At 43.2% G+C, this 72,089-nt stretch overlaps 2 protein-coding genes across 5 annotated transcripts; one reads left to right on the top strand and one right to left on the bottom strand.

Moving 5' to 3' along the window:
* Positions 1–4,938: 4,938 nt before the first annotated feature.
* On the top strand, positions 4,939–18,584 carry LOC143935255 (claudin-12-like). The gene is made up of 2 exons (XM_077458970.1): positions 4,939–5,324; positions 10,859–18,584. Exon 2 carries the CDS (start codon positions 10,877–10,879, stop codon positions 11,609–11,611), a length of 735 nt encoding a protein of 244 aa, XP_077315096.1. The 5' UTR covers positions 4,939–5,324; positions 10,859–10,876; the 3' UTR covers positions 11,612–18,584.
* An 8,145-nt stretch (positions 18,585–26,729) lies between these two features.
* Positions 26,730–61,748, bottom strand: LOC143935254 (glycogenin-1-like). Of its 4 annotated transcripts, none has more exons than XM_077458965.1 (10): positions 61,608–61,748; positions 56,028–56,094; positions 53,863–54,004; positions 51,914–52,088; positions 43,999–44,161; positions 41,535–41,661; positions 40,538–40,748; positions 38,529–38,612; positions 31,172–31,285; positions 26,730–27,019 (listed from the first exon to the last, which is right to left on the bottom strand). In XM_077458965.1, exons 2-10 carry the CDS (start codon positions 56,032–56,034, stop codon positions 26,861–26,863), a joined length of 1,182 nt encoding a protein of 393 aa, XP_077315091.1. In that variant the 5' UTR covers positions 56,035–56,094; positions 61,608–61,748; the 3' UTR covers positions 26,730–26,860. The 4 variants fall into 4 exon arrangements, with proteins under 4 accessions (XP_077315091.1, XP_077315092.1, XP_077315095.1 ...); XM_077458966.1 differs by having other exon boundaries at positions 61,521–61,666; XM_077458969.1 differs by lacking the exon at positions 31,172–31,285.
* Positions 61,749–72,089: the final 10,341 nt, after the last annotated feature.

Below are 72,089 nucleotides of genomic sequence, written 5' to 3'. Positions count from 1 at the left end.
AGAGAGGTAAAGAAGAACCCAAAGATCACTGTGACTGAGCTCCAGAGATGCAGTCGGGAGATGGGAGAAAATTGTAGTCAACCATCACTGCAGCCCTCCACCAGTCGGGGCTTTATGGCAGAGTGGCCCGACGGAAGCCTCTCCTCAGTGCAAGAAACATGAAAGCCCGCATGGAGTTTGCTAAAAAAAACACCTGAAAGACTCCAAGATGGTGAGAAATTAGATTTTCTGGTCTGATGAGACCAAGAAAGAACTTTTTGGCCTTAATTCTAAGCGGTATGTGCGGATAAAACCAGGCACTGCTCATCACCTGTCCAATACAGTCCCAACAGTGAAGCATGGTGGTGGCAGCATCATGCTGTGGGGGTGTTTTCCAGCTGCAAGGACAGGACGACTGGTTGCAATCGAGGGAAAGATGAATGCTGCCAAGTACAGGGATATCCTGGACGAAAACCTTCTCCAGAGTGCTCAGGACCTCAGACTGGGCCGAAGGTTTACCTTCCAAAAACACAATGACCCTCAGCACACAGCTAAAATAATGAAGGAGTGGCTTCACAACAACTCCGTGATTGTTATTGAATGGCTCAGCCAGAGCCCGGACTTAAACCCAATTGAGCATCTCTGGAGAGACCTAAAAATGGCCGTCCACCAACATTTACCATCCAACCTGACAGAACTGGAGAGGATCTGCAAGGAGGAATGGCAGAGGATCCCCAAATCCAGCTGTGAAAAACTCGCTGCATCTTTCCCAAAAAGACTGATGGCTGTATTAGATCAAAAGGAGCTTCTACTAAATACCGAGCAAAGGGTCTGAATACTTAGGACCATGTGATATTTCAGTTTTTCTTTTTTAATAAATCTGCAAAAATTTCAACAATTCTGTGTTTTTCTGTCAATATGGGGTGCTGTGTGTACATTAACGAGGGAAAAAAAATAACTGATTTTAGCAAATGGCTGCAATATAACAAAGAGTGAAAAATTTAAAGGGGGTCTGAATACTTTCCGTCTCCACTGTATATATAAATTCTATGTGGTCCTTCCTCGCTGGTACTGGTAATAATGTCCAAATTCTTTCAGGTCCTTTCTAGTGTAGCACCTTTCCACAATGCAAATCAGCCAACTTGCTAAAAGTAATGTGTGTGGCTGATCCCATCCGTACCTGAGCAACTATTCAGTATTTCACCAGATCTTTATAAAAAAAAGTATCACGAACAGTACTCAATTTTCTTTACCAGATCTTTACAAATCTCTGTATTGAATAACATAACAGGGATACAAAACAGCAAGTCTGTAAAATCTGGAGATAGACTGAAATTGCTGACCTTTCCCTCTGAAAACTCTAATTGCTCAGCAGCTGTGCTGATGCTTTATCTTCAGCACTCTGAGCCACTGACCCATAACAAGTACAGAGATAATTGGATGCTTCTTCCAGGTCTGTGGCTCAGGACCTTAGATACCGGCCACAGCCGTGCACCAATGTATTCTCAGGAAGTCAGCAATGGCAGCTCCTCATTGAAGAACATTGTTATAAAAGAAACTTGTCAGTTTCCATCGGTGACACTCTTCTAGAAACGCTGGCTGTCTGACCCCTGCCTGGTTCTTGGGCTTAAAAGGGGAAAAAATACTTGACAACCAATGTTATGTTACATCACTAATTACAGCAGCCGATTGGATTCAGCAACACGGGACACAATGTTTCCTCTGCTCGGATCCTCTTCCATGTTCCTTCTGTTACTCAGATGGGAGATGCTGTAGATTGGGAGCCTATGTTTCTTTTTGAAAATGGGAGTCCCTACTCAATATTAGGCTCGGTTCACACAGGACGCGGCACGACTTGCAGCGCCGCGACCTGCCGCGACCTCAGCGGCGACTTGCAAAATGACTTCTGTATAGAAGTCAATGCAAGTCACCCGAAGTCAAAAGTAGTACAGGAACCTTTTTTCTAAGTCAGAGCGACTTGAGTCGCTCCTATTAGAACGGTTCCGTAGTACAGAACGGGGGCGACTTGTCAGGCGGCGAAGTCGCCTGGACAAGTCGCGCCTGTGTGAACCGAGCCTTACAGTATGCTTTTTTTTTTATTATTATATTTAAACCCATACTAAACCCCCAGACACTTATTTAAATAATCAAATGTTTGTATAATTATTACATACGTATCTTTATATTCACAGTTTATATATTAATCAGCTTTCTTATGTTGTTAATATTCTCTACTATATACTGTTATTATTCTTGTCATTGAACATACAATTAATAAAAAAAACTTTTGACAAGGAAAATGGGAGTTCCAACCTCTTCAGTGTGACCATGAGCATGGTCATTTTAACATCTACAGTATGTTGCAAATATTTTCATTTTTTTAAATAAATGTTACAATTTTATTTTTTAATTGTTGCTAAATTAGTTTATTTTATGAACATTGAAAAAGTGTATATTACTATTAGGTTTTTATTGTTGCTAATCAATTTAATGTGTATTTTATAAAAGTTTTCAGATATATTGTTTGTGTTATTATTTTTTTGCAGTGTTGCTAATCCTTTTAACACGTGTTTTATACTAATTTTGATTGTACGTTTACTTCTTTTCTATTCATGCTAAGCATTTTGACACGTATTTATAAACATTTCTATTTTTTATAGCTGCTAATCATTTTAACATGTACAGTATTTTATATTCACATTTTTTTGTGTTATTATTTTGTTATTTTTTTGCTAATCATTTAAACACATATTTTATACTCATTTATATTTTTTGAAATATTATTTGTTTTCTATTTTGCTAATAACTTTAACATGTACAATATTTTTTTATCCATTTACATGTTTTGTATTATTATTTTTTCCTATTTTAGCTAATCATTTAACATGTATTTTATACTCATTTGCATTTTATGTAATATTATTTTTTTCTATTTTGGCTAATCATTTTAACATGAATTTTTAAACATTTGTATATTTTTTTTATTGCTGCTAAACACTTTAACCCTTATTCTACATTTAAAAAAAAATATTAGTATTTTTGCTTATTATTTAACATTTTATAAACTAATTTACATTTTTTGTAATATTATTTTTCTGTTCTTGCTAATAATTTTAATGTGTATTTGTAAACATTTGTATTTATTTTTTTAATGCTGCTAAACACTTTAATCCTTATTCTAAAAAAGAAAAAGTATTACTATTTTTGATTATCATTTAACATGTATTTTATACTCATTTACATTTTTTGTAATATTATTATTGTTTTTTGTCTTTCCTAATCATTTTAACATGTATTTGTAAGCATTTTTTTTTTATTTTTTTTAGCTTTTAATCGTTTTAACACATATTTTTTTTTTTATCTGTATTATCATTTTTTTTTTCTATTTTCACTAATCAGCTTAACATGAACATTATTTTATACTCATTTCAATTTTTTGTATTATTTTTTTCTATTTTTTTCAATCATTTAACATGGTTTTTATACTAATTTACATTTTCTGTAATATAATTTTTTTCTGTTTTTGCTAATAATTTTAACATGTATGTGTAAACATTTGTATTTTTTTCTTAACATGAACATAATTTTATACTCATGTAATTTTTTTTGTATTATTATTTTTAACATGTATCTGTAACCTTTTTTTTTTTTTTTTTTTTTTTTTTTTAGGTTTTAATCATTTTAATACATATTTAAACTTTTTTTGCATTATTATTTTTTTTTTTGCTAACTATCTTAACATGTACACTATTTTATACTCATTTCAATTTAATATTATTGTGTTTTCTATATTTGCTAATCATTTAACCTGTATTTTATACTCATTTATATTTTTTGTAATATTATTTGTTTTCTATTTTGCTAATAATTTTAACATGTACAATATTCTTTATTCATTTACATGTTTTGTATTATTATTTTTTTGTTAATCATTTTAACATGTGTTTGTAAACATTTGTATTTTTTTATTTATTTTTTATTTCTGCTAAACATTTTAACCCTTATTCTATTTTTTTTTGTATATATTTTTTTCTATTTTGCTTATCATTTAACATGAGTATTTTATACTCATATCCTTATTTTGTAATATTATTATTTTTTTCTATTTTTGCTAATCATTTTAACATGTATTTCTAAACATTTGTATTTTTTATTTTTATTTTTATTTCTGCTAAACATTTTTACCCTGATCCTACTTCTTTTTGTATATATTTTTTTCTATTTTGCTTATCATTTAACATGTATTTTATACTCATTTAATTTTTTTGTAATATTATTTTTTTTTCTATTTTTGCTAATCATTTTAACATGTATTTCTAAACATTTGTATTTTATTTTATTTTTTATTTTTTTATTTCTACTAAACATTTTAACCCTTATTCTACTTTTTTTGTATATATTTTTTTCTATTTTGCTAATCATTTTAACATGTATTTGTAAACATTTGTAATTTTAACCCTTATTTTTTGTACATATTTTTTTCTATCTATCCTTTTTATTTAACATGTATTTTATACTCATTTAATTTTTTTATTATTTATTTTTTTGCTAATCCTTTTAACATTTTTTTGTAAATATTTTTATTTATTTATGTATTATTATTATTATTATTATTATTATTATTTATTTATTATTATTTTTAAACATGTTTATACATTTTTTTATTATTATTATTATTATAATTATTATTATTTATGTATTATTATTTTTAAACGTGTTTATAAACATTTTTATATGTTTATAAACATTTTTATTTATTTGTATAATTATTTATTAGCTGTCATGCTTGTTGTTTTGATATTTCATGGTTATTACATGTGTTTTCTGTGTTATTAAGTGTTTACAGCACCCAGCGCTCAACATCTGCATCACTTGATCTATATGCAGAAGCAGAGAGGATTCTGGGATTTGCAGTCTCCTTGGGAAGAGATTTACTACATCTGCATGGAGGGTCCCTGATCTCCCAGAATCCTTTTGGGTGGGATGCTAGGCATGTGCAGTGTGACATAGAGGAGCAGCGTCTGCAGTCCTGAGCCCCCAGCCTGTGTGGGTGGTAGGTGACACCGCTCCCTCTCCCTCTGTCTCCAGGATGAGATGCAGAATAACATTGTATATAGGATGTCACTGAGCCCCAGCTGGTGCTCCCAGCCCTGCAGAGATTGGATGCTGCGCTCGCTGCTGGAAGCTCATTAATTTACGGCTCGCGGATTGCCCATAGAATTCCAGCACAGGGGCGCATTCTAATTTTGGGAAACATTAATTGGTGTATTTGCTGCCAGCGTTCTGCATCAAGGTGAAGGCATTCCTATTACCGGATGTACATTGGCTGAAGAAATAAAGAGTCGGTGAGTCGCAATTACATTGTAGCACGCTGTGGATGTTTATTTGCTTCTGATCCGATATAGAGCAGTGATGGGGAACCTTGGCACCCCGGATGTTTTGGAACTACATTTCCCATGATGCTCCACTACACTGCAGAGTGCCAGAGCATCATGGGAAATGTAGTTCCAAAACATCTGGGATGCCGAGGTTTGCCATCACTGCTGTAGAGGTTGTGTTTATTAGAACATTATGGGGAAGATTTGCTAAATCTGTTGCACACAGACACTCGGGCGCAGCTGTGCCTAGTAACCAATCAGCTTCTAAAGCCCCGTACACGCGATCCGAAATTGGCCCGATCGTCTGATAATCTTACCGTTAGTATGGTCCATTCGACAGTCGATTTAGCTTTAACACTGTTTAAGCGACGCTGTTCGACCGCTAGCGGAGCGCTTTTAACCCCAAAGAAGGAGTTAAAAAACGCCTGTGTTGTGGCACTTCCGAATCACTTTTCAGGCATTTTGGAAGCGCTGCCCATTCATTGCAATGGGCAGGGGCGTTTTGGGAGCAGTGTATACGGCGCTCCCAAACTGCTCCAAAGATGCTGCTTGCAGGACTTTTCCTAATGTCCCGCAGTCGCACTGCCCCAGTGTGAAAAGTTACACTGAAATGAATGGGAGGCGATTTTCAGGCCTGTTTGGGAGCGCTCCCACAACGCCCCCTGCCCATTGCAATGAATGGGCAGCGCTTCCAGAGCGCCTGAAAAGCGATTCAGAAGCGCCGCAACAGGAGTGCTTTTAACCAGTTCTTCGGCCGCTAGCAGTGGTTAAAAGCGCCCCGCTAGTGGCCGAAAAGCGCAGCTTAAACAGCGCAAAAATGCTGCTCAACTGTGCACTTTTATCCCCTCCCTGCCCAGCCTAATTTTCAGCTTTCAGCGCTGTTGCATTTTGAATGACAACTGCACGGTCATGCTACATTGTATCCATATGACATTTTTATAATTTTTTTCACACAAATAGAGCTTTCTTTTGGTGATATTTAACTGCTTTTACCCCCCGGAAGATTGATAGTTTTATGACATTTTTATTATTAAGTTTTTTTTAAATTAGTAATGGCGGCGATCTGCGATTTTTATTGTTTACATAGGCATCTTCCCGTTCTGCAGCTCCGTGACATGATCGCGGGACACTGGCAGACATCAAGTACGTGGGACCCGCAGGCTCAGTCACACTGTACGCTAGCCCCCGCCAATTAAAGGGGATATACAGGTATGCCCATTTGCCCACCACTGCCATTGTGCCAACGAATATCAGTGTGCAGCGGTCGACAAGTGATTAATCACCACTGGGTTTTTTTATCATTACCAAATTTTGAAATAAAAAAAATAAAAAAAATATGATTTTCATAGTTTGCAAAAATTTGCAAACAGGTAAGTTTTCTCCTTCACCGATGGGAACTGATGAGGCCGCACTAATGGGGCTATGCTGATGGGTACTGATGAGGCAGTATTGATGGGCACAGATGAGGCTGCACTGATGGGAACTGATGAGGCTGCACTGATGTGAACTAATGAGGCTGCGCTGATGTGCACTGATGAGGCTGCTCTGATGGGAACTGATGAGGTGCACTGATGGGAACTAATGAGACTGCTCTGATGGGCACTGATGAGGCTGCACTGATGGGCACTAATGAGGCTGCGCTGATGGGCACTGATGAGGCTGCACTGATGGGAATTTATGAGGCTGCACTGATGGGAACTAATGAGGCTGCACTGATGGGCACTAATAAGGCTGCGCTGATGGGCACTGATGATGTGCACTGATGGGGCTACACTGATAGGCACTGATGAGGCTGCACTGATGGGAATTTATGAGGCTGCACTGATGGGAACTAATGAGGCTGCACTGATGGGAACTGATGAGGCTGCACTGATGGGCACTAATAAGGCTGCGCTGATGGGCACTGATGAGGTACACTGATGGGCACTGATGAGGCTGCACTGATGAGGCTGCACTGATGGGCACTGATGAGGCAGCGCTGATAAGTGGCACTGATGGGGCTGTGCTGATGGGAACTGATGAGGCAGCACTGATAAGTGGCACTGATGGGGGCACTGATAGGCAGCACTGGTGGGAACTGATTGGCAGCACTGGTGGGCACTTTTGGGACTGCACTGAAAATCAGGACGCTGATTATGAGTGTAGATGTCCCTTTCACACAAGCCGGTTATCAGCTCTCCTCTCATCATGCTGTCAGCGTGAGGAAAATAATTCCTATAACAGGCAAGTGTGTTTACATCATGATCAGCTGTGATTGGACACAGCTGATCACATGGTAAAGGGGTGCTGTGATTGCCCCTTTACCCCAATCTGTGATCAGCTGTTTTCTAAGCCATCACAGAGCGTTCCACCCACGTGCCGCCGGGGTTGCGCGGGAAGGGCGATCACGGGAGGATATCAATGGATTCCCTCCCAGCAATGTAAGCCCGCGCAGTAGCTGTCTTTCGGCTATAGTGCAGGCGGGAAGGGTTTAAGCTGCAATAGGCAGCAGACAGAAATGTTTACATGCCGCGATCGCGAAGCATCGCTCTCACAGCAAAGTTTTTCCTGACATGTACCTACACACTCAAGCATACGGGGAAGCACTGCAAACAGCAAATCAGTTAAAGCCTGCAGGCTAAATGAAACCTATTGGTGTAGGGCCAGCTTCAGTTTTGTGCTCCACATATGAAATGCAACAACGGGATGAAGGCCACTTGCCTTTACCATGCTTTCGGCATAGGAGAGCCGTCATCTCCAACTAGGAGGTCATGCAACTGGTGCCTCAAGGCTTTTCACACCAGGACAGCTTTGATAAAGCTACTTATCCTCATATATAAAGGAGATAATCTCCTTACCCAGGAACTGATTTCTGCTTTCAATCTGCTTTATTGCTGCCTACAAGCCATTGTTTCCATGCACTGCACTGCTGATGGCCAAAAAAACCCTGAAACAGCTGTATGCAGTTTGGAAAAAAATGGCTCTATCCAATGATGGCGAACCTTGGCACCCCAGGTGTTTTGGAACTACATTTCCCATGATGCTCCACTACACTGCTGAGTGCATGAGCATCATGGGAAATGTAGTTCCAAAACATCTGGGGTGCCAAGGTGCTGTAAACCCACGGTTTGGAATACGTACATTTGGCCAAGGGACCAAAGAGTAATGTGCATGGCTCCATCCACTATCCTAAAATCAAGAATGATCCCTATTACTTTGGATGTGTGATGGAATAAGAAATGGAAATACATTCAGTACTTGATGCGCTTTAAAATGAACAACGTCCGGGTTTTAATTGGTTCTTTTGTCCCTGTTGGGGAGATTTGCTCCGCACTTCCTGAAAGCCCAGGAAGTGATTGAAAAGTATCTTTAATGGGAAGACAAAAACAGAAACACATAGAGTAGGGAACGTTTAGAACACATGGTCACAGGAACAGGAAGTAAAGGTAGATCTCTCCCATGACCCCCACAGCCATAAATAGAAATTTAAAATCCTAAGTAAGCAAAGCACTGGATGTGTATCTGCAGCTAATAGGACACAAGGTCTTTAATAAAGCCAAATAGCTTGAGTTCAGCAGCTCTTCACAAATTGTAGGTTCTCCCAGAGACAGGGGTTCCAATTCCAGAAGTCTATATGTATTTGATACAGAAGAAGTTCCAAACAGAAATCCTTGAAGTTCAGAAGTGTTTTGCTCAATTCAAAAATGACAACAGAAGAAGAAAAAAGGCACCCAACACGTTTTGGAGTCAACAACCCCTTCATCAGGGCTTTAACACTTGTCAGAATGTTTATATGATTTATTAATCTAGACCAGGGGTCTCCAAACTTTCTATACAGTAAACATCGCCACATTTGGTATTAGGGGGAGGAATAGCATCCTATCATTGGTATCATAGGGAAGAATAGTGCCCCATTATTGGTGTAAGTGGGAGAAATGGTGCTTTATTGTTGGTGTCAGTAATAGTGTCTGGTATCAGTAGGAGGAATAGTACCCCAGGGGCCAGATAAAGGCACGCAAAGGGCCACATCTGGCCCCAGGGCCACAGTTTGGAGACCACTGATCTAGACCAGGGGTCTCCAAACTTTCTAAACATAGGGCCAGTTTACTCTCCTTCAGACTTTAGAGGGGCTGGACTGTGGTCAGTGGGAGTAGTAAATATCCTGGCGTTGGTGAAAGTTAACAATCATTGGTGTCAGAGGAATAGTGCCCCATCATTGTTGTCAGTAAGAGGAATAGTACCCCATTAGTGGTGCCAGTGGGAGGAATAGTGCCCCATCGTTGGTGTTATTGGGAGGAATAGTGCCCCATCATTGGTGTTATTGGGAGGAATAAGTGCTCCACTGTCAGTGACAGCAATTAGGGCTGTCTTTAATATTGATTGGACCCTGGGCAAAAGTTTTCTTGGGGCCCCTGCATGCAATTTCACTCTCCACCTGCTCTGAGACATAAAATAAATAGCAGCTAGACTTAAAATCAGTTTACTGTATCAGATCAGGCAGCAATTGCGATTGGTTGCCAGTGGTTACAGCATATCATTACTGCTTACTGACTGGTTGCTAGAGGTTACAGCGCACATTATGGCTCACTGATTAGTTGCTAGAGGATACAGCAAATGATTTCTGCTTGTTAATTGGTTGCTAGAAATTACTGTACAGTAATACTGCTCACTGATTGGTTGCTAGAGGTTACAGCACATCATCTCCTCACTGCAGGGGGCATGATATACATATGAATGCTGCCTTTATTTATGTATCAATGCCGCCAGCCGCAGCTATTTCCTTATGAATGCCGCCGCTATTTACATATCAATGCCGGTTATTTACATGTACACATGCGGTCTGCAGGTGGGTCAAACAGCTGAACACAACAATAGGGCAAAGCTGGGCAGCATTAGTAGCAGTATCAGGACACAGCACAGGACTAAAACTTCAAGGGACAAGGGAATTTAAGCTGGGATAGTTGGCAAGTATGAGGCAGCTGTTTTGGGCCCAACAACAATGACAGGGCCTAGGGCAGCTGCCCCTTTTGCCCTGCCTTAAAGACGGCCCTGATACCCCCTTGTTAATGTCAGTGGGAGGAATACTGCCTCAAGGGCCAGATAAAGGCAAGCAAAGAGCTGCATCTGGCACCCGGGCTACAGTTTGAAGACCACTGATCTAGACCAAGAAGGTGATCAATAAGTGAAAGCCTGTGTCAGGGACAGATCTTCCTAAAAACATTCTGACAAGTGCTAAAGCCCTGATGAAGGGGGGTTTTGGACCCAAAATGTGTCGGCTGCCTTTTTCTTCTCCTATTGTCATTTGTGGAATTACTAAAACATTTTCGTTCTCTAAGAATGTCTGATTTTTTGGTTCAGGTTAAAATAGAAACCTGACAGAAATTTGAGCTCTTGCCAACGTTATCCAAAATTGAAAAAAAAAATTGCTAAAGTTGAATTGTAACATGACTCTTTTAGCAACATGACTACATAATTATAAATTGGTAAATTTTTTTGTATAATTTTTTAATTTTTATTTTCAGTAATTCCCGAAGGTTCTAATGGGCTGCCAGGAGGTGCACGCTATTACTCTGCTTGCCTTTGTCTGCGGTACGGCCTCCGTCTCGGGACTGTTTGCTGCCACCCTTCTCCCCCAATGGAGACTGATGAAGCTGTACACCTTCAACAGGAACGAGAAGAATCTGACAGTGAGCATGGGATTATGGGTAAAGTGCACTCGCTTAGAGTGGAGCAGGGAGTGCATGATCTACGACCGGGACTGGTACGCCAGCGTGGACCAGCTTGACATCCGCATCCTGCAGTTTGCACTTCCTTTCAGCATTTTGACTGCCGCCTCGGCCCTTGTGCTGTGCCTGATCGGTATCTGCAACACCACCTTCAGCACCAACATGCCAAGTCTTAAGCTGGCTAAGTGCCTGGTCAACAGTGCCGGATGCCACCTTGTGGCTGGCATGTTGTTCTGCTTGGCGGGAGTGATGAGTGCCACTCCGTCTACCTGGGTAATACTCTACAACAGCATTTTGAACAGCAAGTATGGACCGTATTTCACCTATGATATCGCCGTCTTTGTCGCTTTGGGGAGCTCTGGCGGGATGTTTTTCACAGCAGCTCTCCTGTTCGGGTGGTACTGTAACTGCAAATCTCTGACAGCGTCATATTGGCAGCCATTGTACTCCCATATTCCCAATATGCAGAATTATATCCCCCCATCCTACTCTTCCCAGGCCCACCTGTCACCCATTGAAATAGACTTTCCCGTCACGTACACTGTGTAGTGAAAATGTATTTTCGGATTTTTAGATAGATACTCATAAGAAAAGCAAAAAAAAAAAAAAAAAAAAGTATAATTCATTGTCAGATGTTGTGATTGGAGAAAATGATTTATTTATTTTTAATTAAAGGGTAAATAGATTTAAAGCGGAACTCCAGACAAACTTCTAAATACACAGCTGAAATACAGATATTGGAACTGTTTAACCACTTAAGGACCAGAAGGATTTGCCCCCTTAATGACCAGGCTCTTTTTTGGGATACGGCACTGCGTCGCTTTAACTGACAATTGTGCAGTTATGCAATGCTGTACCCAATCAAAGTTTATATCCTTTTTTTTCCCCACAAATAGAGCTTTATTTTAGTGGTATTTGATCACCTCTGCGGTTTTGTATTTTTTTGTGGGCTCGAGGGGCAGCTTCTTTGGGCCCAACAACAATGACTGGGCGCGGGGCAGCTGCCCCTTTTGCCCTGCGTTTAAGACGACCCTGATTAAACCTTACAAAGAACATGTACTTCTGTCAAGCTGGTCCCGAGGTCTATACAGCTCTCCTGGACAGCAAAGCTAAACCAATGATTTGACTTTTTTTCTGCTGCAGTTAATCAATACAGCCAGGTCACCACCCCGCCCCTAACCTGTCATTGGACAGCTAAGCAGAGGCAGCAGACTAAAGAGCACATATCAGTGTTCATTCTGCTTTCCCCTCCTGTCAGTAAGCTACTTGTACAACTCCACTGCGGCACAATTGATTGGCTGTCGGTGCTGCTCCTCCCACTACCAATCTAAGATCTGTTGTGCAAAAGATTTCAAGAAGGTTAATAGCAAGTCAAATTCATGTACAGTGGAACCTTGGATTACGAGCATTATCCGTTCCAGGAAAATGCTTGTAATCCAAAGCACTCGCATATCAAAGCGAGTTTCCCCATAGAAGTCAATGGAAACAAAGATAATTTGTTCCGCATTGACTTCTATTACATGCAATACCGCATGTGGCCAGAGGTGAGGGGGGCACTGGAGAGCCTCGGAAATACTTGGGGACAGCTCGGCTGAACTCGGAAAGCCTCGGAAACACTCAGGAACGGAGTATTTACGAGTATTTCCGAACGGCTCCAAACCGTTCTAAGTGTCCCCGGAGCCCCCTGCACCTCTGGCCAATTGCGGTGCTGCACCGCCCCTTAGCTTGAATTATGCTCATTTTGCGAGACAACACTCACAAACCGAGTCAGATTTTTTTTTTTTTTAAAGTTGCTCGTCTGCCTAAACACTTGTCAACCGCGTTACCTGTAAACCAAAGCTCCACTGTACTTACAATGTTTGCCATTAAAATACACAAATACGTTTTAATGAATATATAACCGCATTACATGGTGTTTTTATTATATCTACCTGGAGTTCATCTTTTTTTCAAAACGTGTTTTGACTTGCTGTATGAAGTTTTGTACTTCCCATTTCTCTATTTTTGGGATGACCCTTTAAAGTGAAGGCAATGGACAGTAACGTTTTTGCATATTCTCAATACGAAGTTGATGGGGTTTAAAACAAGACCCCACTGATCTCAGTAGCTGCAGGAAATGTGACGCAATCCATCTTGAAATTTCACAACAGAAGCACTAAAGTCCTTCAAGTAATTTTCTCAGCAGCTCAGCTTCCCCGCCAAAAGCACTAGCTCTGTGTTTACTTTGGAGATTAGAGGGCTGGAAGGCCTATGAGTCACTGCTAGGAGTGAGAGCTGAGTCACACTTGAGAGAGGGAGCAAGGTGGTCTGAGCTGCTAAGTCACTCTTGGAAGGGGGAGCAGGGGGATCTGAGCTGCTAAGTCACTACTGGGAGTGGGAGTCGAGTTGAGCTGATGAATTGCAGCTTGTAGGAGAGAAAGGTGTGCTTAAGGCTGGGTTCACACTGCTGCGGTTACGAGAACCGGTTGTGCACCGCACTGCAAATCACATGCGATCTCTGTGCGATGCGAGTTCAGCCATACAGATAGTATGGCTGAATTCGCATCGCACCCGCCCCAAACTCGCACAGGACCCTTTTTTTGGTCCGTAGCAGAATCGGATCGCATGGGTGTTCACACCATGCGATCCGATTCCTGTCCGAGTTTGCAGATCGCACTGCGATATGCGAACTGATCTGGGGGTGTCATTAACGTTTCACTGACACTCCCAGCAGTTCGCATAGGGCAGTGTGAACTGCCGCCGGGAGGCATGCGATGCGGGAACCCATCGCGGATTTGCGGCATTCCCGCATCGCTGCAATGTGAACCCAGCCTAACTGCAGAATCATTGGGAGTGAATCGCTCCACAGTGCCTACAGCTATAAAGTTTAGTGAGGGGCTTGTTTTTTTTTTTTTTTTTTAACTTCAATCTTTATTGTAGGAAACTCTCAAAAAAAGTCACAATAGTAGAAAATACAATTCCAGAGGCATATAAGAATGATAAATTAAATAGACTCCATATACATTTACAAGTTTGGGCTTGTTTTAGGCTCATTAACGATTTGTTATGTAAAAACTTCCATGTCCTCAGCCTGGGAACAGATTCCCTTGAAGCTTAAAAATGGCAGACTTCGTTTTTTGTTTTTTGCAACTTTCACTTTATTTGGTCAAATCTAGTGCCCACGTAAAGGATTATCCAGGGAAAGAGTGTGCGGTATTCTAATACAGCCAATCAAAATTCATCTTTCAGTAATCAACTAAAAGTTAAATCTGACTATTGGTTACTCAGACTGCATATAATTGTATGTATAATTTAATAATAGTTTAATACTGATATGTTTATAGAAGTGGACTGAGAAATCGAAAGGCATTTAGGCAAGAAAAGATGTTGTCAAAGCCCCTCCTGCATTCGGTTGAGCTTAGTGGTTTTGCTGAATCTGGGTCTGGATAGGTTGCAGACGGCTGCTTGAAGGCTTCATGTAGTCTATAAATAGTGGTCGGAGGGTCTTCAAGCTGGGCTAGATATAAGGCTAGATATAAGAAAGGCTTAGAGGGCCTCCTAAAACACCTGTCTGCCCTTTACGAAATGACAACAAAAATAAAAGGTCAGAATATAAAGATTTGATTCTGCTGCAGTTCCCTCATTTGTATTACAGTATGTGGTCCTGTTCATAATTAACTTTATGAATTTATATATGTAAAATAAGTTCTTATATGAGTCTGGATTCATACTTATGCACATACAGTAGTATGTCATTCCCTATGATGTGGAAGGCAAGCACTATTCTGGAACACCGATATAGATAATTTAGGAAGAAGTAAATGAAAATAGAGAAAAAGTGGAAATTTTATCCAGAGCAACTGACTAGTTACTTTGGTCAACAACTACACCTTGGCTTCAGCTTTTTTAAATCAGCCTCAATGTTTTGTACATATCATTTCTGTATGTTGTCTTTCTTGAACTGTAATGTACAGTAGATGGAACCTCTGGAGAACAATACATCACTTGCTGGCTTTCCTTCATTCAATTAGGTAAACCAGGAATGAGTCCATGTACTTGATGTATAAATTTATGTACACTATATGACCAAAAGTATAAGTGGAATTTATGGAGTTCTGGTGTGTAAGAGTTGGGTCGCTGTTGAGGTCTGAAGACCACAGTTTTGGTGTGTGTCTCCTTTAGTGGCCAACGTTGGAGGATGCATTATGTACATCGCTGGTACTTGGGTGCCCCAAGGATTTAACAGTCAGAACCAGAAGCACCAGATTATCAGACCTTAACAGGAGGTCATTCCCGAAGACAGTGAGCTAAGAACTGGAGTAACGGAGGTGGCCAATGGGTTAAGAATGGATGTAGTCATTAACAAAGGCAAGGGTAGAACGTGTACGGGTAAGTTATGCAGGTGAGTCGTCCAATTTAGGAGTCCAGCAGGTCAAGAATAGCAGGCAGAGCAGAGAACAGGGATTTAAACTAGACCTGAATCAGGAGTGACAACGAAATGGGAGACAAGAGTACCAGGATTTGGACTAGGAATGCTTCTTGGACAGGATAACAAGACCAATGATTGACATGGAGACTGAGACAAAGATAAAAGATATAAGAGTCACACCTGGCAGGCAACAGCATGGATAGGTCATGGTCACCACCCACCTGAATAGATAAATAGGGTAGGAACACTTGTGCCAGAACGCAGGAAAGGGACTTGGAGTGCAGTGAGCCAGACGTGACTCAAGCAGTCTGCAGGTCCATGGGTGGACAGCAGGAACAACAAATGCAACAGGTGGACACTACAAGCAGAGCACAAGTAAATTCTTGACATGGCATTCCCAGTAAAGGGTAACATTTAATACTAGAGCATGCAAAGACATTTTATCCAAGCTTGCGGGAACAGTTTGTGGAAGACCCTTTTCTATTCTATCATGACTGTGTCCCTGTGCACAAAGCCAGCTCTTTAAAGACATAGTTTGGGGTTGAGGAACTTGAGTGTGCTGCACAGAGCCCAGACCGCAACCCTACTGAACACCTTTGTGATAAATTGTAATGCCAACTGTGAATCGGGTCTTCTCATCCAACATTAATACCTGTCTTTTGGCTGAACCTTGTGGAAAGCCTTCCCAGAAAAGCGGAGACTGTTATATCCACAAACGGAGTAGGGGGAGGCAACTTCATAAAGTTACCGATGGTTAAGGAATGGGATGTCCAGCAAGCTCATATAGAAGGCCATATAGCATTACACACATCACCAGGGCAGAAAAAACCCGAACATAGTTAAAAACACTTCTTCACTCCACCCCAATCTAAGGAATAACCTTTTGGCTGGAGTTCCAGGTTAAAAAAACACTTACACCAAAAAGAGCATCAGGCAGTATGTAAAATGGTATTGACTTTTGCTAACCCTTCAAACCTGCAAATTTCGGGTACAGGTTCAGTTTATGGTGGAACATTTCACATTTATGTTAGAATGACACACCTAAATTCTGCCAGGCATGTCTGGCACCATCAGCACTGCATTTGGTGCTGTTATGCTTACTTAGGAGCTGGAAGACAGTACTGGGGTTGATTTACTAAAACTGGAGTACAAAATCTGGTGCAGCTGTGCATGGTAGCCGATCAGCTTCTCACTTCATTTTGTTCAATTAAGCTTTGACAAAGAAACTTGAAAGGTGATTGGTTTCTATGCAGAACTGCACCAGTTTTTGCACTCTCCAGTTTTAGTAAATCAACCCCAGTGTGTGTTAGTATACGTTCAGGCAGGTGATATGGCAGCAGTTTGTCAAACCTCAGGTGGGCTGTATTATTTCATTCCCAGCTGCAAGAGCCATCCTCAGACAAACTAAGTGGAGAATAATGGGATAAATAAGGACCTTTATTAGCCTGCAACATTTTAATCATTTAAGACTAAGGGGTACATTCAAAAAGCAGTTGCATGGCCCTACCACAGTCATACTACGGCTTTAAAATAAAAACGATTAAAGCGGGGTTCCACCCTAAAGTGGAACTTCCTCTCATCGGAACCCTCCCCCCCTTCGATGTCACATTTGGCACCTTTCAGGGGGGAGGGGGGTGGAGATACCTGTCTAAGACAGGCATTTGCACCCACTTCCGGGCATAGACTCCCACAGGAGTCTATGCCTCTTCCTGTCCCGGCACGCTGTCTGCTGGGACACACACAGGTCCCAGAGACAGCGCAGACCATTTCTATTGCGCTGCGCGACTCGCAGTAGGGAACCGGGGAGTGAAGCCGCACTGCTTCACTTGATTCCCTCATATAGAATGGCGGCGGCAGCAGCCGAGAGCCGAGCGATCGATCGGCCTCGGCTGCCGACATCGCTGGATCCTGGGACAGGTGAGTGTCCATTTATTAAAAGGCTTTTAAATTTTTTTTACAGGGAAATCCCTCTTTAAGTACTGCAGTATGTATAGAGTAAAAAAACAAAAGCAGAGTACATTTGTAGCTAATTGTCCTAATGGCATAGACCAGTGATGGGGAACCTTGGCACCCCAGATGTTTTGGAACTACATTTCCCATGATGCTCATATACACTGCAGAGTGCATGAGCATCATAGGGAATGTAGTTCCAAAACACCTGGGGTGCCAAGGTTCCCCATCACTGGCATAGGACATTGCAAAAATAAGAGAAATTATGCTATTATCCAGAAAAATTAAAGAGAACCAGTCATGACTGAACCCATGTAAGAATTTGAACAACTAGGGCAGTGATGGCGAACCTTGGCACCCCAGATCTTTTGGAACTACATTTCCCATGATGCTTAACTACACTGCACAGTGCATGAGCATCATGGGAAATGTAGTTCCAAAACATCTGGGGTGCCAAGGTTCGCCATCACTGATCTAGGGTCCAATTTATAATGGAGAGCAAATATAGCTATTCACTATAAATACACTGCTAGGCTACACCACACTTTTCCTCCATTTTGCAGACCATTCATAAAATGCAGGCAGTGATGGGAAGTCTTTATTATGTCAAGGAGTTACGGTATTTCTACTTAGTGCAGCAGAGATAAACCCATGGTCGGAGGAGAGCCTGTTCACTTGACTTTGACGGGTCACATGCCCGGCTCTTCTCCCAGCTTTTATTTTTACTCTATACATACGGCAGTGTTTTCTAAATGTGCAATGTTTTTATTTTAAAGCAGTGGTAAGGCCATGCTGCTGTTTTATAAATGGACTCCCATTATTCTTGATCTGGTTTGTCGGAGGATGGCTCTAGGCTGCAAGAGGATGGCTCTTGCAGCCTAGAGTCAAGTATTAAAAGCAGTGGAAGTACCATTGTTTCCTCCATGCAGATAAATCCTTACTGTAGATGCACAAATGTATTATATGATGGAATGTTTTCACCAGTGTAACCTTCATTACTTATTAGGTAGTATATATTGAAAGTGTACAATGTTGTCAGATTTACCATCAATGAATGCAACTCCTAGACCTGTTACAAACAACTCGTTGTTTTTTTGTACTTGTATGTGGTAATTCTGTGATCTTTTTGGAAGTCTTATTCTTGTAATAAAGTTAATAATGGTGTATTCGGTGTGAGATGCTACTTTTTTCAGTCCACGTTATATAATGGACTTGTATGAAATGTTAGGGGATAAAACTGGCGATGACCAGTGACGGCTAGTGCTCAATATTTTGGGAGGCGGCAAACCAAGTCCTAATGCCCTATACCAGTGATGGCGAACCTTGGCACCCCAGATGTTTTGGAACTACATTTCCCATGATGCTCATGCACTCTGCAGTGTAGTGGAGCATCATGGGAAATGTAGTTCCAAAACATCTGGGGTGCCAAGGTTCGCCATCACCGCCCTATACACACGGTCGGAAATTCAGACGGAAAAGGTCCGATCGGATTATGTTGTCGGAAACTACGATCGTGTGTGGGCTCTATCGGACTTTTTCTGTCGAAAATTCAGACTGAAAAAGTTTGAGAGCAGGATCTAAAATTTTCTGACAACAAAACAATGACAAAATTCCTGATGAAGTTGTATTTTTTTTTTTTCCGCTATGAACCAATTTTATCTTTAAAATCTTTGTACTTCTGGATGTTTGTTCGGTGCTCTCATTGAACTGTATATACTAAAGTGCTCAATGACAGCTTAAGTTGGTTACACTGGACTCTCCCCCCTCCCCCAACAGCCCCCTCTCATTTTACTCAGCTATGACAATTACAAGTGGGAGTTGGAAGCAGCAATCACATTATCCTCAATGCACTATAACGATCGTTATTTGTCAAAACAACCATTATATTTAGCAATCAGACCTAAAAATAATTTGTGCTCTGAGAAATAACACACACGTTATAGATTAGCAATTTGGGCTATCGGGCAAAAATCTATTATTTTCAGCCATGTATTTCAGCTCTCATTTTGCAGGAAAATAAGAATTGCTATACAATATCTAAAAGGATTGATCTTATAATCTACCAGCAGTGCCATGATAACAGGGAAATAGTATGGACGTACACAGGAAGTATAGAAATAGTATGGGGGTACACAGGAAGTGTAGAAAGAGTATGGGGGCACAAAGGAAGTGTAGAAATAGTATGGGGGCACACAGGAAGTGTAGAAAGAGTATGGGGGCACACGGGAAGTGTAGAAAGAGTATGGGGGCACACAGGAAGTGTAGAAAGAGTATGGGGGCACACAGGAAGTGTAGAAATAGTATGGGGCACACAGGAAGTGTAGAAAGAGTATGGGGGCACACAGGAAATGTAGAAAGAGTATGGGGGCACACAGAAAGTGTAGAAAGAGTATGGGGGCACACAGGAAGTGTAGAAAGAGTATGGGGGCACACCGGAAGTGTAGATAGAGTATGGGGGCACAAAGGAAGTGTAGAAAGAGTATGGGGGCACAAAGGAAGTGTAGAAATACTATGGGGGTACACAGGAAGTGTAGAAATAATATGGGGGTACACAGGAAGTGTAGAAATAGTATGGGGCACACAGGAAGTGTAGAAAGAGTATGGGGGCACACAGGAAGTGTAGAAATAGTATAGGGGTACACAGGAAGTGTAGAAATAGTTTGGAAGTACACAGGAAATGTAGAAATAGTATGGGGGTACACGGGAAGTGTAGAAATAGTTTGGAAGTACACAGGAAATGTAGAAATTACAAAGTACACTTCCTGTGTACCCCCATACTAGGTATAGTTTGGACATACACAGGAAGTATAGAAATAATATGGAGGTGCACAGTAAATGTAGAAATAGTATGGGGGTACACAGGAAGTGTAGAAATAACATGGAGGTACACAGAAAATGTAGAAATAGGTGTTGCAACGCTGTACCCAAATTAAATTTATGTCATTTTTCCCCCAACAAATAGAGCTTTCTTTTGGGGGTATTTGATCACTTTTGCACTTTTTATTTTTTGCGCTATAAACAAAAAAAAGGCAGACAGCTTTGAAAAAAAAGAAAACTATTTTTTACTTTCTGCTATAAAACACATCCAATAACAAAAAAAATAAAAAACAATTTCTTCATAAATTAAAGGGGTTGTAAAGGGAATTTAAATAACAAACATGTTATACTTACCTCCACTGTTCAGCTCATTTTGCACAGAGTGGCCCCGAACCTGGTCTTCTGGGGTCCCTTGGCGGCTGTCTCTGCTTCCCCCCACAAGTAGGTCTCACGTTGTGGCCATGGGTGTCTGTAGGTAGGGGCAAGGGGGGTCAAGTGCCCCCCCCCCAGAATCAGATCAGCACTGTTAAATGTACACAGTGGCATCGCTATGGTGGTACGGGCATCCCGCACTCGAGTGCCACCTGCCACTGAGGCGACACCATCAAGGTGCTGTCAAGCCCCCCTCCCCCCATTAGTGTAGTGTGACTGTGGGCTCTTTGCCCCGCTGAATCCAGCAGTAAACTCGGTGGCGCTGTGACAGGAGAAAGGCGAGCTGCGGGCTGTCAGAGGTTTCCCCTTCTCACGGCCTTCACTAGGTTCCCTGTCCAACTTCCTACCCACTCTGTTCCTTCCCCATTGGCCATAACTGAGGGTCAATCAAAGAAGACTAGTAAAGGAGAGCATCATGGGACATGTAGTCCTGAAGATTGGCGGCCCCATTTTCCACAACGAGGAGGCTACAGCTCGATCAAGAGAGAGATTGAGAGAATGCAGCCTGCAAAAAAAGGGAGAGAGTGCTACAGGACAAAGAACGAGGAGTGTGCTGGGCGGAAACCAGAAAGAGAGCCTCGCTGCCCAGCGCCACCATAGAGAGAGCCACGCTACCCAGTGCCACCAGAGAGAGCCACGCTGCCCAGCACCACCAGAGAGAGCCACGCTGCCCAGCACCACCAAAGAGGGAGCCACCCTGCCCAGCGCTACCCAAGAGAGAGCCATGCTGCCGAGAGCCATGCTGCCCAGGGCCACCAGAGAGAGAGCCCCGCTGCCCAGCACCATCAGAGAAAGAAAGACTGAGAAACTGCCAGGGTACAGACATGCTACACTACTGACCAGAATCACCCCGGGGAACCCAGAGTGAGCGATCGACCAGCCCGTGGCATCACTACTGTAGTTTCGCTGGGTCTGGTAAGAGGGCCTGTTGGCCATTATCCATTACTTATCCTAGGGACTGTACTATGTCTGCAGTGTCTGACCATGATAATGTGATAATGACATTGTTGAAAAAGGGTGGTGCATTTGGTGACCCTAAAATGATGCCCCCCCTGAAAAAAGTTCTGCGAACGCCCATGGTTGTGGCTGCGCTGCTTTCAATCCATCCACTCTAGCCAATCAACGGCCAGGCTGAGCGGCGAAGAGGATGTCGGAGGTGAGTGCAGGACTTTCGAAGGGTCAAGTAAGTAAAACGGGGGGGCGGCACTGTCAGATGTTTTTTCACCTTAATGCATAGAATGCATTAAGGTGAAAAAAATGTTTACATTTACAACCCCTTTAAGGCCAAATACGTATTCTGATACATATTTTTGGTTAAAAAAAATACCAATAAGTGTATATTGATTGGTTTGCGCAAAAGTTATAGCACCTACAAACTATGGGATATATCCTGGATTTTTTTTTTCTTTTAATATACTAGTAATGTCGGCGATTAGCGACTTATAGCAGGACGGTGATATTGCGGTGGACGGTCTGACACTACACTGTAAGTGTAGAAAAAGGATGGACATACAAGTGACACTAATACAGTGATCAGTGCTAAAGGTCACTGTACTAATGGCACTGGCTGGAAAGGGGTTAAACAAGGGCTATCAGAAGACTATCTGTGTGCCTAACCAGTGTTTTTGTACACTATGTGTGCTGTTTTTACTGCTTTGCAGGGAAACAAAATCCATCACATCCCTGCTGACAGGATGGATCTTTGCATTGTTTACATATGCAGAGCTCTGTCCTGTGTCTCTGCTCAATGATCAGCAGGTGCCAGCAGATATCCATTGGCCGGAACCCGCTGACCAGTGTTCTGGCATATTCAGTCCGGCCATCATATAGCATCCGCCCCGTACTGCGCATGCGCAGTACGGGCAGAAGAAGCTTCGTAAAATTTCCGAAGCTGAACGGCGCCTGCGACGTGAGTGGAGGTGGTAGCCCCACCATCCAAGCGGACATAGGGTTGTGAAAATTAGACGGCCCCTCGCGGGCGAGCTTTGCTCGCCACGCTTCGGGCTCGGCCTCGCTGCGCTCGGCTCTTTTTTATTCCTACTCTATTTCCACTTGGATGGTGGGGCTAGAACCTGGACTCAGTGCGCAGGCGCCATTCATCCTCGGCTATTTTCAGAATCTGTGTTGCTATTTACTGCGCATGCGCAGTACACAGCGGATGCTATCTGATGGGGGACCTTATATGATAAGACACCGGCTTCTGTTGTGACTAATCACAGCAGAAGCGGCGTGCCAGTGGCTCGTGCGTGCGACCCCTACCCGGAACTGCAGAATCACATATACTGTATATACGGGATTATGCCCTGTAGCAGCAAACTTGCTATGGGGTGGTCGAGGAGTGCTTCATTTTGAACAAAGTTGCACAGTTTGTTTTTTATCTACAGACGCCCCTTACCTGCATAGGCAGTTATTGGTAAAGGTGAACTATGCCTTTAAACTCTGCCCACTGGGGTGACATTGCTCTGCCTCTCTCCAAGTGATGAATGAGCAATCACACCTGGTTAGAAAAATTGATATTGCTAGTGTTTAGCGGTATATATATATATTTTTATTTCACATGAAAAAAACGGTAAACCGTACAAGGTACTATGGGGTAATGTAATGACTACCGTTCGCTTTCTTTTTCTTCTCTTTCGACCCTCTTATCTGACAAGCCTACATACTGATTTTCTTCAAACTATCCTTCTTCATAGTTTTGATTATACGACCGCATACTAGAGGTCGACCGATATATCGGCCGGCCGATATATCGGCCGATATTTGCCGTTTTTTAAATAATCGGCATCGGCCGATTGTTCTGATAAAAAGCCGATTCTACAGCGGGACTTTGAAATGACTTCTGTAAGAAGTCAGTGTGAGTTGCCTGAGTCGTCATAGCAACACTTTCCTCCTCTCTGGGCAGACTGCCAAGAAAAGAACTAAATGATACAATGTTTACACTTCAATGAATGAAGTCATCTCTGTGTGTAGAAGTTCTCAGTTTAACCATTTAAAGACTAAATCTTTTCTGACACTTGTTGCTTACAAGTAAAAATCCAGTATTTTCTGCCAGAAAATCACTTAGACCCCCCAAAAATTATATATATATTTTTAGCAGAGATCCTAGGGAATAAAATAGCGGTTGTTGCAATATTTTATGTCACACGGCATTTGCACAGAGGTCTTTCAAATGCTTTTTTTGGGGAAAAAAATACACTATTTAAAAATAAAATAAAAACAGTAAAGTTAGCCCATTTTTTTTTTTTTCGTCCAAAAGTTTTGACTACCTGTTTTTATTTAATACATAGGTTATTTTTTTTTTTTTTTAATCTAAATCATACATACAAGTAAACTGATTGGAGGTTTGTTTTGTTTAATAAATGTTTAAGTGCCCGTTCACACAGGGGCGACGCAACTTGCAGCGCGACTCACAGACGCGACCTGCACACGACTTCAGCGCCGACTTGCAAAATGACTTCTGTATAGAAGTCAATGCAAGTCGCCTGAAGTCGCCCCAAAAATAGTACAGGAACCTTTTTCTAAGTCGGAGCGACTTGAGTCGCTCCTATTAGAACGATTCCATAGTACAGAACGGAGCGCGACTTGTCAGGCAGCTAAGTCGCCTGACAAATCGCGGTAGTGTGAACGGGCACTAAATGTAAGACATTTTCTGTATCACTTATGAAGGCCGCTTTCACACTGGAGCAGGCAGGCGTTGATGGTAAAACGCAAGTTTTAGCGGCTCTTTACCATCATTTTAGCGGTGCTATTTGGCTGCTAGTGGGGCACATAAAACCCAGCTAGCGGCCAAGGAAGAGGTTAAATGCGCCCATGAAGCACTGCTGCCAAATCGCATTGCATGCGCTTCGGCAGTGGTGCCCATTCATATCAATGGGCAGGAGTGGTGGAGGAGCGGTATACACCACTCCAAACGTGCTGCTTGCAGGACTTTTTTTTAAGATCCTGCCAGCGCATCGCCTCAGTGTGAAAGCACTCTGTCTTTCACACAGACTGCAGGGGAGCCATTTTGCAGGCACTTTAGAGGCGCTATTTTTAGCCCAAAAGCGCCTGAAAAACGCCCCAGTGGGAAAGGTGTGTTAGATCAAGGGGGATTAAAAAAAAAAATAAAGGAAAAAAATAAATAAATAAAATAAAATCGGCCTAACATATCGGCCCAAAAAAATCGGCATCATATATCGGCTATCGGCCACCATGATTTCGAAATATCGGCATCGGCCAGAGAAAAACCCATATCGGTCGACCTCTACCGCATACCCTAGCCTTAACCGGTTTCGGGGTCTACATATGTCGTAACTCTGAAATGCGAGATATGTAGACCACGAAGCCGGTTAGGCCTTGGCTATGCGGTCGTATAATCAAAACTATAAACAAGGAGAGATCGAAGCAAATCAGTATGTAGGCTTGTCAAAAGAGGGTCAAAAGAGAAGAAAAATAAAGCCAATGGTAGTCAAGTGTTAGTAAATTAGCAGGGAGTAAAGAAGAGGTAGGGAAAGGGAAAAAAAAGAAAGATGAGCGTCCCCGAATGAGTCCGGGGGAAGACTAGAGAAAAGGAGAGAAAGGAGTCTTGAGCGTCTTCTCGTGGTCATGCAGGTGTACATTTGTGCTAGGGGGCAGAAAAAAAAAAAAAAGAAAAAAAAAAAGGAGAACCTTTAAGGGCGTCGGAAGTGGAAAAATCAATCCAGACATACCAAAGCTTTGAACTTCTCAAAGGAGTCATTATCCATTGCCAGCATCTCCTCCATCCGCATCATATCACTCACCGTGGAGACCCACAGAGCCAAAGAAGGAGGCACGTCTGACTTCCAGAATACAGGAATCAATTGTCTTGCAGTTGAAAGGAAGAAACTCTTCTTTTGTGAGACAATCGAGCCAGGGAATAGATAGCAATGACACTTCAGGTGAAGGCAGCAGGGAAGTATTGTATATTGTATTATATACAGTGAAAACTTGAGACCAAAAGGGTCGCATCCTGCTGCACTCCCACCAGACGTGTATGTAGGTCCCTTCTGCCGATCCACATCTCCAACAGTTGGCAGGCGTGGATGGGAATATTCTACGTAAGCAAAAGTGATCTCTGTACCATCTAGACATAAGCTTAAAGTTTTTCTCCTGCGCATAGCAGGAAATAGTGTATTTGTGGGTGAAGTGGAAGGAGGTCTGCCAGTTGGCTGTTGTGAGCTCCCTTCCCAAGTCCCTAGACCACGTCCTCGTGTAAGTAGGGAGATCATTATTGCTCAACACATGGAGTAGTTGACGAATCGCAGATAACAGAAGTCTGGACATTTTGGAAAGGGAGCACAGTCGCTCGCATTCAGCAAGGGGACGGTGAATCTGGGTAGAGCGGAATAGTCCCGTACAGAAGGTAGAGAGATGGAGGGCGGTGAGCCAATTGTCATCACCCCCTGGGATAACTGGCTGTCCGGTAGTCTGATGACATTGTTAGTTTTTAGGTGCAGCTAACAGCAGGACTTTTGCCTCACACCAAGATCCCGGGACAGCCATCGTGGGACTATCCCGGCAAATTTGGTACAGTTGGCAAGTATAAACATGCAAACCTACACTGAGAAAAAAAATTGTAGGAAACATGTAGGAAGTATGGAGCCACTTCCCATTAGGCACTGAAAATGTTTATTATGGTTACCATGACAATAACTTCAGGAGATACACCATATTGCTATGTCCATCCTGCTGCCATGGCAGCTTGTTGAAGGCCTAAGTGTCCAAGGTTACAGTTCAGAGTAACTAGGGCAAAGATATGATGGCAGCAAGTCTAATGTAATCAATTTAGTGACATTAAAAGTTTTTTACTATGACAACAAATACATCCTGTTACATAAATGTTCTGTCTGTCACGATGGCGAATAATTAAAAGGTAGTACCCGTCTGCAAACAAATTTACAAATTGCAGGGCAAAGAGCAGGTAGCATGTGACCAGCATCGCAAAGTTAAGGTACTGAAATCATCTGAGCCCTCTTACTCCACCCAATATTAGAATCCCATTAGTAGAGTGAAAGTTGTGAAATATTCAGGATCCAAATAAATATTAAGAATTCACATTGCTCAATTCAACTCCATTTTAATCAGCAAAAAAAAAGGGCTCAATAAAAGATTAAAATGAAACGCTGTCACTGCATAATAAATAATGAAAAATGTAAGTTTACAGCACCGCGGTAAAAATTAGAATGATCTCTTCACTGTAAAAACTGGTCCAGCTTTTTCCGGATGTTCTCGAAAGAATGTCTTCCCATGTAATCCATGTGACCTTCCTCCCATTCCCTGCGCTCCTCTCTTTGCAGTTTCTCTTCTGCCTCACGGAGGGACACCTCCGATGCAGACTGCACAAGATGAACCTGGGGAATATGAAACACAAACTTAACCCATCAGCATTGAATAAGGCCAACAGCAACCACAAATATTTCACTTTTAGATGGACAATTGTGGTCTTCTAGAGCAGTGGTTCTTAGCCACAGGCCTGTGACTCACTGCTCGACTGCTGTCTTCCTTCTCCTGAGCCTCCAGCCAACTGAAGATCCCTTAACCTCCCACAATGCCCCTCAGCTCCCGTAGTGCATCTCAACCTCCCTTAGGGGCCCATAGTGCCCCCAGAAGGCCCTCAGCCCTCACAGTGCTACACAGCCTCCCACAGTGCCCCCAAGTCTGCTGCAAATCCTGTGGCCCTGCATATTGTCCCCAACCTCCAACAGTGTCTTCCAGTCAACTGCAGATCCCTTAACCTCCCACAATGCCCCCACCTCCCATAGTGCCCCTCAACCTTCGTTAGGGGCCCATAGTGCCCTCAGCCTTCACAGTGCCCTCCAGTCTGTGGCAAAGCCTTTGGCGTTCCATAGTGCACCCAACCTCCAACAGTGTCCCACATCACCCACCCCCACCCCACCAAGCTTCTTCTATAAACCTTACCAAGGGCCACTAAGTCTACTGCAGTCTCCTAACCCCCTCCATTATGCATTCTCATACTTTTATTGTTTGAGAGACTTTATTTTTTACTGTTGTAGGAATGGAAGAATGTGGAATTGTTTGCTGGACCTGGTCAAAAAAGGTTGAGAACCACTGTTCTAGAAGCTTATGTATCTGCCCCTCCAAGTCGTAACACGCATCACTCCCTTATTTATTTGTTTATTGCAGACTGTGGACATTACATCTGTAGAATGTGAAATGTATTGACCATCAGAACAAAACCTACATGGTTTGTTGGCCCAAAGCTACAACTACTGACTGAACACAACATCATAAACTCATACAGCATATCTGTTGACCAGCCTTTCTCAACCTTTTTTAACATTGCGGAACCCTTGAAACAACTTTTCCATCTCAGGGAACCCCTGCTAATAATTACTACATCAACAGCTCATGGTACATTAGTGCAGTGATCACTGGTAAGGATGATCTTTACATCTGTGGTCATTGGGAAGAATCCCCCAATAGCTTAAAAGATCAATGGTGTCAGCGATTACTTATCTATGAAGCAGAAATTGATCATTACTCAAGAAAGCCTTAGCAACCTCTGGATGAACCTTAGGGTTCCACTGAGCTCTGGTTGAAAAAGGCTGCTGTAGACAGTAATATGCTGAAAACATATAATAATTTTTAAAACAACTTGGAACTTGGAACTGCAACTAAAATGGGACGGCTGCATAGGGATTTGCTTAGCAGAAGGAATTGCTGAAAGATAATTACAAATAAATAATTACGGTATTCAGTTCAGGGGAAAGAAAGAATGCAGATGCACCAAAAAATATAACAAATTATAAAACAATGTAATAAATACTGTATAAGTGCATGTTTTCTCACTACTTTTAAAGACCCAGACCCGTCTATTATATTTCTATTTTCGGTGAAATCTCTGAAGAAAGGTTGGCTAATATGTAGGGGCAAATGTTCCTTAGGTCTTGCTCACATGCGTTCCACCCATTTATATCCCATGGTCCTCAACAGGCTTTCATGCAACAGAAGACAGACTGCAACACAAACACCTGAGCTGCAGAGTTGGGGGCTCATAGAAGATGGAGGGGCGTGAGAAAAAACTCTGCGTCACCTCATATAGATGCATATTGGAAGGTAAACTGTAACAGACATACCTAGGTATGAATACACCATAAAACCTGCTTTAGTTTGGGGGTAGAAAATAGTAATAATGGCACTAAAAAACCCTTTCATGGCTGCATCCCTGATTACTTAAATAATAGGCCTCCATATCTTATATTAGCCTTTCTCAACCTTTTTACCCCAGAGGAATCCCTAAAATAATTTTCAGGTCTTAGGAAACCCTTACTTAAGCAATAATTCAAGAGATCAATGGGATAAATGTCCTCCACATTGGCGATCAGTAAGAAGAATGTAACCCTTAAAATGATGGTCAGACTACTGTCCTTACAGACAGCTAAATATATCATTGGTGTCATGCTAATGGCTTTGCCAAGTGGCATCGGCCTTGGAACTACACATGTACCATCAGATGGAAGGACAATCAGTCACAGCTCAAGAACCCCTAGGTTTCACCATTTCCACCTTCATAGTTACCCCCTAATAGTTGGTTATGCGTCAGGTGAAGCCACCTCTCACATTTTAGGACAGGGGTCTGCAAACTGTGGCCCTTTGCTAGCATTTTGTCGGCCCATGGAGCACTATTCCTCCCACTGACACCAACAATGGGACACTATTTATTCTACTGATACAGGGTACTATTATACCCACTAATATTAATGATGGGGCACCACTCTTCTTCCTCCTGACCACAAATCCTGGAGACCATGTTTATTCTCACTGATACTGGGCCAAGCACATTTTCCACCCTCACTGGCTACAATCCAGCCCTCCTAAAGTCCGAAAGACAGTAAAGTGGCCCTTTTGTTTAAAAATATTTGGAGGCTTCCATTTTAGGATGTATGAGCAACCCCACTACAGATAAATGGAGGAACATGTGTTAAGTAGTCAGCTAAATGGTTACACTCTTGCCTAGCAATGTTTGGGTCTTGGGCTCATACTCCTAATGCCGCGTACACACGGCCGGTTTTCGCTTCGGTATAAACTCTGAAGGTTTTTCCAACGGAGTTCTGACGGTGTTCCGCTGAAACTGTCTTGCGTACACATGATCACACCAAAGTCCAATCGTCAAGAACGCTGTGATGTACAGCACGTACGATGGGACTAGAAAAAGGAAGTACAATTGCCAGTTCAATAGCATCCGTCTCGTACTTGCTTCAGAGCATGTGTAGTTTTTGGTCCGTTGGAACAGTATACAGGCGAGCGGTTTTCCTGATAGGAATTGGTTCCGTCGGAAATATTTAAAACATGTTCTATTTCTACGTCAGAATTTTGGAAAAAAAAGTCCGATGAGGCATACACATGGTCGGAATATAGGATGAAAAGACTCCTTCAGACTTTTTCTGTCGGACATTCCGCTCGTGTGTACGCGGCATAAGGATATTATCTCCAATGGGTTTGGAAGTTCTTCCCATGTTTACAAGGGGTAGCACAAGGTTCCACAAACCAAAACCAACCTTGTTGATTCACTGACTTCCACCCAAATTTGCCCTACAGCGTGCATAAGAGTGGTAGGAACTTTAAATCTTAGCCCTTGTACACACGGTCGGAGATTCCGGCGGAATGTTTCCTATCGGACCGTTTTGTCGGATATTCCGACTGTGTGTGGTTTGCATCGGACTGTGGATATTCCGACGGACCAATTTTTCCAACTTGCTGGTAACATTTTCTGACAAAATGCTCCTATCGGACATACTCCGATCATGTGTAGCCTACTCCGATGGACAAAGTGCCACGCATGCTCAGATCAAATTCCTAGACCAAAGCTATTGGCTACTAGCCTGAACGTAGTCCCGTCGTAACGAAATAACGTCATCACTTTATGTACAATCGGATTTTCCGACAACTTAGTCCGACCGTGTGTATGCAACATCACTTCCGGACCTCTTCCAGAATTAATCCGTCGTAATTACTCCGACGGATTTGGTTGTCGGAATCTCCGACCGTGTGTACAAGGGCTTAAACTCGTCCGGGGACTTATGGGATTGGCCAAATGCTCTCAACGTTAATGTTCTTCAAATGTACTCTTTAAAAAATAGATGTTAAATAAATACGCAAGACCCTGGAGGACTTCTTTTTAGGTAGCGAAGGCTTAAGAAATGTTGGACTGTTCAATTTTCCAGTAAGCTATGCATTCTTGTATGATGTCCACCTCAAAAGAGCATCCAAATGTCACTTTTTAATTACACCACTGGGTCTGGGTCTAGGCAAACTGATTAGATCATTTACAACTAAAATAATACAAAAGTTATATTTTTTGGTGTTATCAGACACCTAATAAAGCATCTAGAAAATCTAAAAACAGAAATAAGCATGAACTGGTCAAAATCAAAGTATTTTTTCATTGCAACGTAATTAAAAGGCACGATTAATGACAAAGCAGATGAGGTCTGTCTGGAGTAGAGAAGACGCGATGATGGTTGAGCATCCAGTAATAATACCATATCGATGTTATCTTCATTTACAGGCTCATGGTTGACTGGGGATGAGAGCAGGAGATCTTGATCTTGTACATTGTCATCTGCTGGAGGCTGCACAGAGCTAGTATCCGGCAGCTAGAAAGACAGCAGTTAGATGCATTCATTATGTCTTTTATTACCACCTTCTGCTACTGTGAGGGGAAACAAGTATTTGATCCCCTGCTGATTTTGTATGTTTACACACTGACAAAGAAATTATCAATTTTAATTGGAGTTTTTTTTTTTTTAACACTGAGATACAGAATAACAATAAAAATATCACAGAGCTAGTATCCGGCAGCTAGAAAGACAGCAGTTAGATGCATTCATTATGTCTTTTATTACCATCTTCTGCTACTGTGAGGGAAAAAAAGTATTTGATCCCCTGCTGATTTTGTATGTTTGCACACTGACAAAAAAATGATCAATTTTAATTGTAGTTTTTTTTTTTTAACAGTGAGATACAGAATAACAATAAAAATATCCATAAAAAATGCAATTCAAAAAAAGTTATTTGCATTTTAACCAGTTGAGATCCGCGCTATAGCCAAATGACGGCTACAGCGCGGACCTCCTTTGCCGGGACTACGTCTATTGATCGGCGAGTCACCAGCGGCCGTGATCGGGACATCAGTCCCGATCACGGCCAGCCCTACCAGTGCCCACCTGCCCCCTGCCAGTGCCACCTAATCAATAAATAAGTGACCCCCGTCAGTGCCCATAGTGCCACCCAGCAGTGCCCACAGTGCCACCCATCAGTGCCCACAGTGCCACCCATCAGTGCCCGCAATCTGCCTCAACAACGGTGCTGCACCCCAGTGCCACATATCCGTGCCCATCAGTGTCATCTACCAGTGCCCATCAGTGCCGCCCATCAGTGCCACCTATCAGTGCCCATCAGTCCCATCTACCAGTGGTACCTATCAGTGCCCCTTAGTGCCACCCATCCGTGCCACCCATCCGTGCCATCTTATCTGTGCCCATCAGTGCCGCCTTATCTGTGCCCATCAGTACTATCTTATCTGTGCTTATCGGTGCCACCTTATCTGTGCCTATTGGTGCCACCTTAACTATGCCTATCAGTGCCCACCAGTGCAGCCTATCAGTGCCCACCAGTGCAGCCTATCAGTGCCGCCTCATCAGCGCACTTCAATGAAGGAGAAAAATGACCTGTTTGCAAAACTTTATAACAAACTATTAAACATGATTTTTTTTTTTTTTTGCATCTTTTTTGTTTGTTTTAGCAAAAAATAAAACTCCCAGCTGTAATTAAATACCACCAAAAGAAAGCTCTATTTGTGGGAAAAAAATGCTAAAAATGTCATTTGGGTACAGTGTTGTATGACCGCACAATTGTCATTCAAAGTGCATCAGCGCTGAAAGCTGGTCTGGGCAGGAAGGGGGTTTAAGTGCCCAGTAATCAAGTGGTTAATGAGTGAAATAAGTATTTGATCCCCTATCAATCAGCAAGATTTCTGGCTCCCAAGTCTCTCTCAAAGGGAGTGCTTCTAACCTCAGCTGGTTACCTGTATAAAAGACACCTGTCCACAGAAGCAATCAGATTTCAATCTCTCCACCATGGTCAAGACCAAAGAGCTGTCCAAAGATGTCAACGACAAGATTGTAGATCTACACAAGGCTGGAATGAGCTACAAGACCATTGCCAAACAGCTTGGTGAAAGGATGACAACAGTTGGTGCGATTATTCGCAAATGGAAGAAACACAAAAAAAACCTGTCAATCTCCCTCAGTCTGGGGCTCCATGTAAGATCTCACCTCGTGGAGTTTCAATGATCATGAGAATGGTGAGGAATCAGCCCAGAACGACACGGGAGAATCCTGTCAATGATCTCAAGGCAGCTGGGACCATAGTCACCAAGAAAACAATTGGTAACACACTACACTGTGAGGGACCGAAATCCTGCAGGGCCCGCAAGGTCGCAAGTGTTGTGGTCAGATGGGATCAAAATCAAGTTCTTTGGCATCAACTCAATTCGCTTTGTAGGAGGTGGAATGCTGCCTAGGACCCCAAAAACACCATCCAAACATGGAGGTGGAAACATTATGATTCGGGGGTGTTTTTCTGCTAAAGGGACAGGACAACTTTACCACATCAACAGGACGATGGATGGGGCCATGTACTGTCACATCTTGGGCGAGAACCTCCTTCTCTCAGCCAGGGCATTGAAAATAGGTCGTGGATGGATATTCAAGCACGACAATGACCCATAAAAACACAGCTAAGACAACAAAGGAATGGCTCAACAAGAAACACATTAAGGTCCTGGAGTGGCCTAGCCGGGCTTCAGACCTTAATCCCATAGAAAATATGTGGGGGGAGCTGAAGGTTTGTGTTACCAAATGTCAGCCTCAACCTTAAAGACTTGGAGAGGATCTGCAAAGAGGAGTGGCCCAATTTTCTGCCAAGATGTGTGCAAACCTGGTGGCCAACTACAAGAAACATCTAACCTCTGTGACTGACAAACAAGGGTTTTTCCACTAAGTCATGTTTTGCGAAGGGGCCAAATACTTAATTTCACTCATTAAAATGCAAATCAATTTATAACTTTTTTGAAATGCGTTTTTCTGGATTTTTTTGTTATTAGTCTGTCTCTCACTGTTACAATAAACCTACCATTAACATTATAGACTGATCATTTCTTTGTCAGTGGGAAAACGTACAAAATCTGCGGGGGATCAAATACTTTTTTTCCTTACTGTATTACTGGGGCTGGTGTATAGAACTGGAGCAAAGAAAAGAATCAAGCTTATCCATACCAACTGAGATGTTTGCTGTCATTTTAAAACTTCAAATGTAAAAATCATTTATGCATCAGCATTTTCTACTATAGAAAACACAACAAGTAGTCCTGTTGTCCAGTTTTTTAATGAACGTCAGTATATGGTGAATGGTGATGCAGTTTGTTACTAGCATTAGCAAATCAGTTCTGACCCCCCACCCCATACTATAGTTATACAGTGGGCAAAATAATAATTTTCCCTGCAGATTTTGTAAGTTTTCCCACTTGCAATGAAATGAAGGGTCTATAATTTGTATCATAGGTGCATTTTAAATGATAGAGAGTATATCAGCCAAAAATCCAGCACACGTTTATGTTATAAACTGAGTTTCAGTTCAGTGACTAATAAAAGTATTTGATCCCCAAGCAAAACATGACTTCATACTTGGTGGAGAAACCCTTGTTGGCAAGATAAGGCGTTTCTTGTAGTTGGCCACCAGGTTTGCACACATCTCAGGAGGGATTTTGGTGCATTATTCTTTACAGATCTTCTCTAAATCCTTAAGGGTTCTTGTGTTGCTTGGCAACTCGAAAATTTCAACTCCCTGCATACTTTTTCTACAGGATTAAGGTTTGGAGACTGGCAAGGCCACTCCATGACCTTAATGTGCTTCTTCTTGAGTCACTCCTTTCATGTCTTGATGGTATGTTTTGGGTCATTGTCATGTTGGAAGACGCATCCATTACGCTTCTTCAGTGTTCTGGCTGAGAGAAGAAGGTTCTCATCCAAGATTTCACAATACATGGCCCTGTCCATTGGCCCCTCAATGCGGCAAATTCAGCCTGTACCTTTAGCGGTGAAACAGCCCCAAAGCATAATGTTTCCACCTCCGTGACTGTAGGGATGGTGTTCTTAGGGTCATAGTCAGCATTTTTCTTCCTCCAAACACGGTGAGTTGAGTTAATGCCAAAACAGCTAAATTTTGGTCTCTTCTGACCACAGCACTTTCTCCCAAATCTTTCTCTGAATCATTTAGATGTTCATTAGGCAAACTTAAGACGGGCCTGTACATGTGCCTTGAGGAGGGGGACTTTGCAGAATTTCAGCCCATGGTGGCGTATTGTGTTACCAATGTTTTTTTGGTGACTATGGTCCCAACCGCCTTGTGGTCATTCACAGGTGCCTCTCATGTAGTTCTGGGCTGATCCCCCTCTTTTCTCATGATCATCCCTATCCCATGAGACAAAATCCTACATGGAGCTCCAGACCGAGGGCAATTGATGGTTATTTTGTATTTCTTCCATTTGTGAATAATCGATCCAACAGTTGTCTCCTTCTCTCTCACCAAGTTTCTTGCTGATGGTCTTGTAGCCCATTCCAGCCTTGTGCAGGTCTACAATCTTGTTCCTGAGGTCTTTTGATAGCTTTTTGGTCTTGCCCATGATGATGGGATTTGAATGGAAGAGAGATTCTGTGGACAGGTGTCTTTTATATACATAATGAGTTGTCGTTAGGAGCACCTTCTTAAATTGACAGGACTAATCTGTGTACCACATGAGCACATTCTGTAATCAGTCTGTGGGAGCCAGAATTATTGTTGGTTGGTAAGGGATCAAATACATACAAAGCCATTCAGAACTCTGCCCCGAGCTAGATCACCAATCTTGTCTCCAAATATCACCCAAATCATCCCCTCCGTTCTTCTCAAGACCTCCTACTCTCGAGCTCTCTCGTCTCCTCCTCCCATGCTCGTCTCCAGGATTTCTCCAGAGCCTCTCCAATCCTCTGGAACTCGCTACCTCCACTGGTCCGGCTATCCCCTACTCTTGCTACCTTCAGGCGATCCCTGAAAACTCATCTATTCAGGGAAGCCTATCACGTCTCAAACTAATCTCCTATCATTTCCATCAGCTCATTCCCGACAGCTATAACCTTTTGTACCACCTACCCCACCCTATTAGATTGTAAGCTCTTCTGAGCAGGGCCCTCTTAATCCTCTTGTATTGTATTGTAACTGTATTGTCTCCTTTTTATATTGTAAAGCACTGCGTAAATTGCTGGCGCTATATAAATCCTGAATAATAATAATAATACTTATTTCTTGATCATACATCACGGGACACAGGAGCTTCATTACATAGTGGGTTATATAGGCACCTCTGGTGATTGGACACTGGTTGACCCCAATTAAGGAGAATTCCTCCCCTATATAACCCCTCCCATCTGGGAGGCACCTCAGTTTTTTCGCCAGTGTCTATGGTAATGGTCACGTAAAACTTTAGCTCTATGAAGGTCCCTGCGAGGGCCTAAGGGCTACAATAAACCGGATCCATACCTCGGGCCGATATTTGACTCCCAAGATGGTATGGTACTCGGGCCTCGTCAGCCGAAGAAGCAAGGTTTTGCCTGTAAGTCCTCTCCATTGGAGGACTGGGCTCTGGGAAAACCAGACTTGGTGTACTGTTTATACAGAGCGCACGAAAGTTTCTGGCAGAGCTTTCTACATGGCCCAGGTGGGAGGTTCTTCCGAGAAGGAACCCCAGATATACCTGAAGGTTGGCTAACAATACTCGCCGTGATGGGTGTTTCTTCCAAGGCTAAAAGATTTGGCCATTGGGGGCCATGCGGACAAAACCGCCAGTTAAACCTCCGGTATGCCCATGGGATCTGAATTTGGTCCTCTCGGCCTTACAGGGGCAACCATTTGAACCTTTACACCTGGCTTCTTTAGCTCTCCTGACTAAAAAGCTGGTCTTCTTAGTAGCCATATCTACGGCTAGAAGAGTATCAGAGTTGGCAGCTCTTTCCAGTAAGAAGCCGTATTTAATTATCCATAAGGACCGGGTGGTCATGCGTCCCAACAGGTCCTTTCTGCCTAAGGTGGTTTCGGGTTTCCATTTGAATCAGGATGTAATCCTACCATCCTTTTTTCCGGACCCTCAATCCACAGAAGAAGAATCTTTGCACACTTTAGATGTGGTTAGAGCAATCAGTATTTATCTTCAAGCAACTACTCAGATAAGGAAAACTGATTGTTTATTTATTCTGCCAGAAGGCCCTAGAAAGGGCCAGGCGGCGTCAAAATCCACTCTCTCAAGGTGGATCAGGCAAGTTATTTCTCAGGCCTATGGTTTAAAGGGGAAGATTCCTCCTTTTCGGGTGAAAGCGCACTCTACTAGGGCTGTAAGTGCTTCTTGGGCAGTGCATCACCAGGCCTCCCTGGCTCAGATCTGTAAGGCTGCGACTTGGTCATCAGTCCACACATTCACCAGATTCTATCAAGTGGATGTCAGAGGGCAAGAGGATATCGCCTTCGGGCGCAGTGTACTGCAGGCTGCAGTTTAGGTCCTCCGGTCCCTGGCGGCCTATATTTATGATCTGTGTCTCCCTCCCCTCAATCTGAGCATTGCTATGGGACATCCCACTATGTAATGAAGCTCCTGTGTCCCGTGATGTATGATCAAGAAAATGGGATTTTTATATGCAGCTTACCTGTAAAATCCTTTTCTTGAGAGTACATCACGGGACACAGGGCTCCCGCCCCTCTTGGGTTTTACGTGGTTTCTTATTGCTTTGCTACAAAACTGAGGTGCCTCCCAGATGGGAGGGGTTATATAGGGGAGGAATTCTCCTTAATTGGGGTCAACCAGTGTCCAATCACCAGAGGTGCCTATATAACCCACTATGCAATGAAGCTCCTGTGTCCCGCGATGTACTCTCAAGAAAAGGATTTTACAGGTAAGCTGTATATAAAAATCCCATTTTTACTCACTGAACTGCAACTCAATTTGTATCACATGTTTTTTCTTGATTTTTGGTTGATATTCTGACTCTATCATTTAAAACACACCTATGATAAAAAATTATAGATCGTTCATTCCTTTGAAAATAATTTTTTTCCCCTCTGTAAATATGCTGATCCTGCCAGTAGATCCCTAATTTTTCCACTTCCTGTAACAGGCCAAGCTCTCTAGCAAAAGTGCCAGTTACAGGGCCTGGGACAATTCATATAATACGGATGGAGGTGCGTAAAGTGGTCAGCTATTATTCATATGGTTTAGGGGCCAACTACGGTTTCCTGAAGGAGATTCTGCAGCCATTATACTTCTGGATGTTAGACTCTCAACACAAACTGTCGTCCAGGGCCATACAGGTAACCATTACAAGTTCGATTTCATGCGAAAGGCCACAAATGGTTGCATGCTGAATTGCTTTGTATAGGGCTTCCAGCTTTCAGCTGTTTGCTGAAGCCCCACTAGGTCTCCTGCAGGAAACCATAGTCAGACACTAAACACATGTGTAAATGAGACCTAAAATCTTCTTTCCAAAATAAAAAAACACAACACACTTTGCTGTAACTGCTACAAAAGCTTATCTGGCATTCAATCGGTTTCCTCTTACTCAAGGTCAAAACAACATGTCCACCTACATCTATCCTATCTACAAGGTGACAACACCTGTGTGATTGCACTGCAAAGGTTACCAGCGTTGTCTAGGTAAAAATGATTTCACGGTCTACATAGGTCACATGATTTCACAAACTTTATATATAGATCACATGATCTCAGGGACAGATCCTCTATACATGTAAACTTACTGTGCTATCAGGATTGCCTGCAGGAACTTCTTCTAGGGAGTCTAAAGAAGGATTGTTCTTTATCTGAAGCTCTATCCTTTCAACCTGAGGCACACAAAGAAAAGAAGATATTTACCATTACACATTACAATGCACACAGTATTTAAAGTGAATGCTTTAGGTCATACAAATTCCAATGCTATTTGTTGCAACAATGCTCTGCAGCACATACTGTACACACAATGCAAACTAGGGACTGTTGAGCACACCATAGTGCAAACCCGCTCATGTGAATAGACCCATTTTTAATGAAGAGCTGCAATCAGCAGCTTGTCAAATGCTAATGAAACATTAATTTACTCTGTAGAGTCTAGGGAACCCTTCTGTTATAGATTCATAGTTACCAAGAGCTTATAGCAGGAGGGTATGCCGCTGACGTAAGGGATACTGGGCTGGTAAACTGCAAGCAGTTTTGTTCTGAAGTATCCCTTACATTGGTGGTAGTGAAAGGGTTAGGTGAATCTGTAGCTTTGCATGGAGATAAGAAAGTAGGAACAAAAGCAAAGTTGTTGCTAAGTTACAGTTGGTAATTGGTGACCAATCAAATTCCCTGTTTCATTACCTAGGGATTAAAAGAAAAAACCCAGATGGCCACTATGGGTGATACTGTACCTTTTGATTTTGTTTTATTTTTTAAATAAACTCCATTCAATATTATTAAAAATTGTATGGTGTTTATGTGAATATTGGAGAAAATCACAAGAAACTCAAACTAGAGTGGAGCTATGCATGATTGTGGAAGAGAGAAAGGAAAAAAAATAGGAAAGTTACGATATGTCCAGAATCCCTGCCAGGACTTCCAATGCCACTCGCAGAATCCCTGCCAGGACTTCCAATGCCACTCGCAGAATCCCTGCCAGGACTTCCAATGCCACTCGCAGAATGCCTGCCAGGACTTCCAATGCCACTCGCAGAATCCCTGCCAGGACTTCCAATGCCACTCGCAAAATCCCTGCCAGGACTTCCAATGCCACTCGCAAAATCCCTGTCAGGACTTCCAATGGCACTTGCAGAATCCCTGCCAGGATTTCTATTGGAACTCACAGAATCCCTACCAGGACATAAAATGGCAGTCGCAAAATTCCTTTCCAAGACTTCCAATGGAACACAGAGAATCCACGCCAATACCTTCAATGGCATTCTATGAATCAGTGCCAGGACTTCCAGGGTTTCTTAAAACAACACCCAGCACGTCTTCTGCCTAAATGGTATTTAAGCTCTCAGCCTTTGAAACTTCTCCTTAACAAGAGCTTTAATACCAAAGCCAGTTATCTGTTTTTCCTCACCCACATTATCTGACCATTTTCTGGTCTCCTGCTTTCTTGGTTGCCGACATATACTGTCTGAATTCTTTCTGCTTGCTGCCTGCTAAGACCCTTGCCTGAACCCAATTACTTTCTCATCTCCAGCCCAGTTTATCACCTGCTCATTGCCGAACCAAACAGTCTGCCTTCTCTTTGCTTGCCAAGATCTCTGTTAATGTCCACTGTACCAGTACCCTGCTTTCCTGTCTCCACACCATAGCTCCCTGGTGCTTGCTAATCCCTGGTAACACAATCCCAGGGGCCCATGACCTGGTACCAACTGCAGCAAAGAGCCTCAGTGGCCACAACGTTTTCTGTCCTATCTCCAACATCAGGAGGTCTGGTGAGGACCAGCTGGTACTTAGATTATGTACCCTGGGAGAAGCTGCATCACCAGCCAGACAGTATCCTAACAGAAAGACAGGAGAAGAGCATAGTGGATGGATGACATCTGGCAAATGACGAGGAGTTGTGATGTAAAGCAGAACAATAACCAGGCAACAGACAAGGCAAGGCAAAAAGCAAAGTTCACCACAGACCTCAAACGGTCATGGTAGTGGTAATGGTAGCTCCATACACCTTTCCTTCCTAGAGATTCAGTATATCTCAGGCAAGGGTATGGCTCCCTTCTGCAGAGATTGAAGCCAAATTACTAATCACATTTACCTTATTTTCAGGGCTGTCTGGCACCTGCTGTTCTGTTAATAGCGGTAGAACATCTGATGTGTACGTCTGCCACCACAGCACCAGGAATGGCAGATGCTGATTCCCACTCAGAGGTTCCTCTTCTACAATCCATTTGGTTTGTGGATTATATTTACAGTTCCAGGGCTTAGGGGTTCCGATGAAGTGAACAACCTTCGCCTCGGAGCCAAATCTATGAAGACAAAGTATAAACTGCTCATTCACTCCTGTATATTAACTGGACATAATTATAGAAAATATATCTAAAGACATTTTTTTTAGTTGGGGACGGTGACTTGTGTGTCCCCATTGGAGAGATTGGCCATCACTTCCTTTTTCCATATAAACAACAGGTGAGAGAAAATCTCCCCAAGGTGAGTTATTATTGCAACAAAAGTCTGCATTTGAAGACTTGCCCTTTTTTCTCTTCTGAGGGTTACTTCAAAATTTTGGATTTCCCATGTTCTGTCCTGCTGATAATGGGTGACTAGGACAAAACGAGAGGGTGAATTTTCCATGTGTTGAAACAAACTGCAATAAAAACCTGACAGAGGTTTCATCCCTTGCACACAGACAAAAAGTCTGGCTTTAGATACACTTTGTATTCAAATGATTTTGATTAAAATTTAAAAGTCACTGCTCTGATTGGTGTGTTTCAGTTTGTGCTTAAGCTATTGAGCTCTGTGCTCCTCACAGTGCAAGAAGCACATGACCTCATAGCACAACTGCAAAAGATTACAAAAAAATGGTTTATACCTTCTTATAATTTTTCCTGTGCTTTTCAGGGCTTCTACAGAGGTTGTAGAAGCAGTATGAAAACACTGGCCTACAAAAACGAATTTTACAGTGCTAGAGTGATATAAAGTGCTAGATGTCAAGTGGGACCAAGTCAGCACCCCTAAATTTGTTCCAAGCAGAAAGCAATAATTGTTAGCAAATATTCAGAGTCACTATTTGGGTATAAAATAGGAATACTCACTGTTTAAAGGCTGGTGAGTATGTGTATATAGAACTGATACTCAAATTATAGATGAAGGGTAGATGTTTGCTGATGTCAGCCGTCGCCCAGTTACCAAAGAAACTATTTAATAGCCCTTGGTCACCTCCTGTAATGAATAACAAATCAGGCAACAATTTCAACACAATGTTCAAAATAATAAATTTTATATATATATACACACACACAGAAATCTGTTATAGTCCCTGATTCCAAACATGGCTTATATTAGGACCTGGAGCTTAAAATACATATTTCCCCCTTCTGGTGAAATCTGGTATCACACCTCCACATACAGCAATAAGCAGCAGTGTTCCTGATTGTTTAGATCGGAGATCTCCAGACTTTCCAGGCAAGGGGCCAGTTCACTCCCTTTTAGACTTTAGGGGCCGGACTGTGGCCAGCGAGAGTAGAAAAAGCCCCAGCATCAGTGGGAGTAATCAATGTCCACGACTTCATGGTCAGCGGGAGTAAAAAAATGAAATAGTACCTGTGGTAAGTAGGAGGAGAAATGGTGCCCCATGATTGGTATTAGTAAAAGAATAGGGGCTTGTTGGTGTCAGTGGAAGGAAAAGGTTCTCATCATTGGTTTCAGTGGAAGAAATAGTGCCCAATCTTTGGTGTCAGTAAGAGGACTATTACCCAATGATGAGATTGGTGGGATGAAGAGAGTCCCATTATTGGTATTAATGGAAAGAATAGTGTCCCATCATTGGCATCTATGGAAGAAATAGTGCTGCCACCTTAGTATTCATTGGAGAAATAGTGCCCCATTGTTGGTGTCAGTGGAAAGAATAGAGCCTCATTATTGGTATCAGTGGAACGAATAGTGTCCAATCACTGGCATCTATGGAAGGAATAGTGCTGCCACCTTGGTATTAGAGGGAAAAATAGTGCTCCATTGTTGGTGTCAGTGGAAAGATTAGAGCCCCATTATCAGTAGGAGGAATAGTGCCCGATCATTGAGGTCTATAGAAATAATAGTACTGCCACCTTGGCATTATTTGGAGAAATAGTGCCCCATCACTGGTGTCAGTGGAAGGAATTGTGCCCAAATGTTGGTATCAGGGGAAGAAACAGTGCCCCATCATTGGTGTCACTGGGAGGAATAGTGCCCCATCATCGGTGTCACTGGGAGGAATAGTGCCCCATCATTGGCATCAGTGGGAGGAATAGTGCCCCATCATTGGTATCAGTGGGCGGAATAGTGCCCCATCATTGGTGTCACTGGGAGGAATGGCGCCTCATCATTGGCATCAGTGGGAGGAATAGTGCCCCATCATTGGTATCAGTGGAAGGAATAGTGCCCCATCATTGGTATCAGTGGAAGGAATAGTGCCCCATCATTGGTACCAGTGGAAGGAATAGTGCCCCATCGTTGGTGTCAGCGGAAAGAATATTACCCAATCATTGGTATCAGTGGGGGGAATAGTGCCTCATTTTTTGTGTCAGTGGAAGGAACACTGTCCTATTGTTGGTGTCAGTGGGAGGAAGGGTGCCCCAAAGACTAGATAAATACAAGCAAAGGGCTGCATCCGACCCATGAACTGCAGTTTGGAGACCCCTGATTTAAACCACAGATGTCCAGGAACTATAAACAACAGAATGAGGGTCCAGCTGTCTAGAAGGGGAATGCAGGAGACGGACACCCACAGCTGTTACTATATGGTGCAGTCTCAAGGAGATGGGGCTTTACATTTAACCTTGCAATCCAGCAGAGGAATATAAAAGTAAACAGTTGTTTTTAAAGGTGCCATCTTTATACTTTGAGTGTTGAGGCTGAAAACGCACTTTGTGTTGTAATGCATGCAGTTTTGTGGGTTTTAATGTGTTTGTATGATTTTGATCACTGAAGAGATTTTTAATTGACAGCGACATGCACATTATATTTCCCTACAAATACTATGTAAAGTTTTACCTTAAAAAAATAAATAAAATAAAAAATAATAAAAAAAAGTTTTCGTCTACTGTCTTCTTCATGTACATTTTAATGCATTTTAATCACTTTTAGGGGTAACCATAACATGCCATATTTAATGCAGGGTGTGCTTCCTATAATGCAATTAAGTGCAGAGATAAAACCACATCTGAATGATTTGTACAACAATCATTGTAACGATTTTCCTGTTCTAGATGACTATTATACTGCTGGGAACCAATCAGATCTCAGCACAATGTGTGCAACATGGGAGTCCCGACTTTCCTGGCTGCATGCTTGTTCTACCATAGTGACTTACTACACCTTGAAGATGGCGGCCTTTAAAAAGCCAGCAAAGATAGCTTCCGTATCTTTCTTCTAACAGCTACCTTTTAAGGAAGTACACCCTCCTGACGTTTTCAGCCAAGGGATCTGCCATCTTTGCCTCTGTTTAATCTACAACTGCCATGATCAGGCTGTCACAGTTGGGAGCCACGTGACGAAGCACAATGACATGGCTTGGCTTACCATCAAAGCTGCCGTGATCTTCTGCATACTTAAGAAGCCGGCCAAAGGTCTCCAGGGACGGTCTGAACACAAACACTCCGCTGTTAAAGCAATCCGGCCAACCAGAGTCAGGGGCAGCTGAGAACTCCTCCCGGTCAAAGAGCTCGTCTATGTTACAGAGAACCTATAAAAGAGAGCACAGGCGAGTCTTCCAAGAAATATACACTCATATAGACTAAAATGGGTCAAGTATTAGCAGGCGAGCTTCTGCAAAATGTTATTCTTATCCAGATAACCAGCCGGTGAATGACAGTGGGGAGAGGGCATGGCTGGCATGGGCTAGAAGGCTTTGGGAGGTTCAATGTTTGCTACTCCTACATACATAAGTCTAAACCATTTGACATTTTTTTTTCTTTAAAGCATTAGTGCACCAAAAACTGCTGCTATTTTAGCTATTTTAGTAACCCATTGAGTAGTAGTGGAACTACCAGGGTCGCAAAGGTTGCACTTGTGACCGGGCCATGGTGTTCCACCACTGAGGGGCCCCAAAACATGTAAACGGTCCCGCTGCACGGCCATAAAGCTTGGTTCGCGCTGATGCAACCTCCAAAGTCATGCGACTGCTTGCAATTTCCTTGCCACTTGCTTGCAACATTTGCGATTTAACATTGGAGTCTATGGCACTCAAACCGCACCAAAGTAGTCGTGCAGGACCCTATTCTTTTTTTGTCGCTGTGACTTGAGTTGCATTAATTAAGACGGCACCTATGAAATCATTGAATGTGTTTTGACTTGTCATGCAACTTTATGGGGTTTGATTTATTAAAACTGGAGAGTGCAAAAATCTGGTGCAACAATCTGGTGCAACTCTGCATAGAAACCAATCAGCTTTCAGATTTTTTTGGTCAAACTTTGAGTGAACAAGCTGAAGTTAAGCTGGCCATACATTATACAATTTTCTTATTAAATTTCCTTTAGATTTACCTTCACCTATGTAGTGCAAAGGGCCTGCCTGATTGTAATACATATGGAAAGTGTTTAGGTTTGAGCTCATATTACATAGTTTTAGTAAATCTAAAGGAAAATGGTACAAGAAAATTATATAAATGTATAGCCAGTCTTAGAAGGTGATTGGCTACTGTGCACAGCTACACAAGATTTTGCACTCTCCAGTTTTAGTAAATCAAACTCTATGCGTAGCAAGTTGCATGATAAGTTTCAGCAGTGGGAACCGGGGGTCATAAAAGACCCAGCAACAGGAGTGAGTCCAGAGCGTCCCTGTTCTTCGTTTCAGGGACAAATTCTTGCCTAAATACCGCCCAGACGCACAGCACTGTGCAAGCTGCTCCCCAGCCGCAATGGAGATATGGGAACCAGCTCCATAGAGAACCAGTCACAATCTCCTGTCATGCGAATTGGATGAGGGGAAAACCCGCATAGGTGTGAACCCAGCCTAAAGGGCCCCAGGATCAGTGGGAAGGTCCTCACGCCTGGAGTGAAGGGCCCCGGACTCAGAGGAAAAGGCCCCGGGGCCAGAGGAAAGCACCCCAGTGGAGGGGGAGGGCTTCATGGCTTCTTGCACCAGGGGGGTTATTATTGAGGGTGGAGAAGAGGGGAGGGGGATTATTATTGAGGGTGGAGAAGCGGGGAGGGGGGTTATTATTGAGGGTGAAAAAGCGGGGAGGTGGGTTATTATTGAGGGTGGAGAAGCAGGGAGGGGGGTTATTATTGAGTGTGGAGAAGCGGGGAGGGAGGTTATTTTTGTGGGTGGAGAAGTGGGGATGGGGGTTATTGAGGGTGGAGAAGCGGGGAGGGGGGTTATTATTGAGGGTGGAAAAGTGGGGAGGGGGGTTATTATTGAGGGTAAAGAAGTGGGAGGGGGGTTATTATTGAGGGTGGAAAAGTGGGGAGGGGGGTTATTATTGAGTGTGGAGAAGCGGGGAGGGGGTTATTATTGAGAGTGGGGAAGTGGGATGGGGGTTATTATTGAAGGTGGAGAAGCGGGGAGGGGGGTTATTATTTTTGAGGGTGGAGAAGTGAGGAGGGGGGTTATTTTTGAGGGTGGAGAAGTGGGGAGGGGGGTTATTTTTGAGGGTGAAGTGGGGAGGGGGGTTATTTTTGAGGGTGAAGTGGGGAGGGGGGTTATTATTGAGGGTGGAGAAGTGGGAGGGGGGTTATTATTGAGGGTGGAGAAGCAGGGAGTGGGGTTATTATTTTTGAGGGTGGAGAAGCAGGGAGGGGGGTTATTATTGAGGGTAAAGAAGCAGGGAGGGGGGTTATTATAGAGGGTGGAGAAGGGGGGAGCGGGGTTATTATTGAGGGTAAAGAAGCGGGAGGGGGTTATTATTTTTGAGGGTGGAGAAGCGGGGAGGGGGGTTATTTTTGAGGGTGGAGAAGCGGGGATGGGGGTTATTATTGAGGGTGGAGAAGCAGGGAGGGGGGTTATTATTGAGGGTGGAGAAGCAGGGAGGGGGGTTATGACTGAGGGTGGAGAAGCGGGGAGGGGGGTTATTATTGTGGGTGGATAAGTGGGGAGAGGGGTTCTTATTGAGGGTGGAGAATCCGAGAGGGGGGTTATTATTGAGGGTGGAGAAGGGGGGAGGGGGGTTATTATTGAGGGTGAAGAAGGGGGGTTATTATTGAGGGTGGAGAAGCAGGGAAAGGGGTTTTTATTGAGGGTGGAGAAGCAGGGAGGGGGGTTATTATTGAGGGTGGAGAAGGGGGGTTATTATTGAGGGTGGAGAAGCAGGGAAAGGGGTTATTATTGAGGGTGGAGAAGGGGGGGAGGGGGGTTATTATTGAGGGTGGAGAAGGCGGGTTATTATTGAGGGTGGAGAAGCAGGGAGGGGGGTTATTATTGAGGGTGGAGAAGGGGGGGAGGGGGGTTATTATTGAGGGTGGAGAAGGCGGGTTATTATTGAGGGTGGAGAAGCAGGGAAAGGGGTTATTATTGAGGGTGGAGAAGTAGGGAGGGGGGTTATTATTGAGGGTGGAGAAGCAGGGAGGGGGGTTATGACTGAGGGTGGAGAAGCGGGGAGGGGGGTTATTATTGTGGGTGGATAAGTGGGGAGAGGGGTTCTTATTGAGGGTGGAGAATCAGGGAGGGGGGTTATTATTGAGGGTGGAGAAGGGGGAGGGGGGTTATTATTGAGGGTGAAGAAGGGGGGTTATTATTGAGGGTGGAGAAGCAGGGAGGGGGGTTATTATTGAGGGTGGAGAAGGGGGGGAGGGGGGTTATTATTGAGGGTGGAGAAGGCCGGTTATTATTGAGGGTGGAGAAGCAGGGAGGGGGGTTATTATTGAGGGTGGAGAAGGGGGGGAGGGGGGTTATTATTGAGGGTGGAGAAGGCGGGTTATTATTGAGGGTGGAGAAGCAGGGAAAGGGGTTATTATTGAGGGTGGAGAAGGGGGGGAGGGGGGTTATTATTGAGGGTGGAGAAGGCGGGTTATTATTGAGGGTGGAGAAGCAGGGAAAGGGGTTATTATTGAGGGTGGAGAAGTAGGGAGGGGGTTTCATGGCCGAATTCAGGGCTTTGAAGGTTCTAGTTACACTTCTGCCATTGAGATCTCCATTTTATACTTGGCCCTGGCTCTGTTCCTGCCCACTTTGTTCCATTCTCCATACAATACATTAAAATCCCTCTAGGGTGAGAACCCTCATATTGGGCATGCTAGGTATACAGACTCGGGAACCCAGCACAGAGATCTCCCCTGATCTGAGGTTGTCATGTGGTTGAACACTCATCTACCAAATATTAGTGTTGGATGGACTGGACTTTCCCACCTTTCACTGAGATTCACATCAGCATGCAGCTTTGCATGGTCATGTGCAATCATCAAACAATTCTTCAAATAAAATATTTTTGCTTTTACTTACCTATGTTGTAAAAGGGTTCCCACTTCTTGGTACATCGTAGGCATGGGTGACCAGGGATGAGCTCAGGCGTGTTCAGATCATAGTCCAAACCCTCCTGAGAGATCCCACTAAGAAGCTGTCAGTGTACTTGGCAAATCATAAGTGGCCAAGGCATTCCTCACCTCTTGGAAGATCTCAGGGAAGAGGCTTCCTCCTGCAGTGTAATTTTGCATGGGGCATGCGCAAGATAAGGCACATGATGTCCTTGGTGGGCCGGCAAAGGAGAAAGAAGAAGCTGGCTGCCAATGGCATTTTTCGTTAACCGGCAGCATGTGTTTCCCAGTAGGAACTGGGGAAACTATTTGAGGAGGGTTATTGGGTGGATTGCTTCTTAGCTCCCCTCTGCTATCCTCCCACTGACACCAATGATGGGGCACTATTCCCCCCACTGACACCAACGATGGGGCACTATTCCCCCCACTGACACCAACGATGGGGCACTATTCCCCCCACTGACACCAACGATGGGGCACTATTCCCCCCACTGACACCAATGATGGGGCACTATTCCCCCCACTGACACCAATGATGGGGCACTATTCCCCCCACTGACACCAATGATGGGGCACTATTCCCCCCACTGATACTAATGAGGGAGCACTATTCCTCCCACTGACACCAATGATGGAGCACTATTCCTCCCACTGACACCAATGATGGAGCACTATTCCTCCCACTGACACCAATGATAGGGTCGTGCAGCACAGTTGTACAGTGGGGCAAAAAAGTATTTAGTCAGCCACTAATTGTGCAAATTCTCCCACTTAAAAAGATGAGAGAGGCCTGTAATTGTCATCATAGGTATACCTCAACTAGACAAAATGTGTAAACAAATCCAGACAATCACAATGTCTGATTTTTGAAAGAATTCATTTGCAAATTATGGTGGAAAATAAGCATTTTGTCACCTACAAACAAGCAAGATTTCTGGCTCTCACAGACCTGTATCTTCTTCTTTAACCACTACAATACAGGGCACTTTCGCCCCGTTCCTTCACAGCCCAATTTTCAGCTTCCAGCGCTCTCGCATTTTCAATGACAATTGCGCGGTCGTGCTACTCTGTACCCAAATGAAATTTTTATCATTTTGTTTGCACAAATAGAGCTTTATTTTGGTGGTATTTATTCACGACTCCATTTTGCTATGTGGGCACGCACGTGTGCGCGTGATCCCCCTCCTTTTGATGGACATTCCTGAACCTCCAGTCCGAAGGAGAGAGCTCCCACGCAGCCGTATATATATATTGGCCGGGTGGGAAGTAGTTAAAAGGCTCCTCTGTCCTCCACTCATTACCTGTTTGAACTTGTTATCATATAAAAGACACCTGTCCACAACCTCAAGCAGTCTCACTCCAAACTCCACTATGGTGAAGACCAAAGAGCTGTCGAAGGACACCAGAAACAAAATTGTAGACCTGCACCAGGCTGGGAAGACTGAATCTGCAATAGGCAAGCAGCTTGGTGTGAAGAAATCAACTGTGGAAGCAATAATTAGAAAATGAAAGACATACAAGACCACTGATAATCTCCCTCGATCTGGGGCTCCACACAAGATCTCACCCCGTGGAGTCAAAATGATTACGAGAATGGTGAGCAAAAATCCCAGAACCACACAGGGCCACCTAGTCAGTGATCTGCAGAGAGCTGGGACCAACGTAACAAAGGCTGCCATCAGTAACACACGCCAGGGACTCAGATCCTGCAGTGCCAGACGTGTCCCCCTGCTTAACCACTTGCTTACTGGGCACTTAAACCCCCCTCAGTCCCAGACCAATTTTCAGCTTTCAGCGCTGATGCACTTTGAATGACAATTGCGCGGGCATACAACACTGTACCCAAATGAAATTTTTATCATTTTTTTTCCCACAAATAGAGCTTTCTTTTGGTGGTATTTAGTTACAGCTCGGAGTTTTATTTTTTGCTAAACAAACAAAAAAAGATGCAAAAATAAATAAATAAATAAATCATGTTTTAATAGTTTGTTATAAAATTTTGCAAACGGGTCATTTTTCTCCTTCATTGAAGTGCGCTGATTAGGCGGCACTGATAGGCTGCATTAGTGGGCACTGATGGGCTGCATTGGTGGGCACTGATAGGCTGCATTGGTGGGCACTGATAGGCTGCACTGGTGGGCACTGATAGGCATAGTTAAGGCGGCACTAATAGGCACAGATAAGGCCGCACCGATGGGCACAGATAAGGCGGCACTGATAGGCAAAGATGGGCACAGATAAGATGGCACAGATGGGTGGCATGGATGGGCACTGATAGGTACCACTGATAGATGGGACTGATGGGCACTGATAGGTGGCACTGATAGGTGGCACTTCTGGGCACTGATGGGCGGCACTGCTGGGCACTGATGGGCGGCACTGCTGGGCACTGATGGGCGGCACTGGGGTGCAGCACCTTTGAGGCAGATTGTGGGCACTGTGGGTGGCACTGTGGGCACTGCTGAGTGGCACTATGGGCACTGCTGGGTGGCACTGACGGGGGGCACTTACTTTTTATTAGGGTGGCACTGCAGGGGGCAGGTGGGCACTGGCAGGGGGCAGGTGGGCGCTTGCATTGTTGGCCGTGATCGGGACTGATGTCCCGATCACGGCCGCCGGTGATCGGCTTTTTTTTTCTCCTCGCGCTGTCAGCGCGAGGAGGAATACTAGCCGATTACCGGCTCCGTTATATCACCTGATCAGCTGTCATTGGCTGACAGCTGATCACGTGATAAGGGGTCGGGATCGACCCCTTGCACGGATCGGTGATCAGGCGAGTCTCATGGACTCGCCGATCACAGAGCGCGCCGCGCGCGCCCCTTTAGGGGGCGCTCAGGCCGCTCGTACACGGGACTATGTCAATAGACGTAGTCCCGGAAAAGGAGATCCGCACTGTAGCCGTCATTTGGCTATAGCGCGGATCTCAAGTGGTTAAGCCAGTACATGTCCGGGCCCATCTGAGGTTTGCTAGAGAGCATTTGGATGATCCAGAAGAGGATTGGGAGAATGTCATATGGTCAGATGAAACCAAAGTAGAACTGTTTGGTAGAAACACAACTCGTTGTGTTTGGAGGAGAGAGAATGCTGAGTTGCAACCAAAGAACACCATACCTACTGTGAAGCATGGGGGTGGCAACATCAAGCTTTGGGGCTGTTTCTCTGCAAAGGGAACAGGACGACTGATCCATGTACATGAAAGAATGAATGGGGCCATGTATCGTGATATTTTGAGTGCAAACCTCCTCCCATCAGCAAGGGCATTGAAGATGAAACGGGGCTGGGTCTTTCGGCATGACAATGATCCCAAACACATCGCCCGGGCAACGAAGGAGTGGCTTCGTAAGAAGCATTTCAAGGTCCTGGAGTGGCCTAGCCAGTCTCCAGATCTCAACCCCATAGAAAACCTTTGGAGGGAGTTGAAAGTCTGTGTTGCCCAGCGACAGCCCCAAAACATCACCGCTCTAGAGGAGATCTGCATGGAGGACATGGGCCAACATACCCGCAACAGTGTGTGACAACCTTGTGAAGACTTACTGAAAACGTCTGACCTCTGTCATTGCCAACAAAGGATATATAACAAAGTATTGAGATGAACTATTGATATTGACCAAATACTTATTTTCCACCATAATTTGCAAATAAATCCTTTCCAAATCAGACATGTGATTGTCTGGGTTTGTTTCCACGTTTTGTCTAGTTGAGGTATACCTATGATGACAATTACAGGCCTCTCTCATCTTTTCAAGTGGGAGAACATGCGCAGTTGGTGGCTGACTAAATACTTTGTTGCCCCTCTGTACATGAGATAGTTTGCTTGACTATCTGCGCACACAGATGGCCTGGTAGAGCCCGTTGGCACATAATGGAGCAGGGGCAAAACCACCTGAAAGGCAGTCTGGAGTTTCGCTTTAAGGGGATTATTCTTAAAGGATTGGCGAACGCTGACAGCAAATTGTTATACCTAGAACACTGGAATGCTGACAAAAAGGAACCACTATAGGTCCACATGGGGTTTTGCCGTACTCACGATGGTGTCAGCATCCAGGAACACGCACTTTGTGTACTGTGTGAGGGTCCAGCACCGGATCTTGGTGAAGGTCACCCCAAGTTCTGGTCTCTTCAGCAAAGACAGGCGTACCGAGTCTTCGCTGTCCAAGACGTCCACCTCAACGATTTCATCAAAAACTTCCCGCAGGATTCCCCTGCAAATAGAAGAGCCAACAACTGGTATAAATCTAACTTCATACAGGAGTCCTTTGATCTCTGTGGAAAAAACACAGGAGGAAGACAGGACCACCCACTAGATTTCCTCCAGTGTTTTTCTATAGATACCATGATGCCAGAATAAGGAAACTGTAGGGGGTATTTAATGATAAAACAAATTGCAGAGTATTTGTCCTGTGAAACTGCATGGACATTCGTTCTGTGCTAACTGGTGCAAAATGGAATCCTTTTCAGTTATATTTTCTCCAGGACAAATGTTTTCATTCATTCAGAACAGAAGAAATCAGGAAAATACTGTATTATAGCGGTCTCCAAAATGTGTCTCTTTGCCTGCCTATATCCAGCCCTTGGAGCATTACATTCAGTGACACCAAGAAGGGGGCACAATTCCTCCCGCTGATACCAATGATGGGGTGCTATTCCTTCCTGATACCAACAACAGGGAACTATTCCTCCGAGTGACACCAACGATGGGGCACTATTCCTGCCACTGTCACCAACCATAGGGGCACTACTCCTATGACTGACAACAATGCGGCACTATTTCTTCCCCTGATGCCAACAATTGGGCACAATCCTCCCACTGACACCAAAGATAGAGCACTATTCCTGACACCAATGATGGGGCACTATTTTTTCCAGTGATAACAACGATGGGGCACCATTCCTTCCACTGATACCAATGATGGGGCACTATTCTTTCCACTGACACTAGTAATGGGCCGGTATTCATTCCACTGACACCAATGATGGGGCACTATTCCTCCTACTCACACCAATAATGGGACACTGTTTCTCCCACAGACACCAATGATGGGGCACTATTCCTCCCCACTGACACCAATGATGGGGCACTATTCCTCCCACTGACACCAACAATGGGGGCACTACTCCTATGACGGACAACAATGGGGCACAATTTCTTTCCCTGATGCCAACAATTGGGCACAATTCCTCCCACTTACACCAATGATAGGGCACTATTCCTGCCATCAATGATGGGGCACTATTTTTTCCAGTGATAACAATGATGGGGCACCATTCCTTCCACTGACACCAATAATGAGGCGCTATTCCTCCCACTGACACCAATAATGGGACACTATTCCTCCCACAGACATCAATGATGGGGCACTATTCCTCCCACTGATACCAATGATGGGGCACTATTCCTTCCACTGACACCAATGATGGGGTACATTATTTGCCTTGTATCAATGGCTCTAATGCATTTTACCAAAATGTTGCCAACATGCCCAGATTCTCTTTCAAACTCCATTGTCGTTCTTCCCTACAATGCAGTCAGGGGCATGCCACCAATGAGGCAAAGTGAGACCCTTGGTGGAGTGTCCAATTCCAGACATTCTGCCCTCACTGCAGCTCAGTAACACTGCTCTGTATACAAAGGGCAGCATTACTAAGCTGGTTGCTAGGTTGCTGGCAGCTGGGTACTACAGCACCACTGGTTGTTATGCCACAGGCACCCGACTGCACCATACAACCAATGACATGGTATGGCCCAGTCACCGGGCATCCTAGCAACCAACCGTCGTGTCGGTGTCATTGGTTACTAGGTGGTAGGGCCACTTTATTAATCGTTGCTGTGCCAGCATCCCAGCAACCAAAGGGGGAGTAGCAAAAATGAGGTGGCATCTTTGGAAGTAGGGGTGGTGGCATAACTGGAAAGGGTTGTTCCAAAAACAGCCGTCTCAGATGGCGATTAACCTGAGCATGCTCCTGAGCACAGCTTACCTCATTCGACCGGTAACCTCCGACGTCACTATGATCACCAGCTGATGGGATGTTTTATGATTTCTAAGCGACTTCCCGAGAACTAAAGCGCCTTGACAATAGAGATCATTGGTGCCGAGGGTGACAAACGCTTGGGCTGTAACTGAGAGACAAAAGGAGAAATTAAGTGAATCTTTGATTTGGTGGCACTGAGACACACATACTTTTTTCCATGCATCCTTTTAACCACTTGTTTACTGGGAACTTAACCCCCCCTCCTGCCCAGACCAATTTTCAGCTTTAAGAGCTGATGCACTTTGAATGACAATTGCGCAGTCATACAACACTGTACCCAAATGACATTTTTATCATTTTTTCCCCACAAATAAAGCTTTCTTTTGGTGGTATTTGATCACCTCTGCGGTTTTTATTTTTTGTTAAAAAAAATTTAAAAGACCAAATTTTTTTTTTTAAATGTATATTTTTTATAAAATTTTGCAAACAGGCAATTTTTCTCCTTCATTGATGTACGCTGATGAGGCGGCACTGATGGGCACCGATAGGTGGCAGTGATGCGCACTGATGGGTGGCAATAATGGGCACTGATCAGTGACACCGATAGGCAGCACTGCTAGGTGGCACTGATTGGCACCACTGGTGGGCATTAATAGGCGGCACTCATGGGCACTGGCAGGTGGCACTAATGGTGGTACTGGTGTGCACAGAGGAGGCAGATGTGCCTCCTTCCTCTTCAGGACCGATGTCTCTTGCACATAAGCCGGTGATCGGCTTTTTTTTCTCTTCACGCTATCAGCGTGAGTAAAAAAAAAAAAAAAACGATCACCGATCTTTTGTTTACGTCATGTGATCAGCTGTCATTGGTTGACAGCTGATCACGTGGTAAGGGGCTAGGATCGCTGATAAAAATCGCTGATCGCCACCATTACTAGTAAAAAAAAACATTTATCAATAAAAATGCCATAAAACTATCCTATACTATTTTATAGATGCTATAACTTTTGCACAAACCAATCAATAATCGCTTATTGCGATTTTTTTTTACCAAAAATATGTAGATGAATACGTACCGGCCTAAACCGAGGAAAAAAAAATTTTTTTAAATATTTTTTGGGGATATTTTTTTTAGCAAAAAGTAAAAAAAAAATTATGCTTTTTTTCTAAATTCAAAATTGCTATTTTTTTGTTTATATCGCAAAAAATAAAAACCACAGAGTTGATTAAATACCACCAAAAGAAAGCTCTATTTGTGTGAAAAAAAAAGACTTCAATTTTGTTTGGGAGCTACGTCACACGACCACACAATTGTCAGTTAAAGCAACACAGTGCTGAATCGCAAAAAGTGCTCTGGTATGGAAGAGGGTAAAATCTTCCTGGGCTGAAGTGGTTAAAGTGCATTTTTTCCCAAAAAAAAAAATTGCGTGTGAAAGACCGCTGTGCAAATACAGTGTGACATAAAATATTGCAACAGCAATAGGGTCTCTGCTAAAAAAATATATATATCTATATATATAAAGTTTGAGGGGTTCCAAGTAATTTTCTAGCAAAAAAATACTGATTTTAACCTGTAAGCAACAAGTGTCAGAAAAGGTTCAGTGGTTAAACTGCCCTCATCTACAGACAGAAGTTCATCCCATTGATCTAAAAGAACTAAATGTTACAATGTTTCTCTTTAGCGATGTTGTGAGAAACTTGGCACGCTGCCTGTTTTGTTTTTTTCGACAGCTGTTGGCTTGTGCAGAGAACTCTCTGCACTGAATCGAGGAAATGCTTTTTTAAGATCGGGAGGGTGGGTAAAATCGTGATCTCGATTCTTTAACGATTAATTGTGCAGCTCTAGCATGTGCCTATATGAGATGGAAGGGGGTTACATCTCATCCTTGCAGATAAATCACATGGCGGAAGCCACAGCTGATGCCATGGCAAACACAGGGGTCTGAGTGGAGGAGGAGGAACCCACAGTCACGGCAGGGCTGTGGGCACTGACCTGTGGGATGCAATGACTAGGCAAAGTTGTAATGCAATATCACCGCTGTTAGAAGAGGGGCCTTAGAGCATGGTGGACCCGAGTAATTGTCCAGTTTGCACCCCCCCCCCCCAATGCCGCCCTGCTTAGGAAGGTGAAGCTTCTGCAGTGTAGTACAGATGGAAAGTCTAACTTTACTTACCGGGCATTCTGGATGGATGTTGGGTCAGCCTTGGTTAAAATCTATCGTGAGATTCTTCAACGTATTTCTACAAATAATAACAGTAACAGATCTTCACATTGTCCATAACCAGCACAGTTCTTATATAATGGTCACACATGTCATTTAGTGCACATAGCAGAAATTCCATTCTGTAAATCAATAGCTCGCCTCTACACACCCACACAGGAACACATAATACATGATGCTAGTTATAGCAGGGAGGGATTCCTAGAATGATTATTATAAAGAGGGGGGAGGGCTTTTCAATAAACCTAAGGAGTGCAACATGTCAGAACCCACAATTTGTGTTATTAAAGTCAGGCTATTATTAGAGTCAAGGCTTCTGATGGCTTGCTATGGGCTCTGCACTCTGCAGTTGGCTCCTTGCATTTATGGTAGACAAGTGCAGTTCCTTTCGTTCCGAATTGAAATTCGTACAAATTTTCATTGTTCAGAAATTCGGATGTATCAGCCAACAGCTTGTTACAGGGGGCACCCAAGCTGAGTCAGAGCTCCATGTATCCATTCAGACAGGGAGCCCTGACCTGGCCCCACCCCCTCTCTCCCCCGATTGGCTGACTAACAGCAGCAGGAGCCAATGGCGCCACTGCTTTGTCTCTCCCACAGCAGAAAACGAGGGCATAGAACAAGAAAAAAATACTGATGCGTTTCACGCTAAATTTAGCGCTTACTCATAGCTATGAGTAGGCGCTAAATTTAGCGTGAAACGCGTACGTTTTTTTGTTCTATGCCCTCGTTTTCTGCTGTGGTTCGTGTGATGTAGTGTTTTTTTATTTGAACAATAAAGGCATCAACTATTCCAGATTTGATCCGGAGTGCGCCTGTCCAGAGCTTTTTTCTTCCTCTATCTATCTGCTCCTTTGTCCAAGGAGGAACAGGATGAGCACTGCCAGAGCCCTACATAATGGCCTCCGGCAGGCCACTGGTGTGAATGTCTCAGACTAAACAATCAGAAACAGACTTTATGAGGGTGGCCTGAGGGCCCGACGTCCTCTAGTGGGCCCTGTGCTTATGGCCCTGCCCAATGGAGCTTGATTGGCATTAAAAAACAGAATTGGCAGGTCCGCCACTGGCGCCCTGTGCTTTTTACAGATGAGAGCAGGTTCACCCTGAGCACATGTGACAGACGTGAAAGAGAAGCCGCGGAGAACGTTATGCTGCCTGTAACATCCTTCAGCATGACTGGTTTGGTGGTGGGTAAGCGATGGTCTGGGGAGACATATCCATAGAGGGATGAAGAGACCTCTACAGGCTAGACAATGGCACCCTGACTGTCATTGGGTATCAGGATGAAATCCTTGGACCAATTGTCAGACCCTACACTGGTCCAGCGGGTCCTGGGTTCCTCCTGGTGTACAATGCCCATCCTTATGTAGTGAGAGTATGCAGCCAGTTCCTGAAGGATGAAGGAATTGATACCACTGATTGGCCCCCACACTCTCCTGACCTAAATCCAATAGAACACCTCTGGGACATTATGTTTTGGTTCATCCAAGAATGGCAGGCTATACCTCAGTCTGTTCAGGAGCTCAGTAAGGTCTTGTTCCAGATCTGAGAGGAGATACCCCAGGACACCATCCGACATCTCATTAGGACCTTCCCCCGTCGTTGTCAGGCATGCATACAATCACCTGGGGGCCATACAAAATACTGAGGACCATTTTGAGTTGCTGCAATGAAATTTCAGCAAAATGGACAAGCCTGCTGCATCAACTTTTTCACTTTTATTTTCGGGGGGCGTCTTTGGGAATTCAGTCCCTCTGTAGGTTGATCATTTCCATCAAACAATGTGGCATCCTTTCGTTCTTAACACATTACCCCGTCCATATCGGTATAGAGATCCAGCATGAGATGTCTGTGCTCTCAAACTGTTTCTTTATTTTATTTTTGTACATTGCATCTTTTTCTCCATACTAGAGGAGAAAAATGTAAAAAAAAAAAAGTAAAATAAAATAAAAAATAAGATAAAATACATAGATCAGGGTTTGAGCCAAGGTTAAGGTCAAAGGTCATGGGGAAGGGTCAAAGGTCAGTGTGTTTTAGAATGGATGAAAAAAAGCAAAATGCACACTTTTGGTTCCGGGACCTACTACGGGTACAAACAATAAATAACATACAGTATCGCTGCGATCAATAGGAACATTTATTTTAGGTTATTTTTTTGATGGAAGTTATTGTAATTTGTAATAGTAAGAAATATACAGCTAAATAAACAAAAAAAAATATTTTCTATTGGCAGATGTTCTAATCTCTCTCCATTCTACCAAAAAGTAAAAAAAAAAGAAAAGAAAAGAAAAAAAAAAGAAAATAGTTTTGCCTTGAGCTACACTTTAATTTGCCATAACTGTGTATTTTATGTACACAGAACCGGGAATGTTTGGAAGATACATTCTATACATTTAGGAAGTGATTAAAGAGGAAGTAAAGGGAAAAGAAAAAAACGCCCTGCAAGGCAAAGGCATAATGAGCTAGTATGTATAGCATACTAGCTCATTATGAATAACTTACCATACGAAGCCCCCAAAGCGGTCCTCCGTCTTCTTCTTCCCCACTACCATGGATCCCGGAGCGACTGGGAGCCGACACTCGCGACATATCGCCGCGATCTGTGGCCTGCCCAGTGCACCGCTGTCTATGGCGCATTAAACCGTGTAGGTTTAGGAGATATTTCTTGGACCTACAGGTAAGCCTTAATCTAGGCTTACCTGTAGGTCAAAGTGGTTTGTAAGGGTTTACAACCACTTTAAAGACATGTACGGCCATAGAGGTTCCCAGAGACCAGATCATCTCTGATTGCCTCTATGGTTTTGGAGGACCAGAGCGACGTCATGACACCACTTCTGGTCTGGGGCAGAAAGAATCAATTTCCTTTTCTTTTTTTAAACAAAAGATCTTTTTTTTTTTTCTTTTGGTAAAGGAGAGCTTTGGGGTTTTATTGACCACAGATCTCTCCATAAATAGTTACAAAAGATGTTTACATTTCTTGTAATAGGAATAAAAAATAAATAAATAAAGAGACAGTTGAAAAAAAAATTTAAAATATATATGAAAATAAAAATGTAAAAGTGCCCCAATTCCTCCTGTGTGATAGAAATAAACGTGATAAAAAAAATATATATATATATAAAGGGACAGTAAAAATAAAATAAGAAAAAAAATAAAAATGAAAGCACGCACCCCATCCCTCCTGTGTGATAGAAATAAAAGTAATATAAAGAAAAAAAAAGGACAGTATAAAAATAAAATAAGAAAAAAAAAAAAAATTAAAGGGCGCACCCCCATCCCTCCCGTGTGATAGAAATAAAAGTGATAAAAAAATAGATGAAAAAAAAAGGGACAGTGTAAAAATAAAATAAGAAAAAAATAAATAGAAATTAAAGCGCACGCCTCCATCCCTCCCATGTGATAGAAATAAAAGTGATACAAAAATAAATAAAAGGGACAGTGTAAAAATAAAATAAGAAAAAAAAAATGTAAAGCACCCCCATCCCTCCAGTGTAATACAGATATAAAAGTGATATAAAGAAATAAAGGGACAGTGTAAAAATAAAATAAGAAAAAATAAACAAAGATTAAAACGCCCCCATCCCTCCTGTGTGATAGGAATTAAAGTAATTAAAAAAACAGTGTCAAACATAAAAAAAAAAAAGAAAAACATTTCTTAAATCACCCCCGTGCTCGCATGCAAAAATGAACGCGTATTGAAACGGTATTCGCACCACACATGTGAGGTATCGCCGCGAACGTTACAGCGAGAGCGATAATTCTACTGCCAGACCTCCTCTGTAACTCTAAACATGTAACTTGTAAAAAAAAAAAAAATATTTAAGTGACGCCTATGGAGATTTTTAAGTATCAGAGTTTGTTGCCATTCCACGAACGTGCGCACTTTTGAAGCGTGACATGTTAGGTATCTACTTGGCATAACATCATTTTTTTAAAATTTTACCAAATATTTGGGTTATATATCTTTTTTTTTTATTATTATTGTTCAATAACCACTTGCCGACCGCCGCACGACGATGTACGTCCTATTTTTGAAGAGGGATATCTCGGTAACGGCAGCAGCTGCTGCCACAACCGAGATATCCATCTCTTCAGGCGGCGGTCGGCTTTACGATAACGGTGGTCTCCGCGGCGGATTTGCCGCGAGATCACCGCTATCGGCGGCGGGAGAGGTGCCACCCCCCCTCCCGCACCTTCCGCCGCTTACTGGAGCCGTCAATAGCGGCGGAGGCGATCGGGTCCTCTTCCTAGCTGGGCATAGAGACAAGTGAGGCTAAGATGGCCCCCACTCTTCTCTATACCATAGGAGGGCGGAAGCGACGTCAAAACGTCACTTTCGCCCATACCTCTTAAAGGTATATTTTTTTTAAATGTCATTTTTTTTTTTTTGCATTTTAGCCCAAATATGAGATCTGAGGACTTTTTGACCCCAGGTCTCATATTTAAGAGGACCTGTCATGCTTTTTTCTATTACAAGGGATGTTTACATTCCTTGTAATAGGAATAAAAGTGATCCATTTTAATTTTTTTTTAAAAACAGTGTAAAAATAAATAAAATCAATTAAAATAAATAAGAAAAAAAAAAAGTTTTTTAAAAACACCCCGTCACGACGAGCTTGTGCACAGAAGCGAGCGCATACGTGAGTAGCCCCCGCATATGAAAACGGTGGTCAAAGCACACATGTGAGGTATTGCCGCGATCGGTAGAGCGAGAGCAATAATTCTAGCCCTAGACCTCCTCTGTAACGCAAAAAATGCAACCTGTAGAATTTTTAAAATGTCGCTTATGGAGATTTTTGAGGCTAAAAGTTTGACGCCATTCCACGAGCGGGCGCAATTCTGGAGCGTGACATGTTGGGTATCAATTTACTCGGCGTACCATTATCTTTCACAATATAAAAAAAAAATTGGGCTAATTTTACTGTTGTCTTATTTTTTTATTCAAAAAAGTGAATTTTTTTCCAAAAAAAGTGCGCTTCTAAGACCGCTGCGCAAATACGGTGTGAAAAAAAGTATTGCAATGACCGCCATTTTATTCTCTAGGGTGTTAGAAAAAAAAAAAACAATATAAAATGTTTGGGGGTTCTAAGTAATTTTCTAGCAAAAAAAACAGTTTTAAACATGTAAACACCGAGTCTGAAAAAGAGGCCTGGTCCTTAAGTGGTTAAAGTGCGTTCTAAAAATATGTAAAAAAAATTTGCGTTTGAAAAACCGCTGCGCAAATACCATGTGACATAAAACCAAAAAAAGAAAAAAAAAGGGTATATACAATGTTGATGGGGGGGGGGGGGGGGGTGTCTTAGTAATTTTCTTATGAAAAATACCAGATTTATTCTATGGGGGGGGGGGGGTCACACCCAGCAGTGCCTGTCCTCCCTGCACCCCCAATCCTCCATGTAGGTGGCACACTCAGTGATTCCTCCATGCCAGGCTCCCTGCACACACCTCCCCATGCACTGTGATTAGTAGAGGGGATCTCGGAGGGCAGTCCCCGGTACCGGCGGCACACAGACAATCATGCAATCCGGAGACCTGGGTGCGGGAAGTCCTCTGTCTGCCCTTGTGTGCGGTGTCGCTCTGCGGGCTCTCCGGGCTCCCGTGACGTCTCTGCCAGTGGGCGTTGCGGGAAGCGGGGCTGCTTGGCAAAGGGGGCGGGGCTCAGTGCATGGCCCCATCTGTAGTCGGCGGAGAGGCGGGGCAGCTGGGCTTGGAGGGGGCGGAGCTTTGCGCATGGCACCATCTGCAGTGTGCTGAGCCAGTCCTCAGTGCCAGGCAGACACGTACGGCGCTGACATCGCCTGACCCGGTTATTAACCATTTAAGGACTGAGACTCTTTTATGAGATTTGTTGTTTATCAGTTAAAAACTGCTTTTTTTTTGTTTGTTTTTTCTTCTTTGCTAGAAAATTACTTACAACCCCCAAACATTATACCTTTTTTTTTTTTTCTAACACCCTAGCGAATAAAATGGCGGCCGTTGCAATACTTTCTGTCACACCGTTTTTGCACAGCGGTCTCACAAGCGCACTCTTTTTTGGAAAAAATACACTTTTTTGAATGAAAAAATAAGACAACAGTAAAGTTAGCCCAATTTTTTTTTATATTGTGAAAGATAATGTTACGCCGAGTAAATTGATACCCAACATGTCGCGCTTCAAAACTGCGCCCGCTCGTGGAATGGTGACAAACTTTTACCCTTAAAAATCTCCATAGGCGACGTTTAAAAAAATTCTACAGGTTGCATGTTTTAAGTTACAGAGGAGGTCTAGGGCACTGGGGCCCTGTCCACACAATCACACATGAGAATAAAAATGCAAACTATCAATAAGGGCACAGTGGCTGCGTTTAATGGCACGATGGCTGCATTTGATGGGCACAGTGGCTGTGTGTGATGGCCACAGTGGCTGTGTTTGATAGGCACAGTGGCTGTGTGTGATGGCCACAGTGGCTTTGTTTGATGGGCACAGTGGCTTTGTTTGATGGGCACAGTGGTTGTGTGTGATGCGCACAGTGGCTGTGTGTGATGGGCACAGTGGCTGTTTGATGGGCACAGTGGTTGTGTGTAATAGGCACAGTGGCTGTGTGTGATGGGCACAGTGGCAGTGTTTGATGGGCACAGTGGCAGTTTTTGATGGGCACAGTGGTTGGGTGTGATGGGCACAGTGGTTGGGTGTGATGGGCACAGTGGCTTTGTTTGATGGGCACAGTGGTTGTGTGTGATGGGCACAGTGGTTGTGTGTGATGGGCAGTGGCAGTTTTTGATGGGCACAGCGGCTTTTTGATGGGCACAGTGGCTGTGTTTGATGGGCACAATGGCTGCTTTTAATGGGCACAACTTCACTTGAACTTACTTAAGTCTGACTTAGACAGTTAGACTTACTTGAGGTCTTCAGAAACTGAAAGTTTCACTCAGCTCCCTCTGAGCCACGGTGTATGAAGAACATGGCAGAGGAGGGCGGAGCTTGCTCACTAGCCGCGACGCGTTATGACTGCTGGGGCGGCCGCAGCCTCTGACTGATGTCACTGGTTGCTAGCTGGACGCCGGGCGGCCGGCAATTCTAGCAAGTGAGCAACCAGTGCAGTCAGTCAAAACTTCAAGTCTTCTGAAACCGATTGCAGCGCTGAGGATCGGCCCTGGGTGGGGCCGCCGTGCAACTGCCCAGTGTGCCCAATCGAAAAAAAAAAATGGCCCTGTTGGGATGTGGTGGAACGGGAGACTCGCATCATGGATGTGCAGCCGACAAATCAGAAGCAACTGTTATGTCAACATGGACCCAAAATCTCTTAGGCCGCGTACACACGCGCGGACTGTTGGCCCAACTTTGTCCGTCCAACAGTTTGAGCGAACAGTCCGCTCAAACTTAGCATGGACGGACATGGCCACACACGACGAACGAACAGTTTGCTGAAACCGTGCGCGATGACGTGAACGGCACGTACGACGGGATGCAAAATACGACGTCCTATACACTGCATTATAACTTTCGGCTTGAAAATCCTTTCTGAGCATGCGCGGAACTTAGTTTGACGAACAAGCCTACACACGGGCGGACTGTTCGTTGAAACAAGGTTTCAGCGGACAGTTTTTCGGAATTTCCGTAAAACCTTGTCCGTCCAACTGTCCGCTGAAACTCTCCGCTGAAAGCCCACACACGAGCGGACTGTCTGCCCAAACACTGTTCAGCGGACAAGGTTGGGCCAACAGTCCGCGCGTGTGTACGCGGCCTTAGGAATGTTTCCAACGCCTTGTTGTATCTATGCCATGAAGAACGAAGGCAGTTCTGAAGGTAAAAGGGGTCCAACCCAGTACTAGCAAGGTGTACCTAATAAAGTGGCTGGTGAGTGTATATGGCCTGGGCAGTAAGCAGTTATACCCGGACCGTGGCTCAGCCATGATCCTGGTATTGCTTCTTTTTTTTTCCCAGCCTGCGCTCGGCTTTCCAGTTTCACTTTTACAGCGCCCCCACCCTTCCCTGCCATTCCAGAGCTCTCGTGTTCCACCAGGCAGCCGAGAACTACTAAAAGTGGTCGGGTCAGCCGCCCACAGAGACAATCATCAGAGGAATGAAGCCAGAAGCAACAAGGTCTTCATCACTTGCCGTTTTGGTGCCATCATTCCTTGCCTGGTATAGCCGGGGACGCATCTGATCAATCATAAATCGTGTGAAAAAGAGAGAAGGGACAGACCACCTATGCACCAAACAATATGGAAATGATGAAAAACGTCAGATACAAAATAAAGATAAAAAAGCTGCACTTTTAACACTATAATGTGTCCACCAAGAGTTAAATATTAAAAAAAAAAAGAAAGAGAGAGAGTGTGTGGCTCTTACTTAAAATGAAATGAAATGTATAAACGTGATAGATAATCCCATTGTTAGCTCACTAACAATGATGAAATAAGTGAATATGACACGTAATACAAAGCTGTGTACAAGGAACATAATACCCTGCTGGGTAGTGCACCACGTGCCAGTGCTGTAAATACCATATGACTAATTCTAGAAGTGATATGATAAATAGCCTCAAAGTATAACTAGGCAAACTTTTTAGTTTTGGATAGTGAAGTGGATGGATTAGAACATCTGTAAGTTTTTATTGCTGTCTGTGCCCCTGTTAGGGAGATCCCCCCTCTCCATTTGCCCTGTTTACCATTATCATTGAAAGTAAAAGAAAATCCCAAATTCTGGGTTGTCCCCAGAAAAGTAAAAGAGGGGAAACCTTCCACTGGGGACACTAGTTCTGGTGACCTCCCACCCAAGGAATTCCCTTAATTTGCAGGGATTTTCTCTCATTTACTGTTTGGCTATAGGCCAGAAAGCGAACGGGAAAAATTTCCGCAATGGGACATAGATGGGTGGAAAAAAAAACCTGACAGGGGTTTTAACCTATCCTTGTTCTGTCCAAAATGAAAAAAAAAAAGGTTTTGCATATATATATATATATATATATATATATATATATATATATATATATATATATATATATATATATTATATATAAATCCCTTTTATATAAAGGTTTTACTTAAACTGCTTCAGCCCCAGAAGATTTTACCCCTTTCCTGACCAGAGCACTTTTTGCAATTGCTTTAACTGACAATTGCGCGGTCGTGCGACATTACACCAAAACAAAAATGTACTTTTTTTTTCTCCCACAAATAGAGCATTTTTTTTGGTGGTATTTAATCACCTCTGTGGTTTTTCTTTTTTGCACTATTAACATTAAAAAAAAAAAAAAAAAAAGCTTCAATTTTGGAAAACAAAGCAATATTTTTTACTTTTTGCTATACTATATATCCCCAAAAAATATATAAAAAAAATACAAAAATGTGTCCTCAGTTTAGGCCCATATGTATTCTTCTACATATTTTTGGTTAAAAAAAACAACAACATTGCAATAAGTGTATATTGATTGATTTGCGCAAAAATTATAGCATCTACAAAATAGGGGATAGTTTTATGGCATTTTTAGTATTAATTTTTTTTATATTAGTACTGTAGGCAATCTGAGTTTTATCGGGACTGCGACATTATGGCGGACACATCGGACACTATTTTGGGACAATTGTCATTTACACAGCGATCAGTGCTATAAAAATGCACTGATTACTGTGTAAATCACACTGGTAGGGAAGGGGTTAAACACTAGGGGGCGATCAAGGGGATAAGTGTGTCCTAGGGAGTGATTCTAACTGTGGGGGGAGGGGGTTCCACTGACATGACGCGGCTTGCATGTGCTAGATCCATCAATTAAAGGGGATGTACAGGTATGCCCATTTTCCCACTGCTGCCATTGTGCCAACATATATCAGCGTGCAGTGGTCCACCCGTGATTAACTATATAGGCTATTTTTTTACATTTAATTTCAAGTAAGCGCTAGACACTTTCTTTTTTCGATATCAAACATCGATCATATAAGCTCTGGAGATAAGTTACCTCATCCACCTGGAATGCATTATTTGCGAACAGAGCCTGTGACTGCCAGGTAGATCACATCCAGGCAATGTAGGCCATCTCCTTATGTTTTTGGGCAGGATAAAAGAAAAGAAGCACAATGTTCTCAATGAGGTGGAAAGAAGAGACCACCTTAGGTAGAAAGGAAGGTTTCAGTCTTAAAACCACCTTGTCCTTGTACACGACAAGAAATATCGTCTTACAATAAAGACCTGGCAACTCAGAAACATGCCAACAGATGCAATAGACTTTAAAATGTATAGTCTTAAGGCCCGTACACACGGTCGGACTTTTTGACAACAAACATGCAAATTAGCTGTTTTGGAGCAACATCCGACTGTGTGTACGCTCCATCGGACAAACTTTTTCTGTTTTCATCGGACTTTTGTTGGCTGTGTGAACGGACAAACTTTCTGGCAACAAAAGTCCGATGGAGCAAAGTCTGATCGTGTGTACGCAAAAGCATCGGACTTTTGTACAAGGTACAAACACGCATGCTCAGAACCAATGCAAAAGATCAGACTACAATACAGAAGTTCACCAAGGGTGGCGCTGGAGTCATTGAATGTCCTCTTTTGAAGTGGCGTCAGTACGTGGTGACGTCATTACGTTCGTGTTTGTTGTCAAAAAGTCCGACCGTGTGTATGCAATACAAACTTGTGGACCACGCCCTTTGTACAAAAGTCCACGGAAAAGTTTGTACAAAGTCCGACCGTGTGTATGAGGCTTTACAGATACAACCGGCCTTTTGAGGGCAACCATAATGCTGATGCGGCCTACAATGAAGTTCAGTTTGACTAGAGGATCCCTGTTCTTGACCAAAACGTTGTTAATTTTGTTGTTGAACGTGGAGATCAGGATGTTCACATCTGGTTTCCCCCACCTTTTTTGGAAAGATCTTGGGGTGCAGAGACCACTCTCCTGGGTTTATCCAACAGCAGCTCAGCAAGTCCGACTGCCAATTATCCACTGCAAGGATATGGATGATAAATAGAGATGGACTGTAGGTTTCTGCCCTGGGGAGCATTAGACTTGTTTCTTTGAGGCAGCATGACTTCTGATGTGCCCCTGATGGTTTATAAAGGGAATTTCTGTGGCATTGTCCATCTGCACCCTGACTGGGTGACCTTGTAAAAGAGAAGTCCATTGTTGTAGAGATAATCTGATGAGTCGTTAATTGGAAGTTTTGCCTTCTACAGGGGCCATGTCTCCTGGACAGTAGGGGAACTGTAAATTCATCCATTGTCAACCACCTTCCAGGGCATGTGAAGGAATGATCTTTTCCACATTCAAAGTCAAGATTGGAGATGCCTCATGTTAGTGAGAGCTTTGGCTGCAAAGAAGCACTGGGCAAGGATTGGATATGCTTTTTCGACATTGTATGTTGGATTAAATAGCTCTGAAGTGAAACTGGTTGATGGCCTTCATCAACCAGTTTCACTTCAGAGCTATTTAATGCATGATGCTTCTGGGCCTGATAGTAGCCTTTACTATCAGGCCCAGAAGCATCATGCATAAAACAACTGAGGCATGTCTATGTGGCCTGAAGGTCCACATGTGGGACCTTAGGGAAGCAGCTTTTTCCTGCGGAAGGAAAATTCTGTCTTGGGCTGTGTCCAAGAGAAGACCCTGGTGCTACAGATATGCGAGGGCTGAAGAGCAGACTTTGGAAAGTTGATTATTGAAGGTACTTGACAATATATGAATGCCCTTGGGTACATAGAAGAGCCAGAAATGGGGGGCAAGTTCTTTTGTGAATTGGGGTGCTTTGGTTAATACATTTCAGGGAAATAAAAATTGTCTGGTCTCTTCTGCAAAATCAGGGTCCTCAATACTTTCCTTTATATCCCCTCAGTAAAAGGAGGTTCCACCTCTGATTCCTGGATAGGGTCAGGGGGAATTAAAGGTATGTGTTTTTGGTTTGCTGGAAACTGGAGGTTCCAGAATCTCATAGAATTTTCCAAAGAATTCAATGGAAGAGAAATCTGCTTTTGTCAGATAGGTCACATGGTGCATGTCCGAAAGGGAGATAAGAGTCAGGGGAATGGAACAGTGTCATAATAGGACATTGCTCCAGGACAAGAGAACGGCAGTTTTTTGCATTACCAGTAGACCAACTGCAGAATGCTGCTCTTTGGCCCTTTTGTTCTAGCTCTATTCCACTTATGACCCGCTATTCCTAAGCCAGGCGCTGACCATGTTCATGTTCCCATGGCCGTGTCTCTGTAGAAGATGGAAACAGGAGTACAATAACATGGTGTGCATTTTTGGTGGAAAAAGGGTTAAATTAATTCTAAAATATTTAGAATTTTAACTTATTAGCCTTTGTGTACAGAATTCTTGTCCTGTGCGAGGATGTATTACCATTCGAACCAAATAATCTTTAGGACCAGTTAAAAGTGACATGTAAACTCAATGAGGGGGCACAGCATGAGGGCTGTGGAAAGAAAAATAAATAAATGGGCCATTACGTTCCCCGGTGTAAGCACTGCCTTTATTCTCAGTTTAATTCATCCCCAACCACACCTATTAGACCCCAGATCTCTCCTTTACCTTTGAAAGCATCTAATCACGCCAAGATGGTAGAAGTCTATGGGGCAGTAATGTGCAGAGCAGCCGGGACAATGAAGACTTGCAGCACTGGCTGTATACAAACAGTGGCCATCAGATCAAGGTATGCAGATGTGGAGCAGGAAGGATTGATTAGGAATTAAAATTTCCCCCCACCCCTTTCGCTCTGGTGGCAATGCTAAAAGATTAGATTAGATTATTTACGGGTCTAACCCATCCCTACTTTTGGCAATACATGTACCTGTAGAGTCTTGTACCAAGTTAGCTACTGTATCAATTAATGCATATAATTTCAAGCTTAAGTGAGAAATCCTTTATTGGCTAACTTGCATAATTAACAATGCAAGCATTTGGGATGCCTTAGAAACCTTCATCGGGCTTTATACAACCTATACCCGAAAGCTTGCATCCTTAATAACTTAAAGTGTTACTAAACTCAGGACCCTGCATTCACTATATCTAGTCTCCTACGGTACACAGAACATGGAAATGAGAGTAAACCCTTTTTTTTTTTTTACCTATAATAAGGCTTACCTGTAGGTACTGGGAATATTTCCTAAACCTGCATCATTTAGGAGATAATCACACTGCGTGCATCCATGACATGATCGCAGCAAGGCCAATCAGACGGCCGGAGGATGCAAACCCATAAGGAGGACCAGGTAAACATGGAAGCCCCGTCATTCTAAAGGGAAGTATTTCATAACTTGCTAGTATGATTATTAGGCCCCTTTCACACGGACGGATAGAATGGTGCTTTTAGCTGCGGATTTTCTAGTTTTCTACCACAGCTAAAAGCACACAATGCTTTCCTATGGCCCCATTCACACACTGCGTTTAGCTGCGATTTCGTTACATGCGGTTCGGTGCGAATAGAAAAAATAGAATTGAATGCGTCCAGGTGCGATGTAGCGCAGCTATATGCACATAACCGCAGGTAATCGCAGTCTTTTGTGTGGATAGCAGTGAGAGAAGGCATTGAAGGGACCAAAAAAATAAATAAAAAAAAACGCTTGCAATGGGAATGACTATATTAGATAACTGCAGCTGAACGCAACTGCACAGAAACGCACATAAACGCAGGTAATTGCACTGTACAAATGCAGCTGATCGCTATGCCTGGAGTCTTGAATTTCACAGAAAAAAATAAACATGCTAAATTGCGGCAGAACAGCCGTCCGTGTGAAAGGGGCCTTAATGTACTTCTATAGCGCCATCAATTTACCCAACGCTTTACATATACAGTGTACATTCACATCGGTCCCTACCCTCAAGGAGCTTACAATCTAAGATCCCTAAACTCACATTCATATACTAGGGCCAATTTAGACAGAAACCAATTAACCTACCAGCATGTCTTTGGAGGGTGGGAGGAAACCCACGCAGGGAGAACATGCAAACTCCAGGCAGGTAGTATGTGGTGCATACCTAGCACAATATGCAATTATCTTGCATGGTTTAAAAAAAATTAAATAAAAAAGTGCAGTTTACTACTAGCTTTATGTGTCCGAATTAACTTAAAACAATCCCACTTTAGCTTTGAATAAATTAAATGGCTGGTGGTCTTTTTTTCATTTTACAACAGCATTGAAATGTAATATTCCAACAGAATAAGTGAAAATGGAACTCAATATAAAAAAAAAATATATATCACATAAAAATAAAAAGATTTTAATACAGCACTAATATGTGTTGGGAGAAGCCTTGCATGATGTAGATCTTATTCTTTATACATCCTCACCAACTGGATAAGCACCTTTTTAAAGAGACATTTATAAGGCCGTATATCACAGATTCTGCATTTGTTCTAAACAGCACATTCATTCTGTAGTAATTACCACAATAACTCAAAATGCACACTTTATTATTTTTTTCATATTCTTTAATTTAAGGCTATAGGAGATCACTTAAGGCATTATTCATAAAAAATAATAAAAACAAAAATATACAATTTACAGAACAATATGGAATTTCCAAACAGTAAATGTGCCAAAACTGGAATTATAAAACTCCTAACTTGTCTGCATTCCATGCTTAACAAATATAAATGAATTGCTTATGATTTTGTACTTTTCCGATTTCCATCAAGAGAAAACTTCTATGGAATAGTAGAGGGTACACCAATCTCATATGCAGTGTTCATTGTGCCAAAATGCAAATTTAGAACATGACAGGGTGGGCTTTCATGTTATTTTTCTAGGCTATCATTGTGTAAACAAAAAGTGCACGTCCACAAAGATTTTTCTCTTTATTTTTGGGATTGAGAGGGGAAGGATTGGACACAACTTGTACATTTTTGAGTTTGCACCCCAATAATGTCCCCAGAACTGTGACTGAGCAGTCACCAAGCTCACAGTTAACTACCAATGATCAGGAGGGCTCCTGACAACATCACCATGCAGCCAATCACATTGCCGCATGATCGGGTGCCCCTCCTACCAGCTTTAGGTGTCAAGGCCTACTTAAAGGGTCGGATTCCACCATCAGAGACAGAACCCTGGATAGCAATAAAAATATTAAAAAATAAAAAAACTGACAGATTCCTATCCTTCCCCAATCTATCCAAAACCAAAATAAGTTTTGAATGGATTTACACTTTAATACATGAGCGTAGTTTTACTCTACCAACAAACTTGATAAAGATGGCTGTACAGGGTTAAAAAGGGTTGAGCATTCCTTAGGGCAGTGATGGTGACTCTTGCCACCCCAGATGTTTTGGAACTACATTTCCCATGATGTCCAACTACCATGCAGAGTGCATGAGCATCATGGGAAATGTAGTTCCAAAACATCTGGGGTGCCAAGGTTCGCCATTACTGTTAGGATGAATTAGCAGAGCGCTTATTACTTCTGCAGTGGTTTTCTGCAAAAACTCTTCCAGCTCAGTGATCTGGGTAAATTAGTCATTTTCTGCATTGGATAATCTTTGCATAAAACGTACGGTTCCCCTGAGATTATTTGGTAAGGGAAGTTACAAACATGCATGCTCAAGGTAAACCAAGCGTGCATGTTTAAGTAACAGCACCAATGGGTGCAGGGTGTCATGTGATCAGATTTTGCCTACACATGTGACCTACCCGTACGGCAAACTTTTTCCAGGACAATGAAATTATTAAGTGTATAAACAGGATCTAAACAGCATCTTGCATTTGGCTCCTATAAAGGATTCAGTTCTACAATATGCCTTGTTGTGTCTCCAGTTAGCAACAACCAAATATTTTTTCACAGAGCCTGTAGAGGCATAACAGAACGAGGAAGTGGAAATAAGTACTATGGATAAACCCAATTATTTCAGCACCCTGCCTTAAAATAACGTAAAGCACATCGAAATCTAGATGCCCCCCAGTCATTGGATATGCAACTAAAATGGTTATATTATCACTGCAACATCAAAGCTGTCACAGCAATTTGAGCTGGGTGTTGGCTGGGGTGGGCTTACCGTGGCAATGGAACCGAGCTACTCTCTCATAACTCACCTATATATTTC

The sequence above is a fragment of the Lithobates pipiens genome, unplaced genomic scaffold (genome assembly GCF_037356315.1).
Source record: "Lithobates pipiens isolate NorthernLeopardFrog02 unplaced genomic scaffold, aLitPip1_a1.2 Scaffold_28, whole genome shotgun sequence".
Lineage (NCBI taxonomy): Eukaryota > Metazoa > Chordata > Amphibia > Anura > Ranidae > Lithobates > Lithobates pipiens.
This window is presented reverse-complemented; position numbering and strand designations above follow the sequence as displayed.

Coding starts and splice junctions, on each gene's coding strand:
- LOC143935255 (XM_077458970.1), top strand. CDS start 10,877: ATGGGCTGCCAGGAGGTGCACGCTATTACTCTGCTTGCCTTTGTCTGC.
- LOC143935254 (XM_077458965.1), bottom strand. Junction 40,749..41,534: donor TACTCACCAGCCTTTAAACA/GTGAGTATTCCT, acceptor TTGTCTTCATAG/ATTTGGCTCCGAGGCGAAGG. Junction 38,613..40,537: donor CAGACAGCCCTGAAAATAAG/GTAAATGTGATT, acceptor TGTGTGCCTCAG/GTTGAAAGGATAGAGCTTCA.